At 42.6% G+C, this 72,089-nt stretch overlaps 2 protein-coding genes across 4 annotated transcripts; both read left to right on the top strand.

Moving 5' to 3' along the window:
• The first annotated feature begins 37,504 nt into the window (after positions 1 to 37,504).
• LOC128703692 (carbonic anhydrase 2) lies at positions 37,505 to 54,254 on the top strand. Its single transcript, XM_053798471.2, has 14 exons — positions 37,505 to 37,648; positions 38,170 to 38,199; positions 38,509 to 38,676; positions 43,725 to 43,863; positions 44,126 to 44,298; positions 44,921 to 45,078; positions 46,218 to 46,304; positions 46,478 to 46,526; positions 46,949 to 47,113; positions 47,789 to 47,936; positions 48,859 to 49,031; positions 50,354 to 50,511; positions 52,251 to 52,337; positions 53,728 to 54,254. The coding sequence occupies exons 3-14, from the start codon at positions 38,634 to 38,636 to the stop codon at positions 53,746 to 53,748; spliced, it is 1,401 nt and encodes a 466-aa protein (XP_053654446.2). The 5' UTR covers positions 37,505 to 37,648; positions 38,170 to 38,199; positions 38,509 to 38,633; the 3' UTR covers positions 53,749 to 54,254.
• A 1,812-nt stretch (positions 54,255 to 56,066) lies between these two features.
• LOC128703612 (uncharacterized) lies at positions 56,067 to 65,857 on the top strand. Of its 3 annotated transcripts, XM_053798328.1 has the most exons (4): positions 56,140 to 56,277; positions 59,763 to 59,982; positions 60,942 to 61,148; positions 64,609 to 65,857. In XM_053798328.1, the coding sequence occupies exons 3-4, from the start codon at positions 60,992 to 60,994 to the stop codon at positions 65,667 to 65,669; spliced, it is 1,218 nt and encodes a 405-aa protein (XP_053654303.1). In that variant the 5' UTR covers positions 56,140 to 56,277; positions 59,763 to 59,982; positions 60,942 to 60,991; the 3' UTR covers positions 65,670 to 65,857. The 3 variants fall into 3 exon arrangements, with proteins under 3 accessions (XP_053654304.1, XP_053654302.1, XP_053654303.1); XM_053798327.2 differs by lacking the exon at positions 59,763 to 59,982 and having other exon boundaries at positions 56,069 to 56,277; XM_053798329.2 differs by lacking the exons at positions 59,763 to 59,982; positions 60,942 to 61,148 and having other exon boundaries at positions 56,067 to 56,277.
• Positions 65,858 to 72,089: the final 6,232 nt, after the last annotated feature.

The following is a 72,089-nucleotide window of genomic DNA, read 5'->3' as shown; positions in this document are numbered from 1 at the left end:
TGTTGGAGAGTACACAAGGCTGGGTGTGAGAGTGTTGGAGAGTACACAAGGCTGGGTGTGAGAGTGTTGGAGAGTACACAAGGCTGGGTGTGAGAGTGTTGGAGAGTACACAAGGCTGGGTGTGAGAGTGTTGGAGAGTACACAAGGCTGGGTGTGAGAGTGTTGGAGAGTACACAAGGCTGGGTGTGAGAGTGTTGGAGAGTACACAAAGCTGGGTGTGAGAGTGTTGGAGAGTACACAAGGCTGGGTGTGAGAGTGTTGGAGAGTACACAAAGCTGGGTGTGAGAGTGTTGGAGAGTACACAAAGCTGGGTGTGAGAGTGTTGGAGAGTACACAAAGCTGGGTGTGAGAGTGTTGGAGAGTACACAAGGCTGGGTGTGAGAGTGTTGGAGAGTACACAAGGCTGGGTGTGAGAGTGTTGGAGAGTACACAAGGCTGGGTGTGAGAGTGTTGGAGAGTACACAAGGCTGGGTGTGAGAGTGTTGGAGAGTACACAAGGCTGGGTGTGAGAGTGTCGGAGAGTACACAAAGCTGGGTGTGAGAGTGTTGGAGAGTACACAAGGCTGGGTGTGAGAGTGTTGGAGAGTACACATGGCTGGGTGTGAGAGTGTTGGAGAGTACACAAGGCTGGGTGTGAGAGTGTTGGAGAGTACACATGGCTGGGTGTGAGAGTGTTGGAGAGTACACAAAGCTGGGTGTGAGAGTGTTGGAGAGTACACAAGGCTGGGTGTGAGAGTGTTGGAGAGTACACAAAGCTGGGTGTGAGAGTGTTGGAGAGTACACAAAGCTGGGTGTGAGAGTGTTGGAGAGTACACAAAGCTGGGTGTGAGAGTGTTGGAGAGTACACAAGGCTGGGTGTGAGAGTGTTGGAGAGTACACAAGGCTGGGTGTGAGAGTGTTGGAGAGTACACAAGGCTGGGTGTGAGAGTGTTGGAGAGTACACAAGGCTGGGTGTGAGAGTGTTGGAGAGTACACAAGGCTGGGTGTGAGAGTGTTGGAGAGTACACAAGGCTGGGTGTGAGAGTGTCGGAGAGTACACAAAGCTGGGTGTGAGAGTGTTGGAGAGTACACAAGGCTGGGTGTGAGAGTGTTGGAGAGTACACATGGCTGGGTGTGAGAGTGTTGGAGAGTACACAAGGCTGGGTGTGAGAGTGTTGGAGAGTACACAAGGCTGGGTGTGAGAGTGTTGGAGAGTACACATGGCTGGGTGTGAGAGTGTTGGAGAGTACACAAGGCTGGGTGTGAGAGTGTTGGAGAGTACACAAGGCTGGGTGTGAGAGTGTTGGAGAGTACACATGGCTGGGTGTGAGAGTGTTGGAGAGTACACATGGCTGGGTGTGAGAGTGTTGGAGAGTACACAAGGCTGGGTGTGAGAGTGTTGGAGAGTACACAAGGCTGGGTGTGAGAGTGTTGGAGAGTACACAAGGCTAGGTGTGAGAGTGTTGGAGAGTACACAAGGCTGGGTGTGAGAGTGTTGGAGAGTACACATGGCTGGGTGTGAGAGTGCTGGAGAGTACACAAGGCTGGGTGTGAGAGTGTTGGAGAGTGCACAAGGCTGGGTGTGAGAGTGTTGGAGAGTACACAAGGCTGGGTGTGAGAGTGTTGGAGAGTACACATGGCTGGGTGTGAGAGTGTTGGAGAGTACACAAGGCTGGGTGTGAGAGTGTTGGAGAGTACACAAGGCTGGGTGTGAGAGTGTTGGAGAGTACACAAGGCTGGGTGTGAGAGTGTTGGAGAGTACACAAGGCTAGGTGTGAGAGTGTTGGAGAGTACACATGGCTGGGTGTGAGAGTGTTGGAGAGTACACATGGCTGGGTGTGAGAGTGTTGGAGAGTACACAAGGCTGGGTGTGAGAGTGTTGGAGAGTACACAAGGCTGGGTGTGAGAGTGTTGGAGAGTACACAAGGCTGGGTGTGAGAGTGTTGGAGAGTACACAAGGCTAGGTGTGAGAGTGTTGGAGAGTACACAAGGCTGGGTGTGAGAGTGTTGGAGAGTACACATGGCTGGGTGTTAGAGTGTTGGAGAGTACACAAGGCTGGGTGTGAGAGTGTTGGAGAGTGCACAAGGCTGGGTGTGAGAGTGTTGGAGAGTACACAAGGCTGGGTGTGAGAGTTTTGGAGAGTACACAAGGCTGGGTGTGAGAGTGTTGGAGAGTACACAAGGCTGGGTGCTAGAGTGTTGGAGAGTAAACAAGACTGGGTGCTAGAGTGTTGGAGAGTACACAAGGCTGGGTGTGAGAGTGCTGGAGAGTACACAAGGCTGAGTGTTAGAGTGCTGGAGAGTACACAAGGCTGGGTGTTAGAGTGCTGGAGAGTACACATGGCTGGGTGTTAGAGTGTTGGAGAGTACACAAGGCTGGGTGTTAGAGTGCTGGAGAGTACACAAGGCTGAGTGTTAGAGTGCTGGAGAGTACACAAGGCTGGGTGTTAGAGTGCTGGAGAGTACACAAGGCTGGGTGTTAGAGTGCTGGAGAGTACACAAGGCTGGGTGTTAGAGTGCTGGAGAGTACACAAGGCTGGGTGTTAGAGTGCTGGAGAGTACACAAGGCTGGGTGTTAGAGTGCTGGAGAGTACACAAGGCTGGGTGTTAGAGTGCTGGAGAGTACACAAGGCTGGGTGTTAGAGTGCTGAAGAGTACAGAAGGCTGGGTGTTAGAGTGCTGGAGAGTACAGAAGGCTGGGTGTTAGAGTGCTGGAGAGTACACAAGGCTGGGTGTTAGAGTGCTGGAGAGTACACAAGGCTGGGTGTTAGAGTGCTGGAGAGTACACAAGGCTGGGTGTTAGAGTGCTGGAGAGTACACAAGGCTGGGTGTTAGAGTGCTGGAGAGTACACAAGGCTGGGTGTTAGAGTGCTGCAGAGTACACAAGGCTGGGTGTTAGAGTGCTGGAGAGTACACATGGCTGGGTGTTAGAGTGCTGGAGAGTACACAAGGCTGGGTGTTAGAGTGCTGGAGAGTACACAAGGCTGGGTGTTAGAGTGCTGGAGAGTACACAAGGCTGGGTGTTAGAGTGCTGGAGAGTACACTAGGCTGGGTGTTAGAGTGCTGGAGAGTACACAAGGCTGGGTGTTAGAGTGCTGGAGAGTACACAAGGCTGGGTGTTAGAGTGCTGGAGAGTACACAAGGCTGGGTGTTAGAGTGCTGGAGAGTACACAAGGCTGGGTGTTAGAGTGCTGGAGAGTACACAAGGCTGGGTGTTAGCGTGCTGGAGAGTACACAAGGCTGGGTGTTAGAGTGCTGGAGAGTACACAAGGCTGGGTGTTAGAGTGCTGGAGAGTACACAAGGCTGGGTGTTAGAGTGCTGGAGAGTACACAAGGCTGGGTGTTAGAGTGCTGGAGAGTACACAAGGCTGGGTGTTAGCGTGCTGGAGAGTACACAAGGCTGGGTGTTAGAGTGCTGGAGAGTACACAAGGCTGGGTGTTAGAGTGCTGGAGAGTACACAAGGCTGGGTGTTAGAGTGCTGGAGAGTACACAAGGCTGGGTGTTAGAGTGCTGGAGAGTACACAAGGCTGGGTGTTAGCGTGCTGGAGAGTACACAAGGCTGGGTGTTAGAGTGCTGGAGAGTACACAAGGCTGGGTGTTAGAGTGCTGGAGAGTACACAAGGCTGGGTGTTAGAGTGCTGGAGAGTACACAAGGCTGGGTGTTAGAGTGCTGGAGAGTACACAAGGCTGGGTGTTAGAGTGCTGGAGAGTACACAAGGCTGGGTGTTAGAGTGCTGGAGAGTACACAAGGCTGGGTGTTAGAGTGCTGGAGAGTACACAAGGCTGGGTGTTAGAGTGCTGGAGAGTACACAAGGCTGGGTGTTAGAGTGCTGGAGAGTACACAAGGCTGGGTGTGGACTCATATAACAAGAACTTAGCCTTCAGAACATAAGCCTTGAGATCAAGGATATAAACATGAATATCTCCAGTCACAGAGGAAGCTATCAATATCCCATTAATCCTGCCACACAATATGTATATATGTCTATATACCTCCTTCCCTCCATTCTTACCTTTCTCCCTCTTCCTCTCCTCTCCTTTACCCTCTTGTACATCGTGAATAATGTTATAACTCTCGGAATTATAACGAAGGTGATAGTCGAGTCTTATATGTGTGCATTTACTACATGTTACCAACGTACACATGTACGTGGTTTGAGAAGATGATTGTGTTCACTCTTCCTGAAATAAGAAAACCACAAGACCGCAAGAACTTATGTGGAAAGAAAATTTTAATAATTCTTTCACTTCCACAACACCCTAGTTGTTCTGTTTCCAGCACCCTTCCTCCACAACACCCTGCTTCCACAACACCCTGGTTGTTCTGCTTCCAGCACCCTTCCTCCACGACACCCTGCTTCCACAACACCCTGGTTGTTCTGCTTCCAGCACCCTTCCTCCACAACACCCTGCTTCCAAAACACTCTTGTCTGCTCGTAATACATTGCTCATCTGCTCAAAATACATTGCTTCCCACAACACCCTGCTTCCCACAACACCCTGCTTCCCACAACATCCTGGTCTTCCTACAACACCTTGCTTCCTCCCTGTCATTCTACTCCCTGTCTCTCCAACACAGTCTCCCTGGAAACTGGGTCATCGTGAGAGAGAGAAATTTTCCCAAAGTAAGAGTGCCTCCAGTCCTGCTGGAAGGACCTCACAGATACTGAACACATAGTGGAATATTTGACATTCTTCTCACTACACTACTGAACACAGTGTGCAGGGCTACGTAAGTAATCGTTCCCAACATGTCCCTATAACCTCTTCAAAATCATCACTATCATCACCATTCCTATTAAGCACCAGTATGACTTTAAAAGATGTCAGTAGCTTGGTGTTACTTTACATATTAGATAACAAGCAACACAACAGCCGATAGTATATTCTAATCTATTGTCATACCCCCCCCATTGTTTGGTTCCTATATCCACAATGGGTATGGATACCCCTGATTAAGAGCCCCTCATATAATGGAATGTTTGACAATATCCTCATTACACTGGTGATGCTGCCCGACTTTACCTGGGAAACTCATCCAGTGTGATGGACTATAGCGAGGAAACATAGCTAGCTTTTGTCCATACAATGTAACTATCATATAGAATAGTGTAGCAATACACTGCTGGTGTTAACATTGTGTAATTATAATATAGAACAGTGTAGCAGTACACTGCTGGTGTTCCCACTGTGTAACTATCATATAAAATAGTGTAGCAGTACACTGTTGGTGTTCCCACTGTGTAACTATCATACAGAATAGTATAGCAGTACAGTGCTGGTGTTCCCGCTGTGTAACTATCATGTAGAACTAGAGAGAGAGAGAGAGAGAGAGAGCTCTAAAGTTACATTCTCTGCAGGGAATACCCAGGAAAGTCCTTTTAGCCTGGTTCCCGCCCCTCTCAAACATACCCAGCCTTCCTCAGGGCATTCCTGCCCACCTCCTCTATTTATAACATTGAGGTAATATTGAGTTATTATAGACGTTACTAACTAGTTAGAGGCCTCGAGCCTTACCTTAGAAGCTTCTAACTGCTTCTAAATCTAATGTGATTCCAGAGGTTTGTTTTTCTGGACTCTTGAATAGGTGTTGCTGTTACTGTTACTGTTACTGCTGTTACCGGAACACCCTCCAGGTAGGTACCTGGTGATGCATGTACCTAGGCACTATGTACCTGGGCACTATGTACTTGGGCAGTATAGGTGATACAAGCACCTATAACGTCCAGTTTACAATTTACAGTTATCATTGTACACTTTAACACTGTAGAGTGTACAAGTGTGTAACAGTGAACTGCGTCACTGTCATTCTTACACGAGTGACTAGTGTCTTGTTAGTTACTAGTTACGAACGTGTTACATAGGGTACTTTCACTAAGCGAGTGATCACGACACACACGGAAGTCTACCTGGAATTTAACCAGAAGGAAAGATGGATGGGGGTGGCACTATTGTGGCAGTGAGTTGGCATCATTGTGGCAGTGAGCTGGCACTATTGTGGCTCTCTTCTCTCTCTCTTGGTTTATTGGAGAATGATGACTGTCTCAAAATGTCTTGAGAAACACTCACACACACACACACACACACACACACACACACACACACACACACACACACACACACACACACACACACACACACACACACACACGTCTATCAACCTGAGTGTGCTTATAAGTTTGGTTCCTAGATGGGGGTTTAAAACCTATCTACTACACGAGGGTCGTCAAGGCTGCATGTCACCTATAGTCCCATACACACTACCAGTCAAGTATGCTTTAATACCTAAAATATTGAATGTATACACACTGAGATATACACCTCTTCAGTCAGTCAGAATACAGTCGTATTCTCTGCAAATAAGGTGATTTCTGTCCAGATCTAACCATCTTCTAGCCTTTAATTGCTTGAGTTTGAAAAACTAGAAGCCACTTAGGCCTAAAAAGAAGGTAAAAACATGTACCCTAGGCCTCTTCCAGCCTCTTGCTTCTTACGACAACCTCTTAAATTCTTACGACAACCACTTAAATTCTTACAACAACCGCTTAAATTCTTACGAAAAAGCTTAACTTCTTACAATAAACCCTTAAATTCTTACGACATCCTCTTAAATTCTTACGACAACCTCCTAAATTCTTACGACAACATCCTAAATTCTTACAACTCCCTAAATTCTTACGACAACCACTTCTTCAGATCCCTAAACTTGTTCAACTTTCCACGCACTTTGCTTAGCAAAGTTGTAGTTTGGCTGAACGCGATCGTGAGGGTAATTATTTGTGGACCATTGTGCACTACAGTCGTAGGTAAGTTATGTGAGGGGACCTACACTTTTGGTCCCTAAAGCTTGAACTGTTATGGGGGCCCTTGGGGCCCTTCATAACCACCAGCGGCTAGGCCTACATCATATTTTTATAGCCTTCTAATTTTTATTTTGATTATTTTGCATTGTTTTACACTATATTATTAATATTATTTTTTTAAAAACTCTTCTCGTACAGCAGACCCCATTTTTTTTAGCAAAAAGGACTAAAGCCGCTTTTGTGGCCCCTCAGGGATTAAGGGCCCCTCAGGGGTTAGGTACCCCTGAAGGTTAAGTTTCTTTAGGTTCATAGTAGAACCGCCCCTGGGTAAATTACACGTGTACACTGATCAAAGGTACACGTGTACAACATGCTTGCACTGACGGCTCAGTTCAGCAGATTACAGACCACACACTACAGCAGTCGACAGACTACACAGAGGTAGGGAGGGTGTGGAGAAGAGTAACATCAGAGTAAATTCTGACCTCAGGCTAACTAAACATGTGCCCTTTTATCTTTTATTAAACTTTTAAGAGTTTGATAAAAGCATGCAGCCAGCAGTAACAGCCTGGTTGATCAGGCTCTGATCCACCAGGAGGCCTGGTCACAGACCGGGCCGCGGGGGCGTTGACCCCCGGAACTCTCTCCAGGTAAACTCCAGGTAAACACATGTGCAACTAATGTGATATTTTATTGTGGCAACGTTTCGCTCTTCAGGAGCTTTGTTTCATTAACTGCACAAGTGACCTTTTACCCAACATATTGTCTGTAATTCTTCCAATATTATCACAATATTTGACGAATTCGATCACCAACACGTAAGGCAGACTGGTCTCCTGCCACCCTCGTCTGGGTATCCCGCGGGGGTACTGGTGCCCAGTGCTGGTGGAAAGCCCACTTCAAGGGCAGGGTATGGCCAGGAGGTACCCTTGCAGAAGGTCACTGATCAGATTGCATCTTCAGGTGGCATTTTTTTCAGCTAATGCCCTCGGGAAAGGTGTGAATTCTCTGCTCTCGGAGCTGTTCACAAGGATTAGTGAATGAATATGCTTCAGTAGCTGTGTTTCGTGTGTTGTAGAGTGCGTGTGTGTACATGCGCAGGTGTGAGTGTTGTATTTGTGGAAGGTGTATGGAGGGGAGGAGGACACAGCCGTGAGATGCGTACATGAGGAAAGACATGTATGAATTTCACCCGTACATGGTCGACAAGTTGATGAGAGTCTCAGGGTTACAGGTTCGACTCCCCGAGAAGGACGATGACCCCTGCAGAGAGGTCTTCAACTCTCTCTCTCTCTCTCTCTCTCTCTCTCTCTCTCTCTCCGAGTTTACACTAATGTCTCCCTCTCCACATTATTTTCACATCTCCAGTCACAAATCATAAACATTTTAACTCATTTATGCAAATCATAAACATTACCAGGCCCAGCACTGATCCTTGAAGGATCCCCACTTTTCAAATAATAATAATAATAATAATAATAATAATAATAATAATAATAATAATAATAATAATAATAATAATTTTTATTTGGACATGATACATAGTTGTACAAGGAACTGTAGTAGTTGGCCTTTCGCATGGCTTCGAATTTTGTTATGGATTCCATCACACACTGAATTACTCCTTTATGACAGAGTTGATAAATTAGCCAAAGTAAGTACCCTGAAGGAATATGTAGGATATAACTTTGGTATGTCTGTGTCTAGCATCAGGAGAGAAGTAAATAATGCAACTGAATGTTATAGGAATGCAGTTAGAAGCTTGAGTAGATATATCATCAACTGTGATAACTTGAACGTAGATAAGTACTTTTATGCAGCACCTTGCAATGTGAACACAGACTGATGTTGTAGTAGTCAGGCTTAGGCATGGTTACAACTACTTCTGACAGACTGACAGACAGACAGACAGACAGACAGACAGACAGACAGACAGATGATGATTGTGGCCTGCAAAGAGTATGTTACAATTTATTTGGCGTATGTCACACTTCCATATAGGCTGCCTCCCAACCAGTGAACCGGGTGCTAAGAGTTTAACGATCGATAGGGTACCCATCGTTAAATCAGTATCTTGGTTCATTGACCAATCACAGGCAAACCCGCCAAAAGTGAAGCAACGTGGTTCATTTGCGGTAAGCATTGGCAGACTTGCCTACCTGCTGGTTGAGCATGGTGCACTCCCTCTGGCTTCTGCTTTGCTATCTGTTACCGTCGTGCACACTTATTCTATTTGTGCATATTGTACATTATAGTCTACTGCTGAGTTTGTTTTCTCCAGTTCCTATTACGACCAGGTCTCACAGGCCATTCATTACCTGTGTTCGTAATAATGATCAAACTAAATACAAAGTATGTTGCCAGCCCTACGGTCACTATCTTGAACACCATGTGCTTAATTGCCCACTTATTGAGGAATATAGAGATATAATATAATAACCTATGTGATATAACAAGATATCTTATTAATAAAAAATGAGATACCAGACATATTAAACAAATATTTCAAATTTACTTGTAGCAAATAAGATAACTGTAGGCATAAATCCAGATGTACTCCAGTTAACCCTTTGGGGCCTAGTTCCTAGGCCTATTGTGTATCAATATGTTCTTGCAATACCATCCACAGGATGGATATGAGGTACACAATAAACTAGCCACCACCATCCAGGTTGGCTATGATGTACACAATAAACTAGCCACTACCATCCACAGGATGGCTATGAGGTACACAATAAACTAGCCACTACCATCCACAGGATGGCTATGAGGTACACAATAAACTAGCCACCACCATCCACAGGATGGCTATGAGGTACACAATAAACTAGCCACTACCATCCACAGGATGGCTATGAGGTACACAATAAACTAGCCACTACCATCCACAGGATGGCTATGATGTACACAATAAACTAGCCACTACCATCCACAGGATGGCTATGAGGTACACAATAAACTAGCCACTACCATCCACAGGATGGCTATGAGGTACACAATAAACTAGCCACTACCATCCACAGGATGGCTATGAGGTACACAATAAACTAGCCACTACCACCCACAGGATGGCTATGATGTACACAGTAAACTAGCCACTACCATTCACAGGTTGGCTATGATGTACACAATAAACTAGCCACTACCATCCACAGGATGGCTATGAGGTACACAATAAACTAGCCACTACCATCCACAGGATGGCTATGATGTACACAATAAACTAGCCACTACCATCCATAGGATGGCTATGAGGTACACAATAAACTAGCCACTACCATCCACAGGATGGCTATGAGGTACACAATAAACTAGCCACCACCATCCACAGGTTGGCTATGATGTACACAATACACTAGCCACTACCATCCACAGGATGGCTATGAGGTACACAATAAACTAGCCACTACCATCCACAGGATGGCTATGAGGTACACAATAAACTAGCCACTACCATCCACAGGATGGCTATGAGGTACACAATAAACTAGCCACTACCATCCACAGGATGGCTATGAGGTACACAATAAACTAGCCACTACCATCCACAGGATGGCTATGAGGTACACAATAAACTAGCCACTACCATCCACAGGATGGCTATGAGGTACACAATAAACTAGCCACTACCATCCACAGGATGGATATGAGGTACACAATAAACTAGCCACTACCATCCACAGGATGGCTATGAGGTACACAATAAACTAGCCACTACCATCCACAGGATGGCTATGAGGTACACAATAAACTAGCCACTACCATCACAGGATGGCTATGAGGTACACAATAAACTAGCCACTATCATCCACAGGATGGCTATGAGGTACACAATAAACTAGCCACTACCATCCACAGGATGGCTATGAGGTACACAATAAACTAGCCACTACCATCCACAGGATGGATATGAGGTACACAATAAACTAGCCACTACCATCCACAGGATGGCTATGAGGTACACAATAAACTAGCCACTACCATCACAGGATGGCTATGAGGTACACAATAAACTAGCCACTACCATCACAGGATGGCTATGAGGTACACAATAAACTAGCCACTACCATCACAGGATGGCTATGAGGTACACAATAAACTAGCCACTACCATCACAGGATGGCTATGAGGTACACAATAAACTAGCCACTACCATCCACAGGATGGCTATGAGGTACACAATAAACTAGCCACTACCATCCACAGGATGGATATGAGGTACACAATAAACTAGCCACTACCATCCACAGGATGGCTATGAGGTACACAATAAACTAGCCACTACCATCACAGGATGGCTATGAGGTACACAATAAACTAGCCACTACCATCACAGGATGGCTATGAGGTACACAATAAACTAGCCACTACCATCCACAGGATGGCTATGAGGTACACAATAAACTAGCCACTACCATCCACAGGTTGGCTATGAGGTACACAATAAACTAGCCACTACCATCCACAGGATGGCTATGAGGTACACAATAAACTAGCCACTACCATCCACAGGTTGGCTATGAGGTACACAATAAACTAGCCACTACCATCCACAGGATGGCTATGAGGTACACAATAAACTAGCCACTACCATCCACAGGTTGGCTATGAGGTACACAATAAACTAGCCACTACCATCCACAGGTTGGCTATGAGGTACACAATAAACTAGCCACTACCATCCACAGGTTGGCTATGAGGTACACAATAAACTAGCCACTTCAGGGGAACAAATTAATCCAACACAGGAGGATTGACAACCCAATAACATCAGTTAGGTTTTATTTCCTCTGACATCTTTTATTTCTTTCCCTAACTCCCAGGTACCTACGGACAACAGGTGTTAGCAGACTTGTTAATTATTACCACCACGACCACAACTATCGCCACTACCACCACCACAATTACCACTACCAGCCACCACAACTTGTGTCATCTGTGCTAGACAGAGAAATTTCTGGGAAGCTCTGAATTTCTTCCTGGTACACTGAAGGAACATCAGGGATATGATTGGCAGTAAATACGTCAGTAGGTGACGCTAGGTCATAACTAGTGAAGCATATCAGTAAACTCGAGAAAGCTGTGAGATTTTTCACCCAGGTAATCCATGAGGGTCGTATGATACCAGGAAAACTGACAGAGCGTAACACTGGGGGAGGATGCAGGATGTCTCGATGTTCGTTTCTTAAATAGTGGGTAGCGACCCCTCACTGGGAGCCGTGGAACAGTCTAGTTTATAATACTGGTGGGTCGTCTGTAAGTCTGGTTGAAAAACATCACCGACGCGTGATTTGAAAGGCAGCACTTAGAAAAAGCACAGTTGCTGTAACTAGAAATAGGGAATTAGAAACAGGTAATTGGTTTAGAAAGACAGGTGAGCGAACACTAGGATATATTTATTACAAAAGGTTTTGGTCCAGGGACCTTGATCACTTCTAGATATGTCCCAGCGTTAGTACACGGGTCTTAATAAACCAATGTGTTGGTACCTGTTATCAGGGTTTATACCAGAAATACGTAATACACACACTGCCAGGAGCTATAACTCGACCCCTGCAACCACAATTGGGTGAGTACACACACACACAAACATATATATATATATATATATATATATATATATATATATATATATATATATATATATATATATATATATATATATATATATATATATATGTCGTGCCGAATAGGCAGAACTTGCGATCTTGGCTTAAATAGCAACGTTCATCTTGCCATATAGGACAAGCGAAAATTTGTGTATGCAATAATTTCGCCAAAATCATTCTGAACCTAACGAAAAAAATATATTTCACTGTGTTTGTTTAGTATTAAATTATTGTAAACAAATCTAAATTATATTTAGTTGGGTTAGGCTAAAATAAATTGTTCTTGTTATAATAAGGTTAGGTAAGTTTTCTAAGTTCCTTTTGGTGCAAAATTATAAATTTTTACATCAACATTAATGAAAAAAATATATTTTTAAACGTATAAGAGAAAATTTTAGAAAGGACTTAATTTTAAATGAGTTCTTGCTAATTGACCAGTTTTACATATTCGGCACGACATATATATAGACATATAATATATATTTATATATATATATATATATATATATATATATATATATATATATATATATATATATATATATATATATGCAAAACAACCACTCTGAAAGAATAGAGAAATTCCAAGCGCTTTCGTGACTACTCACATTATCTAGTTCCTTGATAATGTGAGTAGTCACGAAAGCGCTTGGAATTTCTCTATTCTTTCAGAGTGGTTGTTTTGCATATTCTGAAATCACCTGTTTATTGTGATCTTATTGCATATATATATATATATATATATATATATATATATATATATATATATATATATATATATATATATATATATATATATATATATATATATATATATATAGAGGTATGGGTGTGTGTGGGAAACAAGCAGGTTGCAACACTTGGGTTGGAAACAGTAAATGTATAAAAGGCATTCAGCATGAAGTTATAAATAAAGACAATAGATCAGGTCAGCAAACAAAGGGGGACAGCAGAGGGCAGCAAGGGACTAGCTCCCTTAAGGTTTACTATACTAATAGCAGGAGTGTAAGAAATAAGATAGATGAGCTAAGATTAATTGCAAGTGCAGGAAACATAGATATTATTGCTATAACAGAGACCTGGCTCAATCTGAAAGATAGAGAGATGCCCTCTGAATGTCACATACAAGGCTATAAATTATTCCACACTGACAGGGTCAACAGGAAAGGTGGTGGAGTAGCGATGTATGTCAGAGACAATTTAAATTGTTGTGTTAGACAAGATATTAAATTAGAAGCGTCAGCCACTGAATCTGTTTGGTTACAGCTTCTCGAGGGCCGAGAAAAACTAATTTTGGGTGTGATTTACAGGGCCCCAAATCTTGATAGGGAGTGCAGTAAACTTCTATGGGACGAAATTCGTAAGGCATCTACATACGAAAATGTTGTGCTAATGGGAGATTTCAACTATAGACAGATTGACTGGAGCAATTTGACAGGAAATTTAGAGTTAGGTGACTTTCTTGATACGATCCAGGATTGTTTTTTAAAACAGTTTGTGACAGAGCCAACTAGGGGAAATAACCTCCTTGACTTGGTTCTTGCCAGTAGGGAAACACTAATTAATAATCTTGAGGTTAATGATGAGCTTGGGGAAAGTGATCACAAATCACTCAGTTTTAATATATCATGGAATTCCCCTAATAATGGCAATCAAGTCTCCGTCCCTGACTTTCGCTTGGCTGATTTCATAGGACTGAAAAATTACTTAGGTGGGCTGAACCGGAATGACCTGACTAAGGGTCAGGTAGGTGGTGATGGTTGCCGATATGATGCTTTCCAGGGCATAGTTCTAGCTGCTCAGTCAAATTATGTTCCAAATAGGGAAATCAGATCAAACAAAAATGATCCTAAATGGATGAACAATAGATTAAAATATCTGATTGGTCAAAAGAGAGGCATATATAGGCAAATCAAAAGAGGAGAGGGGCAATTGAGAAATCGATATATTCAGTTAAAGAGAGAAATAAAAAAGGGAATTAGAAAAGCAAAAAGAGATTATGAGGTTAAAGTTGCAAGAGAATCGAAGACTAACCCAAAAGGATTCTTTCAGGTATACAGAAGTAAGATCAGGGACAAGATAGGCCCACTCAAAAGTTCCTCGGGTCAGCTCACTGACAGTGATAAGGAAATGTGTAGAATTTTTAACACATACTTCCTCTCAGTTTTTACACAGGAGGATACCAGCGATATTCCAGAAATGATAAATTATGTAGAACAGGACGATAATAAACTGTGCACGATTAGGGTCACAAGTGACATGGTCCTTAGGCAAATAGATAAATTAAAACCTAACAAATCCCCAGGCCCTGATGAACTGTATGCAAGGGTTCTAAAGGAATGTAAAGAGGAGCTTAGCACACCTTTGGCTAATCTTTTCAACATATCACTACAAACTGGCATGGTGCCAGATAAGTGGAAAATGGCAAATGTGATACCTATTTTCAAAACAGGTGACAGGTCCTTAGCTTCGAACTATAGACCAATAAGCCTAACCTCCATAGTGGGAAAATTTATGGAATCAATAATTGCCGAGGCAGTTCGTAGCCACCTTGAAAAGCATAAATTAATCAACGAATCTCAGCATGGTTTTACAAAGGGGCGTTCCTGCCTTACGAATTTATTAACTTTTTTCACTAAGGTATTTGAGGAGGTAGATCATGGTAATGAATATGATATTGTGTATATGGACTTCAGTAAGGCTTTTGACAGGGTCCCACATCAGAGACTATTGAGGAAAATTAAAGCACATGGAATAGGAGGAGAAATTTTTTCCTGGATAGAGGCATGGTTGACAAATAGGCAGCAGAGAGTCTGCATAAATGGGGAGAAATCAGAGTGGGGAAGTGTCACGAGCGGTGTTCCACAGGGGTCAGTGTTGGGCCCCCTGCTGTTCACAATCTACATAAACGACATAGATGAGGGCATAAAGAGCGACATCGGCAAGTTTGCCGATGACACCAAAATAGGCCGTCGAATTCATTCTGACGAGGACATTCGAGCACTCCAGGAAGATTTGAATAGACTGATGCAGTGGTCGGAGAAGTGGCAGATGCAGTTTAATATAGACAAATGCAAAGTTCTAAATGTTGGACAGGACAATAACCATGCCACATATAAACTAAATAATGTAGATCTTAATATTACGGATTGCGAAAAAGATTTAGGAGTTCTGGTTAGCAGTAATCTGAAACCAAGACAACAGTGCATAAGTGTTCGCAATAAAGCTAATAGAATCCTTGGCTTCATATCAAGAAGCATAAATAATAGGAGTCCTCAGGTTGTTCTTCAACTCTATACATCCTTGGTTAGGCCTCATTTAGATTATGCTGCACAGTTTTGGTCACCTTATTACAGAATGGATATAAATTCTCTGGAAAATGTACAAAGGAGGATGACAAAGTTGATCCCATGTATCAGAAACCTTCCCTATGAGGATAGACTAAGGGCCCTGAATCTGCACTCTCTAGAAAGACGTAGAATTAGGGGGGATATGATTGAGGTGTATAAATGGAAGACAGGAATAAATAAAGGGGATGTAAATAGTGTGCTGAAAATATCTAGCCTAGACAGGACTCGCAGCAATGGTTTTAAGTTGGAAAAATTCAGATTCAGGAAGGATATAGGAAAGTACTGGTTTGGTAATAGAGTTGTGGATGAGTGGAACAAACTCCCGAGTACAGTTATAGAGGCCAGAACGTTGTGTAGCTTTAAAAATAGGTTGGATAAATACATGAGTAGATGTGGGTGGGTGTGAGTTAGACCTGATAGCTTGTGCTACCAGGTCGGTTGCCGTGTTCCTTCCTTAAGTCAATGTGACCTGACCTGACTAGGTTGGGTGCATTGGCTTAAGCCGGTAGGAGACTTGGACCTGCCTCGCATGGGCCAGTAGGCCTTCTGCAGTGTTCCTTCGTTCTTATGTTCTTATGTTCTTATATATATATATATATATATATATATATATATATATATATATATATATATATATATATATATATATATATATATATATATATATATGTGTGTGTGTGTGTGTGTGTGTGTGTGTGTGTATCAATAAATTATAATATGTATGTGTGGACTAACTTATTCAGAGTGTCGTGTTGTTCTGTACACCACTGTCCCACTCTGTGAATACTTGATGGCCCCACTGAGCCACCTTCCTCTCTCAGTTCCACCTTCCTCTCTCAGTTCCACCTTCCTCTCTCAGTTCCACCTTCCTCTCTCAGTTCCACCTTCCTCTCTCAGTTCCACCTTCCTCTCTCAGTTCCACCTTCCTCTCTCAGTTCCACCTTCCTCTCTCAGTTCCACCTTCCTCTCTCAGTTCCACCTTCCTCTCTCAGTTCCACCTTCCTCTCTCAGTTCCACCTTCCTCTCTCAGTTCCACCTTCCTCTCTCAGTTCCACCTTCCTCTCTCAGTTCCACCTTCCTCTCTCAGTTCCACCTTCCTCACTCAGTTCCACCTTCCTCTCTCAGTTCCACCTTCCTCTCTCAGTTCCACCTTCCTCTCTCAGTTCCACCTTCCTCTCTCAGTTCCACCTTCCTCTTTCAGTTCCACCTTCCTCTCTCAGTTCCACCTTCCTCTCTCAGTTCCACCTTCCTCTCTCAGTTCCACCTTCCTCTCTCAGTTCCACCTTCCTCTCTCAGTTCCACCTTCCTCTCTCAGTTCCACCTTCCTCTCTCAGTTCCACCTTCCTCTCTCAGTACCACCTATTCTCTCTCAGTACCACCTGTCCTCTCTCAGTACCACCTGTCCTCTCTCAGTACCACCTGTCCTCTCTCAGTACCACCTATCCTCTCTCAGTACCACCTGTCCTCTCTCAGTACCACCTGTCCTCTCTCAGTACCACCTGTCCTCTCTCAGTACCACCTGTCCTCTCTCCGTGCCACCTGTCCTCTCTCAGTGCCACCTGTCCTCTCTCAGTGCCACTTCTCTCTCAGTTCCACCTTCCTCTTTCAGTTCCACCTTCCTCTCTCAGTTCCACCTTCCTCTCTCAGTTCCACCTTCCTCTCTCAGTTCCACCTTCCTCTCTCAGTTCCACCTTCCTCTCTCAGTTCCACCTTCCTCTCTCAGTTCCACCTTCCTCTCTCAATTCCACCTTCCTCTCTCAGTTCCACCTTCCTCTCTCAGTTCCACCTTCCTCTCTCAGTTCCACCTTCCTCTCTCAGTTCCACCTTCCTCTCTCAGTTCCACCTTCCTCTCTCAGTTTCACCTTCCTCTCTCAGTTCCACCTTCCTCTCTCAGTTCCACCTTCCTCTCTCAGTTCCACCTTCTTCTCTCAGTTCCACCTTCCTCAGTTCTTCCTACTCTATCAGTTCCACCTTCCTCTCTCAGTTCCACCTTCCTCTCTCAGTTCCACCTTCCTCTCTCAGTTCCACCTTCCTCTCTCAGTTCCACCTTCCTCTCTCAGTTCCACCTTCCTCTCTCAGTTCCACCTTCCTCTCTCAGTTCCACCTTCCTCTCTCAGTTCCACCTTCCTCTCTCAGTTCCACCTTCCTCTCTCAGTTTCACCTTCCTCTCTCAGTTCCACCTTCCTCTCTCAGTTCCACCTTCCTCTCTCAGTTCCACCTTCTTCTCTCAGTTCCACCTTCCTCAGTTCTTCCTACTCTATCAATTCCACCTTCCTCTCTCAGTTCCACCTTCTTCTCTCAGTTCCACCTTCCTCAGTTCTTCCTACTCTATCAGTTCCACCTTCCTCTCTCAGTTCCACCTTCCTCTCTCAGTTCCACCTTCCTCTCTCAGTTCCACCTTCCTCTCTCAGTTCCACCTTCCTCTCTCAGTTCCACCTTCCTCTCTCAGTTCCACCTTCCTCTCTCAGTTCCACTTTCTTCTCTCAGTTCCACCTTCCTCAGTTCTTCCTATTCTATCAGTTCCACCTTCCTCTCTCATTTCCACCTTCTTCTCTCAGTTCCACCTTCCTCAGTTCTTCCTACTCTATCAGTTCCACCTTCCTCTCTCATTTCCACCTTCTTCTCTCAGTTCCACCTTCCTCAGTTCTTCCTACTCTATCAGTTCCACCTTCCTCTCTCAGTTCCACTTTCTTCTCTCAGTTCCACCTTCCTCAGTTCTTCCTACTCTATCAGTTCCACCTTCCTCTCTCATTTCCACCTTCTTCTCTCAGTTCCACCTTCTTCTCTCAGTTCCACCTTCTTCTCTCAGTTCCACCTTCCTCAGTTCTTCCTACTCTATCAGTTCCACCTTCCTCTCTCAGTTCTACCTTCTTCTCTCAGTTCCACCTTCCTCTCTCAGTTCCACCTTCTTCTCTCAGTTCCACCTTCTTCTCTCAGTTCCACCTTCCTCAGTTCTTCCTACTCTATCAGTTCCACCTTCCTCTCTCATTTCCACCTTCTTCTCTCAGTTCCACCTTCTTCTCTCATTTCCACCTTCTTCTCTCAGTTCCACCTTCCTCAGTTCTTCCTACTCTATCAGTTCCACCTTCCTCTCTCAGTTCTACCTTCTTCTCTCAGTTCCACCTTCCTCTCTCAGTTCCACCTTCTTCTCTCAGTTCCACCTTCTTCTCTCAGTTCCACCTTCCTCAGTTCTTCCTACTCTATCAGTTCCACCTTCCTCTCTCATTTCCACCTTCTTCTCTCAGTTCCACCTTCTTCTCTCAGTTCCACCTTCTTCTCTCAGTTCCACCTTCCTCAGTTCTTCCTACTCTATCAGTTACACCTTCCTCTCTCAGTTCTACCTTCTTCTCTCAGTTCCACCTTCCTCTCTCAGTTCCACCTTCTTCTCTCAGTTCCACCTTCTTCTCTCAGTTCCACCTTCTTCTCTCAGTTCCACCTTCCTCTCTCAGTTCCACCTTCTTCTCTCAGTTCCACCTTCTTCTCTCAGTTCCACCTTCTTCTCTCAGTTCCACCTTCCTCAGTTCTTCCTACTCTATCAGTTCCACCTTCCTCTCTCATTTCCACCTTCTTCTCTCAGTTCCACCTTCCTCAGTTCTTCCTACTCTATCAGTTCCACCTTCTTCTCTCAGTTCCACCTTCTTCTCTCAGTTCCACCTTCTTCTCTCAGTTCCACCTTCTTCTCTCAGTTCCACCTTCCTCAGTTCTTCCTACTCTATCAGTTCCACCTTCCTCTCTCAGTTCCACCTTCTTCTCTCAGTTCCACCTTCCTCTCTCAGTTCCACCTTCTTCTCTCAGTTCCACCTTCCTCTGTCAGTTCCACCTTCTTCTCTCAGTTCCACCTTCTTCTCTCAGTTCCACCTTCTTCTCTCAGTTCCACCTTCTTCTCTCAGTTCCACCTTCCTCAGTTCTTCCTACTCTCTCAGTTCCACCTTCTCTAGTTCCACCTTCTTCTCTCAGTTCCACCTTCTTCTCTCAGTTCCACCTTCCTGTCTCAGTTCCACCTTCCTCAGTTCTTCCTACTCTCTCAGTTCCACCTTCTCTCAGTTCCACCTTCTTCTCTCAGTTCCACCTTCTTTTCTCAGTTCCACATTCCTCTCTCAGTTCCACCTTCCTCAGTTCTTTCTACTCTCTCAGTTCCACCTTCTTCTCTCAGTTCCACCATCCTCAGTTCTTCCTACTCTCTCAGTTCCACCTTCTCTCAGTTCCACCTTCTTCTCTCAGTTCCACCTTCCTCAGTTCTTCCTACTCTCTCAGTTCCACCTTCTCTCAGTTCCACCTTCTTCTCTTAGTTCCACCTTCCTCAGTTCTTCCTACTCTATCAGTTCCACCTTCTCTCAGTTCCACCTTCTTCTCTTAGTTCCACCTTCCTCAGTTCTTCCTACTCTATCAGTTCCACCTTCTTCTCTTAGTTCCACCTTCTTCTCTCAGTTCCACCTTATTCTCTCAGTTCCACCTTCTTCTCTCAGTTCCACCTTCTTCTCTTAGTTCCACCTTCTTCAGTTCTTCCTACTCTCTCAGTTCCACCTTCTCTCAGTTCCACCTTCCTCTCTCAGTTCCACCTTCCTCTCTCAGTTCCACCTTCCTCTCTCAGTTCCACCTTCCTCTCTCAGTTCCACCTTCCTCTCTCAGTTCCACCTTCCTCTCTCAGTTCCACCTTCCTCTCTCAGTTCCACCTTCCTCTCTCAGTTTCACCTTCCTCTCTCAGTTCCACCTTCCTCTCTCAGTTCCACCTTCCTCTCTCAGTTCCACCTTCTTCTCTCAGTTCCACCTTCCTCAGTTCTTCCTACTCTATCAGTTCCACCTTCCTCTCTCAGTTCCACCTTCCTCTCTCAGTTCCACCTTCCTCTCTCAGTTCCACCTTCCTCTCTCAGTTCCACCTTCCTCTCTCAGTTCCACCTTCCTCTCTCAGTTCCACCTTCCTCTCTCAGTTCCACCTTCCTCTCTCAGTTCCACCTTCCTCTCTCAGTTTCACCTTCCTCTCTCAGTTCCACCTTCCTCTCTCAGTTCCACCTTCCTCTCTCAGTTCCACCTTCTTCTCTCAGTTCCACCTTCCTCAGTTCTTCCTACTCTATCAATTCCACCTTCCTCTCTCAGTTCCACCTTCTTCTCTCAGTTCCACCTTCCTCAGTTCTTCCTACTCTATCAGTTCCACCTTCCTCTCTCAGTTCCACCTTCCTCTCTCAGTTCCACCTTCCTCTCTCAGTTCCACCTTCCTCTCTCAGTTCCACCTTCCTCTCTCAGTTCCACCTTCCTCTCTCAGTTCCGCCTTCCTCTCTCAGTTCCACCTTCCTCTCTCAGTTCCACTTTCTTCTCTCAGTTCCACCTTCCTCAGTTCTTCCTATTCTATCAGTTCCACCTTCCTCTCTCATTTCCACCTTCTTCTCTCAGTTCCACCTTCCTCAGTTCTTCCTACTCTATCAGTTCCACCTTCCTCTCTCATTTCCACCTTCTTCTCTCAGTTCCACCTTCCTCAGTTCTTCCTACTGTATCAGTTCCACCTTCCTCTCTCAGTTCCACTTTCTTCTCTCAGTTCCACCTTCCTCAGTTCTTCCTACTCTATCAGTTCCACCTTCCTCTCTCATTTCCACCTTCTTCTCTCAGTTCCACCTTCTTCTCTCAGTTCCACCTTCTTCTCTCAGTTCCACCTTCCTCAGTTCTTCCTACTCTATCAGTTCCACCTTCCTCTCTCAGTTCTACCTTCTTCTCTCAGTTCCACCTTCCTCTCTCAGTTCCACCTTCTTCTCTCAGTTCCACCTTCTTCTCTCAGTTCCACCTTCCTCAGTTCTTCCTACTCTATCAGTTCCACCTTCCTCTCTCATTTCCACCTTCTTCTCTCAGTTCCACCTTCTTTTCTCATTTCCACCTTCTTCTCTCAGTTCCACCTTCCTCAGTTCTTCCTACTCTATCAGTTCCACCTTCCTCTCTCAGTTCTACCTTCTTCTCTCAGTTCCACCTTCCTCTCTCAGTTCCACCTTCTTCTCTCAGTTCCACCTTCTTCTCTCAGTTCCACCTTCCTCAGTTCTTCCTACTCTATCAGTTCCACCTTCCTCTCTCATTTCCACCTTCTTCTCTCAGTTCCACCTTCTTCTCTCAGTTCCACCTTCTTCTCTCAGTTCCACCTTCCTCAGTTCTTCCTACTCTATCAGTTCCACCTTCCTCTCTCAGTTCTACCTTCTTCTCTCAGTTCCACCTTCCTCTCTCATTTCCACCTTCTTCTCTCAGTTCCACCTTCTTCTCTCAGTTCCACCTTCTTCTCTCAGTTCCACCTTCCTCTCTCAGTTCCACCTTCTTCTCTCAGTTCCACCTTCTTCTCTCAGTTCCACCTTCTTCTCTCAGTTCCACCTTCCTCAGTTCTTCCTACTCTATCAGTTCCACCTTCCTCTCTCATTTCCACCTTCTTCTCTCAGTTCCACCTTCCTCAGTTCTTCCTACTCTATCAGTTCCACCTTCTTCTCTCAGTTCCACCTTCTTCTCTCAGTTCCACCTTCTTCTCTCAGTTCCACCTTCTTCTCTCAGTTCCACCTTCCTCTGTCAGTTCCACCTTCTTCTCTCAGTTCCACCTTCTTCTCTCAGTTCCACCTTCTTCTCTCAGTTCCACCTTCCTCAGTTCTTCCTACTCTCTCAGTTCCACCTTCTCTCAGTTCCACCTTCTTCTCTCAGTTCCACCTTCTTCTCTCAGTTCCACCTTCCTGTCTCAGTTCCACCTTCCTCAGTTCTTCCTACTCTCTCAGTTCCACCTTCTCTCAGTTCCACCTTCTTCTCTCAGTTCCACCTTCTTTTCTCAGTTCCACCTTCCTCTCTCAGTTCCACCTTCCTCAGTTCTTTCTACTCTCTCAGTTCCACCTTCTTCTCTCAGTTCCACCTTCCTCAGTTCTTCCTACTCTCTCAGTTCCACCTTCTCTCAGTTCCACCTTCTTCTCTCAGTTCCACCTTCCTCAGTTCTTCCTACTCTCTCAGTTCCACCTTCTCTCAGTTCCACCTTCTTCTCTTAGTTCCACCTTCCTCAGTTCTTCCTACTCTATCAGTTCCACCTTCTCTCAGTTCCACCTTCTTCTCTTAGTTCCACCTTCCTCAGTTCTTCCTACTCTATCAGTTCCACCTTCTTCTCTTAGTTCCACCTTCTTCTCTCAGTTCCACCTTATTCTCTCAGTTCCACCTTCTTCTCTCAGTTCCACCTTCTTCTCTTAGTTCCACCTTCCTCAGTTCTTCCTACTCTCTCAGTTCCACCTTCTCTCAGTTCCACCTTCTTCTCTCAGTTCCACCTTCCTCAGTTCTTCCTACTCTCTCAGTTCCACCTTCCTCAGTTCTTTCTACTCTCTCAGTTCCACCTTCTTCTCTCAGTTCCACCTTCCTCAGTTCTTCCTACTCTCTCAGTTCCACCTTCTCTCAGTTCCACCTTCTTCTCTCAGTTCCACCTTCCTCAGTTCTTCCTACTCTCTCAGTTCCACCTTCTCTCAGTTCCACCTTCTTCTCTTAGTTCCACCTTCCTCAGTTCTTCCTACTCTCTCAGTTCCACCTTCTCTCAGTTCCACCTTCTTCTCTCAGTTCCACCTTCCTCAGTTCTTTCTACTCTCTCAGTTCCACCTTCTTCTCTCAGTTCCACCTTCTTCTCTCAGTTCCACCTTCCTCAGTTCTTTCTACTCTCTCAGTTCCACCTTCTTCTCTCAGTTCCACTTTCCTCTCTGTTCCTTCCCTCTTACTTTTCCTTCATCTCATCTGATTCCCCGTGGCCTGGTAGGCAACGCTCACGCTTCATACACTGATTGTCCGTGGTTCGATCCCCGGAAAAGGTGGAAACATTGCTGCGTATTTCCTTAAGAAACCTGCTGTCCCTATTCACCTGTAAAATAGGTACCTGGGTGTTAGTCGACTGGTGTAGGTCGCATCCTGGGGATAAAACTGACCTAATTTTCCCAAAATGCTCTGCATAACAAGCGGTTTTCTATATAGTAGTATGTCATTGATGTATTTAGTATTAGATGAAAGGTTTTACTTTGAGAATTCTCTGTTACCAATATCTCTATTTTCAGAATAACTGCAATCACCTTCCAGCAGCTGAACACCTTGATGTAGTTCCTCCCACAAGACGCAGCATCACTGCTGCTGCTACTACTACTACTACTACTACTGCTACTACTACTACTACTGCTACTACTCCTACTACTACTGCTACTGCTACTACTGCTACTGCTACTACTACTACTGCTGCTACTACTACTACTACTACTACTACTGCTACTACTGCTACTACTACTACTGCTGCTGCTGCTAGTTTACCTGGAGAGAGTTCCGGGGGTCAACGCCCCCGCGGCCCGGTCTGTGACCAGGCCTCCTTAGGTCAGTGTCCCAGGATGCGACCCACACCAGTCGACTAACACCCAGGTACCCATTTTACTGATGGGGAACATAGACAACAGGTGGAAAGAAACACGTCCAATGTTTCTACTCTGGCTGGGAATCGAACCCAGGCCCTCACCGTGTGAAGCGAGAGCGTTAACCACCAGGCCACCAGAGCCCCCTAGTGTTGTGGTGCGATATAAGACTTAACTAAGGTAGCCCCGAGGATGTTTGACCACTTAATTAACTAGTACTGATGTAGTAATACGACTCTTAGGACAAACATTCTTGTTTCAATATGAAAATTAAAGCATCACTTTCCTCTGTTTTAGATTGGTGAAGCTCCAGGTGAGCGAAACGTCTCTCAGAGATGTGCTGGAGTTGTATGTCGGTGACTCAAGAAATCGTAATGACACGATTGCAAATAAACCATACCCCCGGCCGGGATTGAACCCGCGGTCATAGAGTCTCAAAACTCCAGCCCGTCGCGTTAGCCACTAGACCAGCTAGCCACAATAAGATTCATCCAACTAGGTATATTTCTACACCATAGGAAAGTTAGCACAGGCACCTCTGTGACCACAAATGCAAGTTTTTACAGACGAATCTCCAGCTAGCGTGGCCGTGACGAACTCTAGCTCAAGTCCCTTCACTGCCGTCAACATGACTTAAGAAATCGTAATGACACGATTGCAAATAAACCATACCCCCGGCCGGGATTGAACCCGCGGTCATAGAGTCTCAAAACTCCAGCCCGTCGCGCTAGCCACTAGACCAGCTAGCCACAATAAGATTCATCCAACTGGTCTAGTGGCTAACGCGACGGGCTGGAGTTTTGAGACTCTATGACCGCGGGTTCAATCCCGGCCGGGGGTATGGTTTGTATGTCGGTGTTGTTCACACACTTGGCGGTAGTCTGTGTCTTTACGTGACAGGTAAATCTGGGAGAAGGGAGATAGATAGATAGATAGATAGATAGAGACAGAGAGAGAGAGAGAGAGAGAGAGAGAGAAGTAGCACTGTTCCTCATGCATAATTCAAGAAACATTATGTTTTGTGTGTATATGTATGCTAGAGTGAATGTTTGTGTTGACTGTGTGTGGACGTGGCTTGAATGATGGGCCGTGGCGGCCGTGGCAGCCGTGGCAGTAATGACACTGACAGCCGTGACTGAAATGTTCTCAGCAGTCACTACCCCCACCACCACTACCACCACCACCACTACCACCACCACCACGACTACTACTACTACTACTACTACTACTACTACTACTACTACTACTACTACCACCACTACTACTACTACTACTAGCACCACTACTACTACTACTACTAGCACCACTACTACTACTACTAGCACCACTACTACTACTACTACTACTACTACTAGCACCACTACCACCACTACTACTACTACTACTAGCACCACTACTACCACTACTATTACTACTACTACTACTACTACTACTAGCACCACTACCACTACTACTACTACTACTACTACTAGCACCACTACCACCACTACTACTACTACTACTACTAGCACCACTACTACCACTACTATTACTACTACTACTACTACTAGCACCACTACCACTACTACTACTACTACTACTACTACTACTACTACTACTACTACTACTACTACTACTAGCACCACCACTACTACTACTACTACTACTACTACTACTACTACTACTACTACTACTACTACTACTACTACTAGCACCACTACTACCACTACTACTACTACCACTACTACTACTACAAATACTACTAGCATCACTACCACCACCACCACTACTACTACTACTAACACCACCACTACTACTACTGCTAGCACCACTACTACTACTACTACTAGCACCACTACTAATACTACTACTAGCACCACTACCACCACTACTACTACTACTAGCACCACTACCACCACTACTACTACTACTACTACTACCACTACTACTACTACTACTACTACTACTACTACTACTACTACTAGCACCACTACCACCACCACCACCACCACTACCACCACCACCACTACCACCACCACCACTACCACCACCACCACTACCACCACCACCACTACCACCACCACTACTACTACTACTACTACTACTAGCACCACTACTACCACTACTATTACTACTACTACTAGTACTAGCATCACTACCACCACCACCACTACTACTACTACTACTACTACTAGCACCACTTCCACCACTACTACTACTACTACTACTACTACTAGCACCACTACTACCACTACTACTACTACTAGCATCACTACCACCACCACTACTACTAGCACCACTACCACCACTACTACTACTAGCACCACTACCACCACTACCACCACCACTACTACTACTACTACTACTACTACTACTACTACTACTACTACTACCACTACTACTACTACTACTACTACTACTACTACTACTACTACTACTACTACTACTACTAGCACCGCTACCACCACCATCCACTACCACCACTACCACCACCACCACTACCACCACTACCACCACTACCACCACTACCACCACTACCACCACCACCACTACTACTACTACTAGCACCACTACTACTACTACTACTACTACTACTACTACTACTACTACTACTATTACTACTACTAGCACCACTGCTACCACTACTACTACTACTAGCATCACTACCACAACCACTACTACTACTACTACTACTACTAGCACCACTACCACCACTACTACTACTACTATTACTACTACTACTACTACTAGCACCACTACTACTACTACTACTACTACTAGCACCACCACCACTACCACTACTACTACTACTAGGACTACTACTACTACTAGTACCACTACTACTACTACTACTACTACTACTACTACTACTACTACCAGCACCACTACTACCACTACTACTACTACCACTACTACTACTACTACTAGCACCACTACTACCACTACTACTACTACTACTACTACTACTACTACCACTACTACTACTACTGCTACTACTAGCACCACTACCACCACCACTACTACTACTACTGCTACTACTAGCACCACTACCACCACCACCACTACTACTACTTCTACTACTAGCACCACTACCACCACCACTACTACTACTACTGCTACTACTAGCACCACAACCACCACCACTACTACTACTACTGCTACTACTAGCACCACTACCACCACCACTACTACTACTACTGCTACTACTAGCACCACTACCACCACCACCACTACTACTACTACTACTACTACCACCACCACCAATGCTACCACTAATTTACTTAAATTCTTTTGCAACGTTGGACTATTTTGGGGGATAATGTCAAGAAAATATTAAGAAAATCCAAGGAAATGCTAAGAAAATACCAAGAAAATTCTCAGAAAATACCAAGGAAATTCTCAGAAAATACCAAGAAAATTCTCAGAAAATACCAAGGAAATTCTCAGAAAATTCCAAGAAAATTCTCAGAAAATACCAAGAAAATTCTCAGAAAATACCAAGAAAATTCTCAGAAAATACCAAGGAAATTCTCAGAAAATACCAAGAAAATCCTCAGAAAATACCAAGAAAATTCTCAGAAAATACCAAGGAAATTCTCAGAAAATACCAAGGAAATTCTCAGAAAATACCAAGGAAATTCTCAGAAAATGACAAGAAAATTCTTAGAAAATACCAAGAAAATTCTCAGAAAATACCAAGGAAATTCTCAGAAAATACCAAGGAAATTCTCAGAAAATACCAAAAAATTATCAGAAAATACCAAGAAAATTCTCAGAAAATACCAAGAAAATTCTCAGAAAATACCAAGAAAATTCTCAGAAAATTCTCAGAAAATACCAAGGAAATTCTCAGAAAATATCAATAAAATTCTCAGAAAGTACCAAGAAAATTCTCAGGAAATACCAAGGAAATTCTCAGAAAATACCAAACAAATTCTCAGAAAATACCAAGAAAATTCTCAGAAAATACCAAGAAAATTCTCAGAAAATACCAAGAAAATTCTCAGAAAATACCAAGGAAATTCTCAGAAAATACCAAGAAAATTTTCAGAAAATACCAAGGAAATTCTCAGAAAATACCAAGGAAATTCTCAGAAAATACCAAGAAAATTCTCAGGAAATACCAAGGAAATTCTCAGAAAATACCAAGAAAATTCTCAGAAAATACCAAGGAAATTCTCAGAAAATACCAAGAAAATTCTCAGAAAATACCAAGGAAATTCTCAGAAAATACCAAGAAAATTCTCAGGAAATACCAAGGAAATTCTCAGAAAATACCAAGGAAATTCTCAGAAAATACCAAGAAAATTCTCAGAAAGTACCAAGGAAATTCTCAGAAAATACCAAGGAAATTCTCAGAAAATACCAAGAAAATTCTCAGAAAATACCAAGGAAATTCTCAGAAAATACCAAGAAAATTCTCAGAAAATACCAAGGAAATTCTCAGAAAATACCAAGAAAATTCTCAGGAAATACCAAGGAAATTCTCAGAAAATACCAAGGAAATTCTCAGAAAATACCAAGAAAATTCTCAGAAAGTACCAAGGAAATTCTCAGAAAATACCAAGGAAATTCTCAGAAAATACCAAGAAAATTCTCAGAAAGTACCAAGGAAATTCTCAGAAAATACCAAGGAAATTCTCAGAAAATACCAAGGAAATTCTCAGAAAATACCAAGGAAATTCTCAGAAAATACCAAGGAAATTCTCAGAAAATGCCAAGGAAATTCTCAGAAAATACCATGGAAATTCTCAGAAAATACCAAGAAAATTCTCAGGAAATACCAAGGAAATTCTCAGAAAATACCAAGGAAATTCTCAGAAAATGTTTGATAGGAAGTTATCTAGAGGTAAACTGATGACTGTTCTAAAATCTGTGTGGGTGAAACGTCGACAAATAAAGATACCCAGATGTTTCACACGTGTCTAAGTCTTCCTTTGCGTACCTTTAATATGGAAGCGTTTCGCCCGCCAATGGCGTCTTCAGTCCAATGCAGAGAATGATGGAAGATGAGGAAGAGGTTGAGATAATCAGTCCCTCAGTCCTGAACACATCGACTCCTCAACATCTTCCACCTTTCTCTGTATTGGACTGAAGAAACCACTGGCGGGCGAAACGTTTCCAGAATAAAGATATCCAAACGTTTCACAAGTTGTCTATATTTTTAAGCATCTATGTCGGTTCTTGTATACGATCAATAACACAGATGAAGGTAATACGACGTTTTATTGTGGCGATGTTTCGCTCTCCAGCAGCACCCTCTTCTCCCTTATTATGTTCTTATTAGTGATGCTTAAGAAGGGATTCAGGGAAACCGGTTGGCCGGACTTGAGTCCTGGAGTTGAGAAGTACAGTGTCTACACTCTGAAGGACGGGTGTTAATGTTTCAGTTTTATAACTATAGTGTAGACACACATCTGACAAGACAGTGTTGGTGTGAATGATGATGAGAGTGTTTCTTCTGTTTCGGGTCACACTGCCCTGGTGGGAAACAGACGTTCTTTTAATAATAAATATATAACACCCATTGACAAGCGTTCATAAAAAGAGCGAGTGCCAGCCCTGCCAGGTTGGCACTTGTGTAGGGGCAGCGCCCCCCTTCCCCTGAGTGTGGGACGAATATACTTCCTACACTCAGTACATCATTCACATCACAGTCTGAGAGGTAAGGAAGCAGTCTCTCATCCCATGAATGTTGTAAGATAAGATAAGATAAGATAAGATTTCGTTCGGATTTTTAACCCCGGAGGGTTAGCCACCCAGGATAACCCAAGAAAGTCAGTGCGTCATCGAGGACTGTCTAACTTATTTCCATTGGGGTCCTTAATCTTGTCCCCCAGGATGCGACCCACACCAGTCGACTAACACCCAGGTACCTATTTGCTGCTAGGTGAACAGGACAATAGGTGTAAGGAAACGTGTCGGAATTTCCACCCGCCGGGAATCGAACCCGGGCCCTCCGTGTGTGAAGCGGGAGCTTTAGCTACCAGTAGTAGTAGTAATAGTAGTAGTAGTAGTAGTAGTAGTAGTAGTAGTAGTAGTAGTAGTAGTAGTAGTAGTAGTAGTAGTAGTAGTAGTAGTAGTAGTAGTAGTAGTAGTATATAAAAAATAGGAACACTACAGGAGACCTACCATTCATTTAAACACTTCAGTGATATCTCTCACTCTATCTCTGGGTCTGGCTACATGCGGGAGATTCCTTATACACTGGATTAATTCTGTCATCCTTCCATGTTCTCCAATGAATTTATATCCATTCTGTAGTAAGGAGACCAAAACTGAGCAGCATAATCTAAGTGGGGCCTCACTAGTGGAGAGGGTTTCTGTGGTCAGCGCCCCCGCGGTTCGGTCTAAGACCAGGTGATGTATAGAGCAATCAAATAACTTTTGAACTTCTGGTACTTATACTTCTTGACATAAATCCAAGTAATGTGATGAATGGTTTTGAAAACCGACGAGATGAAGATTACCTCAAGTTGACTGATTACCTCAAACTCCTCCTCTCCTTATACCTTTCTGCTTTGTATTGGACTGATGAAGCCACTGTGTGGCGAAACGTTTCCTCAATAAAGATTCCCATATGTTGCATAAGTGTCTCAATCTTCATCCAAGTAATCTATTAGCATTATTGCACACACTTACACACTGTTACGCAGATGACTGGTACAGAAAACCGACAAGTTGATAAATTAGATACATGTACAGCACTTGGGAATCTTTACTGCAGACGTTTCGCCCTCCAATGGCTTTATCAATACAAATTCAAGGACATGAATGGAAGACAGAAGAACTATATACAAAAGATGAGGTAATCAGTCACTCAGTCTGGAATCGATGTGTTCAGTCCATTAAATTCTTGAGTAGCATTGGGTAGTGGTGGTTTAGATAAGGACCTGATATGTTTGGGCCACAAGGCCTTCTGCAGTGTTCCTCCAGTCTTATGTTCGTATATGGTCGGAGAAGTGGCTTATATACTGTTGGGTAAAAGGACACAAGTGCAACTAATGTGACATTTTATTGTGGCAACGTTTCGCTCTCCAGGAGCTTTGTCAGGCTGTTACAAACAATACATGGACACAGAGGGTATATATAGGCTTGTATACTGTAGTCAGGTGAGTGGAAGCAGGAGGAGGTGGAATCACAGGGCCAGTAGGCCTTCTGCGGTGCTTCTCCATTCTTATGATCTTATGTAAGGTCATTAAAGTAAATTATGGATAACAATGGGCCACTTGTGACCGGTCCCCATTCAGACTTGACCAGATTAATGCAAACTCCAATTTGGACATGTGTCTTACTTATCAATATCTGTTTAGATCTGCTTGACAATGTTTGGTGTTTGGTAAACACCTGTTCATAGCATCTGCTGTTTGTATTGTATCACGAGTGTCGAATACGAAATTCTCACCATTAAATTGTGCACCAATCCGATATCACCGAGAGAACAATACTCCGCTTCTTTCTGAGTACCGCCTGGATCACCCCGGGTCACCCTGGGTCACCCTGGGTCACCCCGGGTCACCCTGGGTCACCCTGGGTAACCCTACGTTCCTCCTAACTCGTCATCATCACAGGCGATATCAGGACCAGGTGTAGTAGCAGTGAGGCATTGTGTGGCCAGCTATAGCACAGGTCAGACGTGTCTTCTGTCTGCACCAGCATCCAGCCCATATCACAGACCAGACCTGTGTTTCCTGCTTCCAACACCCAGAACCAGATTTGTGGGTTTCATGTAAGTTATTCCAGATTTGTTATTGTAACTATTCTTTTTTCTCTCAGCAGTTATTAAGTTTTCCTCTTATACTCGCATGTTAATAACTTAAGGGAGTCGTTCAGCTCTGTCCTACTGCATCAGGAATTAGACTTACGTAAACTTTCTGGGTATTTGGAATTCAATGTAGAGTTGAAGATTGAGACACTTATGCAGCATATGGGAATCTTTATTCAGGAAACGTTTCGCCACACAGTGGCTTCATCAGTCCAATACAAAGAGGAAGGCGTAAGGAGAGGTTGAGGGACTGATTACCTCATACTCCTCCTCTCCTTACGCCTTCCTCTTTGTATTGGACTGACGAAGCCACTATGTGGCGAAACGTTTCCTGAATAAAGATTCCCATATGCTGCATAAGTGTCTCAATCTTCAACTTGTCGGTTTTTCAAACCATTCATCACAATGTAGATAATACTGTTGGTTTAGAAAGACACGTAAGCATAGTGTCATAGTGTTTGCTTACGTGTCTTTCTAAACCAACTTGTCGGTATTTATTACCAAGGTTTATACCATGATGATACTGTGTTCAGTACCCTAGTTGTGCATGAATAGTACACAGTACAGATAAGATGGAGAATCAGATACAAGTGCGGCATCTGGGTATCTTATTTGTAGAGGTTTCATCTTCCAGTGGCTTTATCAATACAAGGACATAATATGAAGAATAAAGAACTGAGGTAATCAGTCCCTCAGCCCTGGAATTGGTGGAGAACACCTTAGTCCTGAAAAATCTGAAGCACAGGCAGTGAGATCACTGATTGATTCTTCAAGACTACGGTGCTCTTCAACTCCAAGACTCAGGGACTGATTACCTCATCTTTTGTATATAGTTCTACTGTCTTCACTTTATGTGCTTGTAGTGTACTGATAAAGCCACTGGTGGGCGAAACGTCTACAGTTAAAGATACCCAGATGTCGCATATTATATACCATTCATATATAATTTATGAGTAGCTTAGTTGATAAATTAGACACATGTGCAACTCTTGGGTATCTTTATTGAGGAAACGTTTCGCCACACAGTAGGCTTCTTCAGTCGAGTACAGAAAAGTTGATAGAAGCAGAAGATACTTGAAGACGATGTAATCAGTCCATCACCCTTAAAGTTTTGAGGTGGTCAGTCCCTCAGTCTGGAGAAGAGCATTGTTCCGTTGTCTGAAACAATATCAAGAGGGACCTGCCCTCCCAAAGCAACCTACGTCTCACCTCCTGGCACTATTTAAGGCTCCATCCTGTCACTTCAACTTCATATTGTTTCAGACAACGGAACAATGCTCTTCTCCAGACTGAGGGACTGACCACCTCAAAACTTTAAGGGTGATGGACTGATTACATCGTCTTCAAGTATCTTCTGCTTCTATCAACTTTTCTGTACTCGACTGAAGAAGCCTACTGTGTAGGCGAAACGTTTCGAAATAAAGATACCTAACTGTTGCATATGTGTCTTACATAACCCCCAAGTCCTTTTCGCAATCTGTATGGCTAAGTTCTACATCATTTAACCTATAAGTACTAGGGTTATGGGCACTCCCAAGCTTCAGAACCTTGCATTTATCTACATTGAACTGCATCTGCCACTTTTCTGACCAAGAATAGAGTTTAAGTCCTCCTGAAGTTCCATAACATCTACGTTTGAATCAATTATCCTACCTGTCGAAGATTGAGGCACTTATGCAGCATATGGGAATCATTATTCAGGAAACGTTTCGCCACACAGTGGCTTCATCAGTCCAATACAAAGAGGAAGGCGTAAGGAGAGGAGTATGAGGTAATCAGTCCCTCAGCCTGGAGTCGATGTGTTCAGTCCATCAATCTTGTAGAATGGACTGAACACATCGACTCCAGGCTGAGGGACTGATTACCTCATACTCCTCCTCTCCTTACGCCTTCCTCTTTGTGTTGTTAGGTAAGACACATATGCAACAGTTAGACAACTTTATTCCGAAACGTTTCGCCTACACAGTAGGCTTCTTCAGTCGAATACAGAAAGTAGGCAGGAACAGTAGAGATTTGAAGACGATGTAATCAGTCCATCACCCTTAAAGTCGTAGAATTTGAGGTTGTCAGTCCCTCGGCCTGGAGAAGTTCAGTTCCATAGTCAGGAACTATCTGAAGATCAAGCGACAGTGCGGAGACTTAAATACTGTCGGAAGGAGAGGTGCAGGTTAGTAGTAGTAGTAGTAGTAGTAGTAGTAGTAGTGAGAGGCAACTGAGAGGTCATGTCCCTCTCAGATCCAACCCTTCTCACTTGAAAAGCTTGTCCAAGGTGTTTTCTGTACCAAGATGCCACGTGTTGCAGTGTCTGACAAGATGAACATCAAAATGGTATACAATACCGACAGGTTGTTAGGTAAGACACATATGCAACAGTTAGACAACTTTATTCCGAAACGTTTCGCCTACACAGTAGGCTTCTTCAGTCGAATACAGAAAGTAGGCAGGAACAGTAGAGATTTGAAGACGATGTAATCAGTCCATCACCCTTAAAGTCGTAGAATTTGAGGTTGTCAGTCCCTCGGCCTGGAGAAGTTCAGTTCCATAGTCAGGAACTATCTGAAGATCAAGCGACAGTGCGGAGACTTAAATACTGTCGGAAGGAGAGGTGCAGGTTAGTAGTAGTAGTAGTAGTAGTAGTAGTAGTAGTGAGAGGCAACTGAGAGGTCATGTCCCTCTCAGATCCAACCCTTCTCACTTGAAAAGCTTGTCCAAGGTGTTTTCTGTACCAAGATGCCACGTGTTGCAGTGTCTGACAAGATGAACATCAAAATGGTATACAATACCGACAGGTTGTTAGGTAAGACACATATGCAACAGTTAGACAACTTTATTCCGAAACGTTTCGCCTACACAGTAGGCTTCTTCAGTCCGAAACGTTTCGGAATAAAGTTGTCTAACTGTTGCATATGTGTCTTACCTAACAACCTGTCGGTATTGTATACCATTTTGATGTTCATCTTGTCAGACACTGCAACACGTGGCATCTTGGTACAGAAAACACCTTGGACAAGCTTTTCAAGTGAGAAGGGTTGGATCTGAGAGGGACATGACCTCTCAGTTGCCTCTCACTACTACTACTACTACTACTACTACTACTACTAACCTGCACCTCTCCTTCCGACAGTATTTAAGTCTCCGCACTGTCGCTTGATCTTCAGATAGTTCCTGACTATGGAACTGAACTTCTCCAGGCCGAGGGACTGACAACCTCAAATTCTACGACTTTAAGGGTGATGGACTGATTACATCGTCTTCAAATCTCTACTGTTCCTGCCTACTTTCTGTATTCGACTGAAGAAGCCTACTGTGTAGGCGAAACGTTTCGGAATAAAGTTGTCTAACTGTTGCATATGTGTCTTACCTAACAACCTGTCGGTATTGTATACCATTTTGATGTTCATCTTGTCAGACACTGCAACACGTGGCATCTTGGTACAGAAAACACCTTGGACAAGCTTTTCAAGTGAGAAGGGTTGGATCTGAGAGGGACATGACCTCTCAGTTGCCTCTCACTACTACTACTACTACTACTACTACTACTACTACTAACCTGCACCTCTCCTTCCGACAGTATTTAAGTCTCCGCACTGTCGCTTGATCTTCAGATAGTTCCTGACTATGGAACTGAACTTCTCCAGGCCGAGGGACTGACAACCTCAAATTCTACGACTTTAAGGGTGATGGACTGATTACATCGTCTTCAAATCTCTACTGTTCCTGCCTACTTTCTGTATTCGACTGAAGAAGCCTACTGTGTAGGCGAAACGTTTCGGAATAAAGTTGTCTAACTGTTGCATATGTGTCTTACCTAACAACCTGTCGGTATTGTATACCATTTTGATGTTCTTCCTCTTTGTATTGGACTGATGAAGCCACTGTGTGGCGAAACGTTTCCTGAATAAAGATTCCCATATGCTGCATAAGTGTCTCAATCTTCAACTTGTCGGTTTTTCAAACCATTCATCACATATCCTACCTATCTTTGTGTCATCGGCGAATTTGCTCATATCACTAGTAATTCCCTCATCAAGATCATTGATATATATTATAAACAACAACGGGCCCAAGACTGATCCCTGTGGAACGCCACTTGTTACAGATCCCCACTCGGATTTAACCCCATTTATGGACACTCTCTGCTTCCTGTCTGTGAGGCATGACTCGATCCACGAGAGCACTTTTCCCCCAATGCCATGAGCTGCCACTTTCTTTAACAGTCTATGGTGCGGAACTCTATCAAAAGCCTTACTAAAATCTAAGTAAATAATATCAAATTCTTTATCGTGGTCAACAGCCTCAAAAGCTTTACTGAAGAAAGTTAATAAATTAGTTAGACAAGACCGGCCTCTTGTGAATCCATGCTGAGTATCATTAATCAAGCTATGCTTATCGAGATGGCTTCTTATAATCTCAGCTATAATTGGCTCTAGTAATTTGCCTACAATTGAGGTCAGGCTTATTGGGCGATAATTTGACGGTAACGACTTGTCCCCTGTTTTAAAAATAGGAATTACATTAGCCATCTTCCACATATCAGACACTACACCTGTTTGAAGAGATAAATTAAAAATATTAGTTAATGGTTCACAGAGTTCCATTTTGCATTCCTTAAGAACCCTTGAAAAAACCTCATCAGGACCCGGCGACTTATTTTGCTTCAGTCTGTCTATCTGCTTCACAACCATCTCACTAGTGACTGTGATGTTACATAATTTATCTTCTTCTAGCCCACTGTAAAAATTAATTACTGGAATATTGTTAGTGTCTTCCTGTGTAAAAACTGAGAGAAAATAATTATTAAAAATCGAGCACATTTCATTCTCTTTGTCAGTAAGGTGCCCATAGTTATTTTTAAGGGGACCTATCTTATCTCTAACTTTTGTTCTATAGACCTGGAAAAAACTTTTTGGGTTAGTTTTAGAATCCCTAGCAACTTTAATTTCATAGTCCCTTTTAGCTTTTCTTATCCCCTTTTTAATGTCCCTCTTAATGTCAATATACTGATTCATAAGATGACCCTCACCTCTTTTGATACGCCTATAAATTCCTTTCTTATGCCCTAGTAGATATTTGAGCCTATTATTCATCCATTTTAGGTCATTTCTATTTGATCTAATTTCTTTATATGGGATAAACGTTCTTTGAGCAGCATGTATAGTGTTCAGAAAACTGTCATATTGATAGCTCTCTTCGTTACCCCAGTCAACTTTTGATAAGTGTTCTCTAAGCCCATCTTAATCTGCTAAGCGAAAATCTGGGACTGTTACTGAGTTATCGCTACTATCGTACTTCCATTCAATGCTAAATGTAATTGATTTGCTGCCTCTGTATTTGAGTGAAGAAGCCTACTGTGTAGGCGATACGTTTCATCACTAAAAATGCCCAGCAGTTGCACATGTGTCTTAATGTTCAACATGTCGCTATTTTATACCACTTTCAACAACTGCAACTGCTAATTTCTCAGACCACAACATCAACGTGTTAACTTCCTGTAACTCTCTTGTTTCTACGCGTGTATATATACTTGGTGTTGCACTTGGTATATCCACCAGAGATTTTAGGCAGTTTTTTTTTAGTTTCAGAGATGATAGAAGGAAAGTAGAGTGACTTGGATGAGGAGGAATTAGTAAGTAGCTTCACGTGAAGGTACGGTAACTTTACAAACATGTGCCATAACTTCAAGTGCATGTACCGTAACTTCACGTACAGGCTCCGTAGCATCACGTACAGGTACGGTAGAGCGCCCAGGTGGCCAGCAGTCGCCTACTCGACCCCCTCAACACAAAACTGGTGATGTATTATTACGAATATATTTATCATTATTATTTTCTTGCCATCATTATCTCTTTCATTATTATCATTATTTCTCCCCTTTATTGATATATATATATATATATATATATATATATATATATATATATATATATATATATATATATATATAATTTGGATGGACATTTGAACTCTTTCGAAAATATTTATTAATGTAATTTGTATATTTATATAATTCATATTTACAGTGGTAACTTGGTAAGTGGTACAATGGTACACAGGTAATGTGGTAAGATGGTACAGTGGTACACAGGTAAGATGATACAGTCTTACATTGATAATGTGGTACACTGGTAATGTACAGTGGTACACAGATAAGATGGTGCACTGGTACACAGGTAAGATAACACAATGGTACACTGGTAAGAGGGTACAGTGGTACACTGGAAATCTAAGATGGTACAGTGGTACAATAACAGATATTAGTGGTACAATACATAATTCTTGTAGTTAATTGGTCATTCTTCTTTTCATTCCAGTTGCTCCATGGGGCTACGAAGGTTCAACAGGTAAGTCTGTCTGTCTGTCTGTCTCTCTCTCTCTCTCTCTCTCTCTCTCTCTCTCTCTCTCTCTCTCTCTCTCTCTCTCTCTCTCTCTCTCTCTCTCTCTCTCTCTATTGGTGCATAAATATTTACGCATTATTATTATTATTAATTAATATTCCTCACATTTCCTCCACAAACTGTGTGGTTTTAGCGCTTCTGGTCATAATAATAATAATAATAATAATAATAATAATAATAATAATAATAATAATAATAATAATAACTAGCGTCAGGGTAAACTAGAGTAAATTTCTCTCATTTTTTTCTGAGTAGGTCCTGCCTACTGGGCCCTGACGTACCCACAATGTGGTGGCAGTAGACAGTCACCCATCAACATCGTCACCTCCCAGGTGGTGGGCAACTACGCCTGGTTGCCACTCGGGTTTGTAAACTACGAGATGGTTCCTTCCTCCATGACTATCAGAAACACTGGTCACACAGGTGAGGACTGAAGACATGTGTAGGGGAGTGGAGGTGTTGGGGGGAGGTGGTGATGGATGGTGGGGGTCTCGGTGGAGGTGGTGATGGATGGTGGGGGTCTCGGTGGAGGTGGTGATGGATGGTGGAGGTGGTGATGGATGGTGGAGGTCTTGGTGGAGGTGGTGATGGATGATGGAGGTCTCGGAGGAGGTGCTGGTAGACTGGAGGTCTTTGGTTAGTTCCCGGTAGAGACCGGGGGTCTTTGGTTAGTTCCCGGTAAAAACCGGTAGGGTCTTCGGAAAAGAGCTGGTAGACCTAGACTAACTAACCCAAGCCTACACGACCTAACAGTCCCAGATCTATTAGGTTCAAAACCTAGTTACGCTAGTTTAGCTCCACTGATCACTGCCAGACTGGCTAATTATCTTGACAGCCATAATTACTATTTTTGTTACGAGTGATTGTACAACAGCATTATATACGATCAAATCTACATTGACAGATTATCTACCCTAGTTATGGTATGTTATCGTGATACAAAATATTAATGTCCACGATAGTGAGAATGATGTGTATCGTGTAGGAGGACAGGACAAGTGCAACTAATGGGACAGTTTATTGTGGCAACGTTTCGCTCTCCATGAGCGATGTTTATCGAATATTTCTAACATTTTGAGTGTTCCACATCAGAGGCTACTGAGGACACTTAAGGCACACGGAATAGGAGGAGAGTTTGCATAAATGGGGGGAGAAATCAGAATGGGGGCACGTCACAAGCGGTGTTCCGCAGGGGTCAGTTTTGGGCCTGTTATTGTTCTAGTCTACGTAAACGACATAGATGAGGGAATAAATAGCGACATAAGCAAATTTGCTGATGACACCAAAATAGGCCGTCCAATTCATTCTAATGAGGACACTCGAGTACTCCTGGATGATTTGAAAAAGCAGTGGTCGGAGAAGTGGCAGATGCAGTTTAATACAGACGGAGGCAAAGTTCTAAATGTTAGACAGGAAAATAACCATGCCACATATAAACTAAATAATGTAGATCTTAATACTACTGATTGCGAAAAAGATTTAGGAGTTCTGGTTAGCAGTAACCTAAAACCAAGACAACAGTGCATTAGTGTTCGCAATAAAGCTAACAGAATTCTTGGCTTCATATCTAGAAGTATAAATAATAGAAGTCCTCAGGTTGTTCTTGAACACTATATATCCTTGGTTAGGCCTCATTTAGATTATGCTACACAGTTCTGGTCACCGTATTACAGAATGGATATAAATGCACTGGAAAACGTATAGACGAGGATGACAAAGATGATCCCATGTATCAGAAATCTTCCCTATGAGGATAGACTGAGGGCCCTGAATCTGCACTCTCTCGAAAGGCGTAGAATTCAAATTCAAAGTTTATTCTCTATAAGGATTACAATGCTGAGTTTACAGAATTTGGTTATTGTGTGGTTTACATGTAGTAAAATAATGATTACAGAGTGTACCACTAGAACACCTAGCATGGCTAGGCATTTCGGGCAGACTTAGTTTAATTCTTAATTTTAAAATATTACAAATTATGAGGTAAGTTGGTATTATGGCTAAGTGACTAAATACTAGGTTGTGAGTTTAGCAATGTGAATGCTTTTGTTTTGGCAAAGTACATAGTTTCAGTATTGGAGTTTCACAGGATTCATTATTTTAAGATTGAGATTAATATTTCTGTTTATGGTCAAATGGGTGAGCGAGTGTAAGTGTGAACCACCAGGTGGCATTCGTGTAGTTAGTTGACGGGGTGTATCAGGGAGATAAGATGTTTTCTAATGGTAGTTTTGAAGGCGATGAATGTGTCTGCAGTTCTAGAGTTCTCAGGTAGGGTGTTCCAGATTTTAGGGCCTTTGACATACATTGAATTTTTGTAAAGGTTGAGTTGGACACGGGGAATGTCGTAGAGATGTTTGTGTCTGGTGTTATGCCTGTGGGTTCTGTCACAACTATCAAGAAAGCGTTTTAGGTCAAGGTTGATATTGGAGTTTAAGGTCCTGTAGATGTAGATTGCACAGTAATAAGTGTGGATGTACTGAACAGGGAGTAAGTTTAGGTCTATAAAGAGTGGGGGGGTTTGTTGTCAGGGATGGGATTTAGTGATTATTCTTACTGCAGCTTTTTGTTGGGTTATTATTGGCTTTAGGTGTGTTGCTGCAGTTGATCCCCAAGCACAAATAGCATAGGTGAGGTATGGATAAATAAGTGAGTGGTATAGTGTGAGAAGGGCATTTTGCGGCACGTAGTATCGTATCTTCGAGAGGATCCCAACCGTTTTGGATACTTTTTTGGTTATGTGTTGGATATGGGTGCTGAAATTCAGGTTGTTGTCAAGGTATAGGCCTAGGAATTTGCCCTCATTATGTCTGGTAATTAGAGTGTTCTCGATCTTAATGTTAATTTGTGCATCTCCTGCTCTACTCTAAGAAAAAGGAGGAGTAGATGTAAAATAGAAAGAGACAGGCGCTCCCTTTACAAGCGACGGAAAAGAATAACAGAGCGGCTAAAAGAGGTCAATATATCTGAAATGCGTAAGGAGACACTGGTCAGAGAAATAGCAAGCATCGAACTCAAGCTAAAGGAATCTTATAGGAGTCAGGAATCGCGGGAAGAACTAAAAGCCATAAATGAAATCGAAAGAAACCCAAAGTATTTCTTCTCCTATGCCAAATCAAAGTCGAGAACAACATCCAGTATTGGGCCCCTACTTAAACAAGATGGGTCCTACACAGATGACAGCAAGGAAATGAGTGAGCTACTCACGTCCCAATATGACTCAGTTTTTAGCAAGCCGCTAACCAGACTGAGAGTTGAAGATCAAAACGATTTTTTTATGAGAGAGCCACAAAATTTGATTAACACAAGCCTATCCGATGTTATCCTGACGCCAAATGACTTTGAACAGGCGATAAATGACATGCCCATGCACTCTGCCCCAGGGCCAGACTCATGGAACTCCATGTTCATCAAGAACTGCAAGAAGCCCCTATCACGAGCCTTTTCCATCCTATGGAGAGGGAGCATGGACACGGGGGTCGTCCCACAGTTACTAAAAACAACAGACATAGCCCCTCTCCACAAAGGGGGCAGTAAAGCAACAGCAAAGAACTACAGACCAATAGCACTAACATCCCATATCATAAAAATCTTTGAAAGGGTCCTAAGAAGCAAGATCACCACCCATCTAGAAACCCATCAGTTACACAACCCAGGGCAACATGGGTCTAGAACAGGTCGCTCCTGTCTGTCTCAACTATTGGATCACTACGACAAGGTCCTAAATGCACTAGAAGATAAAAAGAATGCAGATGTAATATATACAGACTTTGCAAAAGCCTTCGACAAGTGTGACCATGGCGTAATAGCGCACAGAATGCGTGCTAAAGGGATAACAGGAAAAGTCGGTGGATGGATCTATAATTTCCTCACTAACGGAACACAGAGTAGTCGTCAACAGAGTAAAGTCCGAGGCAGCTACGGTGAAAAGCTCTGTTCCACAAGGCACAGTACTCGCTCCCATCTTGTTCCTCATCCTCATATCCGACATAGACAAGGATGTCAGCCACAGCACCGTGTCTTCCTTTGCAGATGACACCCGAATCTGCATGACAGTGTCTTCCATTGCAGACACTGCAAGGCTCCAGGCGGACATCAACCGAATCTTTCAGTGGGCTGCAGAAAACAATATGAAGTTCAACGATGAGAAATTTCAATTACTCAGATATGGTAAACACGAGGAAATTAAATCTTCATCAGAGTACAAAACAAATTCTGGCCACAAAATAGAGTGAAACACCAACGTCAAAGACCTGGGAGTGATCATGTCGGAGGATCTCACCTTCAAGGACCATAACATTGTATCAATCGCATCTGTTAGAAAAATGACAGAATGGATAATGAGAACCTTCAAAACTAGGGAGGCCAAGCCCATGATGACACTCTTCAGGTCACTTGTTCTATCTAGGCTGGAATATTGCTGCATACTAACAGCACCTTTCAAGGCAGGTAAAATTGCTGACCTAGAAAATGTACAGAGAACCTTCACGGCGCGCATAACAGAGATAAAACACCTCAATTACTGGGAGCACTTGAGGTTCCTGAACCTGTATTCCCTGGAACGCAGGCGGGAGAGATACATGATTATATACACCTGGAAAATCCTAGAGGGACTAGTACCGAACTTGCACACGAAAATCACTCACTACGAAAGCAAAAGACTTGGCAGACGATGCAACATCCCCCCAATGAAACGCAGGGGTGTCACTAGCACGTTAAGAGACCATACAATAAGTGTCAGGGTCCCGAGACTGTTCAACTGCCTCCCAGCATACATAAGGGGGATTACCAACAGACCCCTGGCAGTCTTCAAGCTGGCACTGGACAAGCACCTAAAGTCGGTTCCTGATCAGCCGGGCTGTGGCTCGTACGTTGGTTTGCGTGCAGCCAGCAGCAACAGCCTGGTTGATCAGGCTCTGATCCACCAGGAGGCTTGGTCACAGACCGGGCCGCGGGGGCGTTGACCCCCGGAACTCTCTCCAGGTAAACTCCAGGTACCAAACATAATATAGTAGGTTTTGTCAGTGTTAGGGGGGATATGATCGAGGTGTATAAATGGAAAACAGGAATAAATAAAGGGAATGTAAATAGCGTGCTGAAAATTTCCGGCCAAGACAGGAGTCGCAGTAATGGTTTCAAGTTGGAAAAATTCAGATTCAGGAAGAATATAGGAAAGTACTGGTTTGGTAATAGAGTTGTGGATGAGTGGAACAAACTCCCGAGTACAGTTATTGAGGCTAAAACGTTGCGTAGTTTTAAAAATAGGTTAGATAAATACATGAGTGGGTGTGAGTTGGACCTGACTAGCTTGTGCTGCTGGGTCTGATGCCGTGTTCCTTCCTTAAGTGGAAGTGACCTGACTAGGTGGGTCATTAGGCTAATCCGGGGGGGGAAAAGGAACATGGACCTGCTTCGCATGGGTCAGTAGGCCTGCTACAGTGTTCCTTCTCATGTTCTTATGTTCTTATTCACAGCCGAGGTCACGCTGCAGCAGACTCTAATGCCCACGCTGATGGGTGGGGACCTATTGGCCCCGTACACCTTCGCCCAGTTCCACTTTCATTGGGGCAGTCCGAGCACCTTGGGCAGTGAACACACCATAGATGGTAAAAGGTAAGTTTTGATATGACGTTAAGTCTTAATGTGGGCTGTTTTCCTGTCACACTCCATCACATAGGATGGCTTTCATACATAAGACAGTAAAATACACGAGTGCGTGTAAGACCTCCCTATCATGGGCCAGTAGGCCTGCTGCAGTGCTCATTCTGTTATTTCTACAAATAAAAATACAATTAATGCCCATTCTGTCATGTTCTTGTACACTTGTTTTCCTTTACACTGTAAAAAAATATTGTTTTTCGTTTTCCATGGTCAGATATGCGGCCGAGCTTCACGTTGTTCACTACAAGACTGCTTACGGTAACGTCAGTGCAGCTTCCAGCTACTCCGACGGTCTCACTGTTCTTGCCATGCTTATACAAATTGGAGAAGATGACAACCTCAGACTGCAGAGTGTCATTGATGGTCTCGCTACCATCCACGAGGCAGGTAAGGTGCTCATCTCCCTGTGAGAGTCTATCTGGTAGATGTTCAGGGGTTTAACTCCCCTGCGGTCCGGTCCATGATCAGGCCTCGTGGTGGATCAGGGTCTGATCTATGCGGATACACCCGTATCCATATAGATCATCTTCATCATAAGGAGTAATCCAGTGCGTGATGGAATCCATAGCAATTGTACATTAATTCCCTTTTCCCTGATTTTTGAGTGTCTATACGTGGCTTCTCCAGTATACCACAGACAGGGTCGTACCTTGACATGAACTGTGGCAGGATTACACCTCTTAGCTTGTAAAACTAACCTGTTTACAAACAAAGGACACTACACACACTTGTAACATTGTATAGAATTAAAATTATAATTACAGTAATAATTAATTTCTGTTTATTTAAAATAGATGGAATATAATACATATTTTTTAACCATCTTCATCGATATATTAATTAAGCCCTAAATTCAGGTTTCATTGCGGTTTTCATTGACTCGAAATTCGAGTCTTAGTACTCAATTGATTCTGTTGACTTCGAGTTCAGTACTCACTGCGGTCTCTGTTGACTTCGAGTCCGGTGCCTAGTTCGATCTCATATAACTTCAGAACCTTCACGTTGACAGGAACGACGAACCACATCGTGCCCTTCCCTCTGAGAGAACTGTTACCTGAGAACGTTGAGAACTTCTACAGTTACCTGGGGTCCCTGACCATCCCGCCGTGCAGTGAGGCCGTGATCTGGACGATCTTCAAGGAACCCATCACCATGTCCATGAATCAGGTGAGGTTAACCTACCACCATCACCACTACTACTACTCCTTTTTCTTCCTCTCTTGGTCCCGTCCCCCTCGCCCATATATACTGGCTCCCTCCCTCTTTTTTGAAATCATAACCATGCTTTTTAAAGGGATGGAGCGGTAAACCAGCGGAAGGCCTCGCTCAGATGACCAAAAGCTCCAGTGGCGGGTCATCATGACTAAGACTCTCATCAAGAAACACTTGTCCTGTTTCCCTGTAAATCTTACCTAACCTAACTTTTGTGTTAGTGTAACTTGTAAATAGTCCGAATCGGACCGAAACGTCGTCGTAGGCTTCTCTATCCTGTTTGTGTCTTTTTCTCTACTATCTTAACATGTTAAAAATGTCATCTAGGCCAGTGTTAACATACATTTAACTCTCTTATAAAGTTCTTATGTATACGTATTGGGTTTCTTTGTTCGTGAATGCGACTTTGTTTAAGATTGAGACACTTATGCAGCATATAGGAATCTTTATTCAGGAAACGTTTCGCCACACAGTGGCTTCATCAGTCCAATACAAAGTAGAAAGGCGCAAGGAGAGGAGGAGTTTGAGGGACTGATTACCTCAAACTCCTCCTCTTCTTACGCCTTTCTACTTTGTATTGGACTGATGAAGCCACTGTGTGGCGAAACGTTTCCTGAATAAAGATTCCCATATGTTGCATAAGTGTCTCAATCTTCAACTTGTCGGTTTTTCAAACCATTCATCGCGACTTTGTTTAATCCAAAAGTGAATCTACAGATTATGGGATCCTTGTACCTCCCCCCCCCCCCAAAAAAAAAAAAAACGAATCCCACTGAAGAGAAGTGTATTGGTATTGTAGTTCATGCACTCAGTGGAAAGTTAGTTAAAGCAGTGTACCGGGTCGTTATGGACCATTGGTTGACTTAAGGCTGGTCCAGAACGGACCAAATCCTCGATCAAGGTCTTAAAAGTTGGATTAAGTAAATAAGTCTATTCAGGTACATTGATTTATTTCCACTGGGGTCCTTGAATTTTTCACTGTAAATATCTAACGTCATGTTCACGACAGCCGCTTGGTAGCTGTAAATAATTTGCCTATATCAACGTAAACTGATGTCGGTTGACGGTATTATTAACAGTGTCGTAACTTGCAGATGTCCCAGTTCTTTAAACTTCTCACTGAGGAGAACACTCCTCTCGTGGACACCTTCAGGCCACTTCAACCCCTGGGAAACCGCACGGTGAGTGAGTGAGAGAGAATAACATGCTTAATACTCCTTCGTATTGGCTTACATTAAATTGGTTCGTTAATAGGTTATTATTGTTGTCATTATTACAATTATTATTATTATTATTATTATTATTATTATTATTATTATTATTATTATTATTATTATTATTATTATTATTACAGGTGTATGACGGTAGCATGACGCCTCTCTGGGGTTACGAAGGTTTGATTGGTAAGTATAACTATCTCCCGCTGCTTTTGTCTAAACAGTAGAGATCTTCCCGTTGATTCTGTTCAAACAAGAGAGGAGACATCTCCCGTTGATTCTTTGACTTCTGGTAACATTTCAGTCTCTATTTCCTTTTAGATTCCGCCAGTTTTAGTTTTTTACCGTTTTTTCCTTTGCTATCTTCTGTTTAGCTCCCTTACCGCCTGTTTATTTCCCCGTTTGATTTTAACACTGATAATTTTTCCCCTCATTCCGGTCATTTTTCCCTTGTTCGTGCATTTTACCCTATTTTCCACACATTTTTCCCCTGCCTTTTGTTTACCTTCATTCCTTAAGGTAAATAGTGTGACTTTAAATGATCATTTCGTTTTTCCCCCTTAACGTGTTTTCCCCCCTTAACGTGTTTTCCACGTGTCTCCCTCCAGGGCCCCAGTACTGGCCTAAGTATTTCCCCCTGTGTGGTGGCTCGGCACAGTCCCCTGTGAACATTGTCACTAAGACAGTACAGCCGGTCTCCCAGCTACCGTTCGTCTTTACGAACTTCGACGCCACACCTCTCACTGCCACCCTTGAGAACAACGGTCATGCAGGTGAGCGGCAGTACTACTACTACTACTACTACTATGACTAAGTTGGACCAGTGTTCCTCCTGTCTTTGTTACTAACACCACCACCACTACTACTGCTAACCTCGGTCTCTCTCCTACCCTGTTCCTCTCCTCCAATCTCCTTAATTTCCTCGTGAAGTCTCACCCTCAGCCTAACTACTCATAAACTATCACTGCTGTTAGAAGACGGAGGTTAGAGCCTCCAGTATTCCTAGTGTTCAATAAACCACAGATTTAGCCTCCCCCCACCATGACGCACTACGCACTCTCTAACACTCGCTAACCCACACTGGTTAGTAAATTATTTAGGCACAGATACACATAATTATAATTATACACTGTGTAAATTACCTAGTTTTGCGAGGTTTCCAAGAGTGGGCTGGTTGAAGATACATGTGCAACAGTTGAGCGATGTTCTTCCAGACTATGGAGATGAACTCTTCTCCAGGCTGAGGGACTGATTACATCATCTTTATTTCATTACTACTGCTCTCTTTGTATTCGACTGAAGAAGTCTACTGTGTAGGCGAAACGCTTCATCAATAAAGATACCCAACTGTTGCACATGTGTCTTAATCTTCAGCTTATCGGTATTTTATACAATATTCAACAATGCTCAGACTACATGACGACTACGACTACTGGTTGTCCTTACAGCTGACGTAAGTATAACTATGGCACCCGGAGTGGCAATTCCCTCGCTTTCTGGAGGAGGACTCACCGACCAGTACACCTTCGCCCAGTTGCACTTCCACTGGGGCAGGAACCAGGACGAGGGATCCGAACACACTATCAATGGTGGCAGGTGAGTGGTGCTAGTTTACAGTGTATTGTGGTTATAGTTTATAGTGAGTTTGTAGGTATCAGAGTTGTGGATGTGTGGAACAATGTACTGAGTTGGGTAGAAGAGGCCAAGACATTGAGTGGCTTTAAAAAGAGATTCGACAAATATATCAGTGTAAAGGTATGCGTTTTGCTAGTACCTGAGGAAGCAAATTCCCTGGTAGATTTGGGAAAGGGATGGACAGATGCGTGGGTGGTTTTGATAAGGACCTGCCTTGTGTGGGCCAGTAGGCCTGCTGCAGTATATCGCCTTTCTTATTTTTAGTGTATGAACCACTGTACGGGTGGGGTTAAAACCCATGGCGAGTGAGTCGTAAAACTCAAGGCCAGTGCGTAAACCACTGAACCAGCTGTCTACAATAAGATTTATCCAGCTAGGTATATTTATACATCATAGAGAGGTTAGCATGGGTCCCACTGTGGCTACAAATGTAAGTTTTTACAGATGAATCTCCCGCCAGCGTGGCCGTGACGATCTCTAGCTCATGTCCCCTCTACCGTCATCATGACTCACGAAATAAAACCATAGGAATGGAAAAATACTGCAGCAGGCCTACTGGCCCATACAAGGCAGGCTCTTATCAAAATCACCAGCATTTTTCTAAAAAGCTATCCAAAAATTTTCTCTTGTATCCCAGGCACCAATCAGACCCAGCTCCTCTCACTCATATGTAAAACTCGTAATAACACGAGTTTTACGACACACTCACCATGGGTTCGAACCCCCACCCGTACCGTTTGCAATCTCGTTATTACGGTTTCGTGACTCAGTTACAGTGTATTGTTGTGGTAGCATAATTAGATATAGTGTATTGTGGTTGTGTGGCCACCTGCCTTTACCACCCAGCAGCAGCAACTAACTCACCTGCCACTTCAACCTTCAGGTACCCAGGTGAACTTCACATAGTCACCTACAAGACCCAGTACTCCACCCTGACGCAGGCGCTGAATTATAACGATGGCGTGGTGGTGTTGGGGATCTTCCTGAAGGCAGCTCCTGAAGATAACAATGTGCTCTCTCCCATCATCGCAGGTCTCCCTCGTGTTCTCAACGCAGGTAAGTACAGTTCTCATTTTGAAGGATTAAAACACATAGGAACCTATAAAAGTAGGAGCACTGCAACAGGCCTACTGGCCCATACTAAGCAGGTTCTTCTAAAATCCAAACCCACAAACATTAGTACCGTTCCCACTGTGAAAGATTGTCAAGGATACCGATGGAAATAAGCCACTCAGATTTTTTTTTTTTGGGGGGGGGGGTATTCTAGGTAATTTACTCTATGTATGATAATTATTCTGATATGTACCTGTGTCTAAATAAACTTACTTAAGACATGTGCAACATTTAAGTATTTTTATATTAACGCAGCTAGTTTCTTCGTTAGTTTCTTCGTTAGTTTCTTCGTTTCAGTACATATATGACATATGAGGTCAGCATTGAATACTAGCCTAAAGTAAAAGGACACAGGTGTAACTAATGTGACATTTTATTGTAGCAACGTTTCGCTCTCCAGGAGCTTTGTCAAGCCGTTACAAACAATACATGGACGCAGAGGGTATGGACATATAAACACATATGCAGTAGAATGTGATCCTTTATTGACAACGTTTCGCCCACACAGTGGGCTTTTTCAAGTCACAAACAGATCTACCTGGGGTGGAAGGTACGCGAGTATTTATAGTCAGGTTCAGAATGCTGAGGTCAGGTGGAGAATGCTGCATCTGATGATGTACCGAGTGGGGTTAGAGTCTAAAATCTATATTGTTTCAGACTATGGAACAATACTCTTCTCCAGACTGAGGGACTGACCACCTCAAAACTTCAAGGGTGATGGACTGATTACATCGTCTTCAAGTCTCTTCTGCTTCTATCAACTTTTCTGTACTCGACTGAAGAAGCCTATTGTGTAGGCGAAACGTTTCGAAATAAAGATACCTAACTGTTGCATATGTGTCTTACCTAACAACATTCTCCACCTGACTCCATCCTATAAATACGCACCTTTTACCCAGGCAGATCTGTTTGTGACTCGATAAAGCCAACTGAGTGGGCGAAACATTGTCAATAAAGAATCACATTATACTGTTCAAGTGTTTGTTTCCATTGTGTCGGTATTTTATACCGTCTATTCTCAGTAGTGGATTGAAAAAACTTCCAATAGACGAAATACCTAATCAATGACGTACTTCTTCCCTCAGTCCTTATTTATAAGTATTTACAAGTTCTTTGGACTTCCATTCTAGTGTCTTTATTCAGTCTTCTGGTGCTCCTTTGGGCTTCCGGTCTACCGTCTTTATTCCATCTTCTTGTGTCTGTGCCTGCAAAATTTATTTCACCTTGATGCATCTAAATGGAAAATTCCCATAATTCCCAACCAGACACCACCACGACGATTCCCAGCTTCCCCCTGCAGAACCTCTTGCCTGGGAACATAATAAACTACTATCGCTACCAAGGCTCCCTCACCACCCCTACCTGCAACCAGGTGGTCTCATGGACAGTCTTCGCCCAACCTATACCAATTTCACTCGCTCAGGTAAGAGCTCCAACAAGCTTTCTTGGCAAGTAAGTAAATTTAGTACACATAAGTATAATTACTCCATGAAGAAGTGAAACAGAATTCTTCCACCGAAAGCCATGCGTGTCGAAAGAGGCGACTAAAATGCCAGGAGCAAGGGGCTAGTAACCCCTTCTCCTGTATACATTACTAAATTAAAAAGAGAAACTTTCATTTTTCTTTTTGAGTCACCCTGCCTCGGTGGGATACGACCGGTTTGTTGAAAGAAATAAGTATAATTATCCTACATGTGTCAGTTCCCCAGGATAACCCATAAAAGTCAGCATCCATGGTCGGTCATCGAGGTCTAAAAAGCAGTTGTAAGGGTCATTAAGGCAGTAAGAAACCTCTCAACCGCCTGACACTAATATTTTAATCTCTATAAACATGGATCGAAGTAACTATCAGCTGGAAAATACACCCAAACACGTATACCCTCTCGGTGTATGTGTAAATCTGTAAAAATTAGGTTAATATGTTTATTATGCACCCCATACCCATCCTGTGGGCGGTAGTCAAAAGATTACAGAGGTACATAATTGGTCCAGGGACTGGACTCCAAAGTTTTGATAGCTGAGCAAGTTACAAAGGTAATGAACTCACCATACCCCCGGCCGGGATTGAACCCGCGGTCATAGAGTCTCAAAACTCCAGCCCGTCGCGTTAGCCACTAGACCAGCTAGCCACAATAAGATTCATCCAACTAGGTATATTTCTACACGATAGGAAGGTTAGCACAGGCACCTCTGTGACCACAAATGCAAGTTTTTACAGACGAATCTCCAGCTAGCGTGGCCGTGACGAACTCTAGCTCAAGTCCCTTCACTGCCGTCAACATGACTTAAGAAATCGTAATGACACGATTGCAAATAAACCATACCCTCGGCCGGGATTGAACCCGCGGTCATAGAGTCTCAAAACTCCAGCCCGTCGCGTTAGCCACTAGACCAGCTAGCCACAATAAGATTCATCCAACTAGGTATATTTCTACACGATAGGAAGGTTAGCACAGGCACCACTGTGACCACAAATGTCACGGCCACGCTAGCTGGAGATTCGTCTGTAAAAACTTGCATTTGTGGTCACAGAGGTGCCTGTGCTAACCTTCCTATCGTGTAGAAATATACCTAGTTGGATGAATCTTATTGTGGCTAGCTGGTCTAGTGGCTAACGCGACGGGCTGGAGTTTTGAGACTCTATGACCGCGGGTTCAATCCCGGCCGGGGGTATGGTTTATTTGCAATCGTGTCATTACGATTTCTTAAGTCGTAATGAACTCACAATTTACAAAGGTAATGAACTCCAGGTAGGTCTGGTCACAATTATGACAAGTTACAAAGGTATTTACAGATTACAGAGGTACGTAATGGGTCCAGGGACTGGGCCCCCAAAGTTTTGATAGCTGAACTAGGTACAAAGGTAATGAGCTCACAAGTTACAAAGGTAATGAATGTAAAAGATCTCAAATAGTTTCGCAAATATATCTTATTTGCATACACCCGAAATCAAAACGTTCATATTCAATTCAGCCTTAATTTTATTTTATTTTTTGTATATGTTTTTGCAGCTCCAGTGCCAACTTAACAGTAAACATAATACTGTACTAAACAAAAGATACTGTAGCCTAGTAAACTATCCTTCTGGAGTTTATTTTAGTTTACCTCCCAACACTACAGGAGCTAGAGAAAATATTTTAATGAGTAACTTTGTTATTTCAGCTAGCAGCGTTCAGGACCCTACACGACGAGACTGGTCAACTGATAGAGTTCAACTTCCGTCCAGTACAACCTCTTAATGGACGTACGGTAAGATACAGTGATAGATACACACACACACACAGTGAAGAGGCGGGGCCAGGAGCTATGAACCGACCCCTGCAACCGTAAATATAACAATACCGCTTTTAATAAGCACAGAAAGGGTACCATGTACTCTACAGCCTGTTACAACAAGATCACTTATATTTGCTTTATATTATGTTCCTGAACCAGCGCTATGCTAGTACAGCACTGAAGTAACACACTGCACACTATTTAAGTGCTGAATTAAGTCCATTTACATTGTAACAAACTTTATTGCAATTTTCCTCGTGATTTTTCCTTTTCTCTTATCTTCCTTTAGTTTTTCCTGAATCGCCGTTAATTTTTCTCACATACATTGATTATGTGGAGATTATACTTTCTGATTTATAAATATCTTCGTTCTAACTCATTCTAGATTGTTGTTGACGAGAAGGTACTACATTCTCACGCGTTACTACACCTTCAACCTGCCCTACTCCATGTATTGCTGCTGCTGCCACTTCTGTGGTAGTGGCCCTTGTTTGATCAACGGTCGAATTAATCACACTATCCAAGTGTTGAATTAATTTTATCGATTCAATAACTATTTGACTTTTACTCAATATGTGTCCTGCTGCTCCTCCTGCAGGTATGGACGATGATATTTTCCGTGATTTGGAGCATCTTGCACTAAATAGTCAAAGGGTCTCCTAGGCTAGCGGTCGCTGTCTGTCTCTGCCATATGACAGTAAGATGGCACTGGAAGTCTTAAAACCATTTTAATCACACCTGTCCCATCTAAATAAACCTGGCTATCGCTGACATGGTCACACTCCCGTATCTCATCAGACTTACTATAGAAATTCACCTCGGATACGAGTCCATGTGTATGTAGTAGATACATCTTTTAACTCGATTTTCTGTACCAGGGCCGGATTAAGGCTTGGGCTTTAGGGGCTGCAGCCCAGAGGCCTCTTGCCAGCTGGAGGCCCTCCAGCCCAGGGGCCTCACAGTACCTGTAGCCCAGGGGCCTCACGGTACCTGTAGCCCAGGGGCCTCACGGTACCTGTAGCCCAGGGACCTACAAAATCTTAATCCAGCTCTGTATGTATCCCATTAACATCCACCTTCAGAAGGGTCCTCTGATAATTCAGTACAGCGAATATATTCTTCCTACACTCTATATATCGTGAATTATCCATACAAGTAAATGGACTGAACTGTGTTGCAGGAATGACGTTTGACTGAGATTCATTGCCACAGTCTGAACCTTGCTTGTATAAGTGATTTCCATCCACTGCTGTATAAACACCAGGGACGCTGAGTCGTGACAGTCACGGTATTGTGAGTCGTGACAGTCACAGTATTGTGAGTCGTGACAGTCACGGTATTGTGAGTTGTCTTCACGTTTCAGGTGTTCATGACAAAAGGTTGACTGGTTGAGGCAGGAGCCTACCACCACCAGCAGCAGCACCACCAGCAGCACCACCAGCACCACCACCAGCAGCACCACCACCACCATTACCACCACCGCCGACTTCACCACTACCACCAACATCATCTCCACCTCTGTTCCTACCACTTTCTTTGCCTCTCACTTCGTCTCACTCTCTATTTCTCTCTCTTTTTATTTCTCTAACTTTTACTGTTGCTTTCTCTTTCTCTGTTTCATTGTGTTCCTCTCATTCTCTCTCTCTCTCTCTCTCTCTCTCTCTCTCTCTCTCTCTCTCTCTCTCTCTCTCTCTCTCTCTCTCTCTCTCTCTCTCTCTCTCTCTCTCTCTCTCTCTCTCTCTCTCTCTCACTAATACCACTTAATAAAATATAATAATACTTAAAATCGTAAAATAATCTGCAACTTAAACGTTATATATGTAATAAAATATTACGTGTGTTATATTATTTTTGTTTTCAATTATAACTGATGTTTATAATGTCTGTGTTGTTGTTTTGCCTTTATTTTTAATCACGAGTTTTATCTCAAATGTTTTTAAAATAAAAATAAGGGACACTACGAGCGTATCTTTATTCCTGGTGTTGCCAAAAGTAATATATCTGTTTATGTATTAACAATTTCAATAAAATATTTCTAAATATGATAAAACTTGGGGCAGATATTTTATTTCGACTTTTAGCCAGTGGACAATAATATTGTGAGGACGTAACCCCTACACTCAAAATTTTGGTTAATTTCAATATTTTTTGGAACTGGCTGGAAATATTAACCCATAATTAATGGACCCGAAGAAATACATCATTATTAAACTGAACCGCAAATGATAAACCCCTATGGGTGACCCAGCACTGGTCGAAGCTCGATACTCCGTCAAGTAAGCCACACTGCTTGGCTTGCAATTGTAGCTGCAATTTGTGCAATTCGAACAGTCTGTGGATTGTTAAGAGAGAAAATGATGCGACAAACCCACGTAGGCAACGCACTAATGTGCCTAAATAGACAAATTGGTGAGGGCCGGTAGAAATCTGACCTGTACCAAAGATGGCTAACAAAACTAGGTCTTGTGACTACTACCACTACTACTACTAGTACTACTACTAGTACTACTACTACTACTAGTAGTAGTACTACTACTAAGATATGTTGGAATTTTGAACCCTGGGTAGGGAGGGTTAGCCACCTGGGATAACCTGAGAAAGTGTGTTATCGAGGACTGTCTAATTTCCTTTGTGGTCCTTCAATCTTGTTCCCCAGGATGCCACCCACACCAGTCAGCTAACACCCAAGTACCTTCTTAAATGCTAGGTGAACAGTGACAGCAGGTGTAAGGTGACTTAACACCCAGGCACCTACTTACTGCTAGGTGAACAGTGACAGCAGGTGTAAGGTGACTAACACCCAGGCACCTACTTACTGCTAGGTTAACAGGGACAGCAGGTGTAAGGTGACTAACACCCAGGCACCTACTTACTGCTAGGTTAACAGGGACAGCAGGTGTAAGGTGACTAACATCCAGGCACCTACTTACTGCTAGGTTAACAGGGACAGTAGGTGTAAGGTGACTAACACCCAGGCACCTACTTACTGCTAGGTGAACAGTGACAGCAGGTGTAAGGAAACACGCCTAACGTTTCTACCCTTGCCGAGGATTAACCACGGATACTGGTCCGGTGGCCTGGTGGCTAAAGCTCCCGCTTCACACACGGAGGGCCCGGGTTCGATTCCCGGCGGGTGGAAACATTTCGACACGTTTCCTTACACCTGTTGTCCTGTTCACCTAGCAGCAAATAGGTACCTGGGTGTTAGTCGACTGGTGTGGGTCGCATCCTGGGGTACAAGATTAAGGACCCCAATGGAAATAAGTTAGATAGTCCTCGATGACGCACTGACTTTCTTGGGTTATCCTGGGTGGCTAACCCTCCGGGGTTAAAAATCCGAACGAAATCTTATCTTACTCAGTGTATGAAGCAAGTGCGTTGCCAACTAAGCCACGGGACACTGTATTACTACTACTACTTCTGCTTCTTATTCTACTTTTACTATTACTACCATTACTACTAATATTGCATCTAAACGTATATAAATAGGAAGCGAATGTATGTCACTCAACAGACGGAGGATCAAGCCTACACATCTTGCACCGAATGACCCACATGGGTTTAGTGTTTAACATGAATTATTTATCTCTACTACTTCAAATATTCTACATAATTTTTTTTAAATATTATTATTATTAACAGCTTATATACTCATGATCCCTGTCAAAATAATGCTGATGTGAGGAGCCAATGAGAGATCGTCTTAGGTAGTGAGCCAATGACAGGAGGTCTTGCAAGTGGTTTAGGGGCCACAATGTCATCATGGCCACACCGCCTCACAAGGAAATCCAACAAATTCGCGGAAAGAAGAAGAATTTCTTCTTAAAGGAGGCGAGGCGGGTGGTGAGCCAGGTGTCAGGGGTGCCAGGCAAGGACTGGCTGGCCGCCATAGCTAAATATGCCGCCGAGAATGGTAATATGACTTGGGGGAGGGGGGGGGTTATCCTAGGTAACTTACACTATAAATAAGTTTATTCCAGGTATACATTCAAATTCAAATTCAAATTCAAAGTTTATTCTCTATAAAGATTACAATGCTGAGTTTACAGAAATTTGGTTATTGTTTGGTTTACATGTAGTAAAATTGTGATTACAGAGTGTACCACTAGAACACCTAGCATGGCTAGGCATTTCGGGCATACTTAGTTTTATTCTTAATTGTAAAATATTACAAATTATGAGGTAAGTTGGTATTATGGCTAAGTGACTAAATACTAGTTTGTGAGTTTAGCAATGTGAATGCTTTTGTTTTGGCACAGTACATAGTTTCAGTATTGGAGTATCACAGGATTCATTATTTTAAGATTGAGATTAATATTTCTGTTTATGGTGAAATGAGTGAGTGTAAGTGTGAAGTTACATAAATTATCATACATAGCAGCGTATGTGTAGATTACCTACCAGAATAACCCAAAAATGGTCACTTATTACCTTCGGGGTATGATAATATGTATGATAATTGTACTTAGATATCTTCATTATAGAATAATAAGAAAATATAACCTTTATATTATAATAAAAAGGTAAAAGGACCCCAATGGAAATAAGTCACTCTGACTTTTTTGGGTTATCCCAGGTTCTCTACACATGCTGCTGCTGTATAGCCCTTGCGGCTTAGCGCTTCTTTTTGATTATAATAATAATACACATGCTGCTATGTATGATAATTTATGTAACTGTATTTATGTGTACCTGCACCTGAATAAACTTACTTAATTTACACATATGATAATTGTATTTGTGTACCTGTGCCTATGTAAACTTGCTTAATTCTTTGATCTGAAGCTTCGATGGGAACATAAAGCACGAGGGAACTCTGCAGTAGACCTACTGGCCCATGCTAGGCAGGTTTTACATAATTCATATGTAATATTAATGAAAATAACTCATTTTACCTTATTCCTAGTATATCTCCTTTTATTGTAAATAATTTTCACACAATTGAGTTACTTAGCTGTTTTAACTTTAAAGGTTTAAATAATAAGTTTCTACAAGAACCCCAATGGAAATAAGTCACTTTGTCCAACATATTTTGGTTTTCCTAGGTAATTTACACTATGTGTGATAATTGTCCTTATGTGTACATGTACCTAAATAAACTTACCCATCCACACCCACTCTATATTTCAAGCTCCAAGTGAAATACAAGGACCCCAATGGAAATAATTCACTTAGATTTTTTTGGGGTTTCCCAGGTAATTTTACACATATTGCTATGTATGATAATTGTACTTGTGTGTGCTTGTACGTAAATAAACTTACTAATGATGGTACTTGGCAGTTTGTTCCATTCAATAACTCTGTTACCAAGCCAGTACTTCCCTGTATCCTCTTTAAATCTAAGTTTCTCCAACTTTAATTCATTGCTGTGAGTCCTGTCTTGTTTAGATACTTGCAACACGCTATGTATATCCCATCGTTATTCCTGTTTTCCATTCGTACACTTCAATAATATCATCTCTAATTCTAAGCCTGTTTTTGTAGGAAGGGTTTCTAATATATAGAATCCACTTTATTAAGTCAGCACTGTATGGCCCTTCTGCATTTAGCATGTAGTTATGCTTGTAATAATAATAGAGTTGAAGTATAACCTGAGGAAGGACTTCTGTTATTAATACTTCTTTACATGAAGACAAGAATTCTATTAGCATTATTGCAAACACTTATGCAATGTTGTCTTGGCTTTAAATTACTGCTAACCAGAACTTTTAACTGTTTTTGCTTTCAGCTTGATTGAGATCGACATTATTTAAATTATAAGTTCCTTAGTTATTTCCTTTTTTATGGGATTAGTACCTTACACTTGTCTGCATTGAACTGTATTTGCCACTTCTCCGACTACAACATCAGCTTATCCATGTCATCCTTCAGCTTTCTTGTGTCCTCGTTAGAAATTCGATGGCCTATTTTAGTGTCACCAGCAAACTTTTATTACTATTTATTCCCTCATCAGTGTTTTTATGTAGATTGTGAACAAAATGGGTAATAACACTTAGCCCTTGTTGCACACCACATATAACAGGTCCCCATTCCAATTTTCCCCACTAATGCAAACTCTTGCGTATTTGTCAGCTAGGCTTTGGCCCTTGAAATCTACAAATTTGTCATGGAGTGAGTAGATGATGCATCTGTTTTGCATTTTCTTCTTTTAAATCTGGGAAGTAACACCTAGTTTCATGATAGAAGGAAGATAAGTGCTTCTGATAAGCTTCAAGAAGTCAGTATAAGCAACACACAGACTGTATACATATTTTATCACTAAGAATATACAAATATTGATGTACTTTTTCTGTACACATAACACTGAAATACTCTTTTATTAAAAAAGGTAATCTCAGTATTTGGTTATTTTTCTCTCTATAAACTATGGAAAATAAATGAACAATTTAAAAATCTAAGATGACAATAAATACAAATTATGTATAATAACTCTTGCTTACTCCTGAAAAATCCCTTTGTGTTTCCTTGGGCTGTGTGTAACGCAGTTTGGGAATTCCAGTTTACAGGAATGGAGTGATTTATCTTGGATACATTTAACTACTAACTTAATTATGACCATTATTATGTGCTTGGCATTAAGAAATTAATGAAACTAGCAATTATAATTTTCCACATCAGAAAATACTCATTTAAAAACATTTGCAAGAAAGGGCAATGCAAAAACACACTGTACATAACCATCCATGTGACATCCCCATCCATCCTTCAGAGTACAGACACTGTACTTCCCACCTCCAGGACTCAGGTCTGGCTAACCAGTTTCCTTGAATGCAATGTTAATTAAGAAATAATATAACATGTCAGGCCATTAGTTTCCAGGTTTGTAATTTATACTCTGACTGAAAGTGCTGTAGTTGCTAGTTGACATTTGGTTCTAGCTGTTCGTATCTCAAAAGCTTCCATCACAGCTGAAATAAAGGGAGGCACAGAAAAAAAATTGTGGAGGTAGCACCACCTCTGTTCCTCCTTGTAGCTATGGGCCTGGTATTGCATACATATCTTATTTACATTCTAATCGGTATTAGATACCATCTTTTACCTATAGATTAACTAAGTCACTTATGCATGAGTGTCATTACTTTAGAGGACAATGTGGCCTTGAAAAAAAAAGTACTGTACGTATGAAACAACTTGAAAGCATATAGCATTGATAAAATTGTGACTGGGCTTTTATGTGGTGAATGGTTTTGAAAACCAACAAGTTGAAGAATTGAGACACTTGTGCAACACATGGGAATAAAGATTCCCATGTGTTGCACAAGTGTCTCAATTCTTCAACTGTTGACTGTTGACTGTTCAACCGAGCTGTTGCTGAATAAGATACAACTTGGTTTATAGCATTTACTGAGAAGATGATTCGTTCACCAGAGAATATTATGTATTACCACTGATGTACAGGTTGTTGCTGGCCCACTACATAGCTGTTAAACCCTCCTTGATCTGGTACATACTTGGCAGGGGTAGTGGGTATTGAACCATGGATGTTGGGACACTGTTCTCTTACTGTGCCCATGGTGCCCCTGCTCTTCACTGTATCTCTTTGACACTACCAAATTTCTTGCTCGAGTATGTTATGGTAATGTGCCGATCTGGTGCTAGGCCCTCCGGTATTTTCCAGGTATGTATAATCATATACTGTATTTCTTCTTTTTTTTCTGCATCAGATACAGTAAAGAAACAATTAGGGATCACTGCAGTAGGCTTCTGGCCCATACTATGCAGGTTAACTCAAACTCAACTATTCCCACTCATGTATTGCATATGTCAAAGTACTATACAATGGTACCTCGGTATACGTCCTTAATCCATTCCAGGACCTTGGACTTATACTAAACAGGACGTATACCAAATGAATTTTCCCATAAGAAATACATATAGGGAAAATGATTAATCCGTTCCCATGAAAAAAAAAATCCTGTTACTGTTGGCATATTATACATTGATGGGGCTGTATAAAAATAATTTAAACACTGCTTAATACTAAAATACATGCATAAATACAAAATAATTAGATGAAATAAATGCAAATTTAACCTCACTTCACTTTGCTGAAAAGTCGAGTGTCTACTAGGATAGTGCTGAGAAGGGAGGAGGAGGAGGAAATGTTATTGTTTGGACGGAGAGACCCCTTGTCTTTTCTGTCTCTTTTTCCTATTTGGACCTGGTTGAAGCTCGCCAGGTTTGACTTTTACTAAAAATCTGTCCAGAGAACTTTGCTTCTGCCTTCTCCTCAGGATGTTTCGGTGTCATGACTCATTTTGACCCATACAATTTCTAGCACACAAGTCATATTCCAAACAAAGGTCGTATACGAATTAAAAATTTTCCCATCCAAACAGGACGTATGCCAAGTTGGACTTATTCCAAAGCGGACATATACCGAGGTACCACTGTATATATTTCATTGATCATAATGATGGTTATGGCACTGCAGGAAGAATGACTGGCATAAGACTCGCGAAAGGGGGAAAAATTCTAGAAAAAATGCATATGTATCATTTAAATAAATTAATGTTAAAATAGAAGTTTGAGATGCACTGTAATTGTTCATGCTGATACTTCTCTTATATCTTTCAGAGCTGCATTTACAAATTTTTCCCGAGAGAAATATTCTTCATAGAAAAATCATGGAAGAACATGAATCACAGCTTGGGTCATTTTTCAAAGGCTTGGTTGAGAAGTATTTAGAGCTGTACACAAGTGAATTAGGGATGAGTGCAACTTTGTTGTTCAACTTTGTTGGCTATGTCGGAAAAACACTCTGTGGGGAAACCAAGTTGTCAGGTAAGTATTGTATTATCTTGCATTTTTCAGATGATTTATGCAGATTTTTTGCTTGATATTTAACAGTTTTCAGTGGTTGCAATAAACACAGTATTATTGTAGCACTTTAATGAAGATTTGAGCTTTGATAGCCCACCAGTACAAAATAATTTTTTAAACACTTACTGTCTACCACTGTGACCCCACAAAGGAAGCACTTTCACTGTCACCCATTCAATTTCTGTATTGTCAGGAGGGTGCCAACCTCACTGTTCAAGTGATTCCCTAAATTGCAACATCACCACTAAAATTGTCTGCCTTTCACACCCAAGTTTTTTGTTGTGGAGACTGTACTCATTACAGGTGGTCCTCAACTCACAATGGGGTTACGTTCTGACGAACCCATTGTAATTCGAAAATGTCATAAGTCAAACGTGAATGTACAGTGATACCTCTCATATCCGAACTATATTGGCTGAGACTGGTTCGGAAACACACAGTTTCCAGATACGTGAGGGGAAAAAAGTGCCCATCTGTACCGTCATATCGCCATCCATACCCCGTCATATCGCCATAGGTGGCAGCGTTGTAGGTTTAAAATACGAGTCTAGCATCATCTGGTGGTAGGACCAGACACTGGGCTTGAATAACAGCCTCCAGGATTTCAATGACCACAGGACCATAACTTTTCAAATGGGCTGTGGGCAGTGGATGCTCCAAATACAGTGGACCCTCGGCTAATGAATGCATTACATTACGTTAAATCCGCCCAATGAAGTGTCTGAGCGTAAAAGTTTTGGCCTGGCTAACAAAAAACTCGCCCAACGTGATTCGTCCCGAACCTGTCCGTCCAGCCCGAGCACCTCATATGCCCTGCTGTAATTGTTTACAAGCCAGGGTGGCCGGTTTCATGCACACATTCGATACAATTTGTATTATTCCATTGTTTATAGTGGCAACCCTGTAGTACATAGGGTGAGAAATACTATCGTACCATGGTCAGCTGCTGCTGCACCACCATCAGCTGCTGCTGTACCATGGTCAGCTGCTGCTGTACCATGGTCAGCTGCTGCTGTACCACAGTCAGCTGTTGCTGTACCATGATCAGCTGCTGCTGTACCACAGTCAGCTGCTGCTGTACCTCGGTCAGCAGCTGCTTTACCATGGTCAGCTGCTGCTGCTGTACCATGGTCAGCTGCTGCTGCACTACTGTCAGCTGTTGCTGCACAACTGTCAGCTGTACTACTTGAAGATGTGGAGAGACTGTTGTTGGTGTGACTTAATGGGAAACAATTACCGAGAAACAATTAACCCCAGAGGGTTAGCCACCCAGGATAACCCAAGAAAGTCAGTGAGTCATCGAGGACTGTCTAACTTATTTCCATTGGGGTCCTTAATCTTGTCCCCCAGGATGCAACCCACACCAGTCGACTAGCACCCAGGTGAACAGGAAAAAATGCCTGGAACTAGTGCTCATATTGGTGAATTTAAAGCCAGCAAAGGTTGGTTTGAGAGATTTAAGAATTGTAGTGGCATACACAGTGTGATAAGACATGGTGAAGCTGAAAAATTCCAACCCCAACAAGTGTTTAATTGTAAAGAAACAGGCCTGTTCTGGAAGAAAATGCCAAACAGGACCTACATTATTAGGAGGAAAAGGCACTCCCAGGACACAAGCCAATGAGAGACAGGCTAACTCTCATGTTGTAATGCTAGTGGGGATTGCAAAGTGAAGCCATCACTCGTGTATCACTCTGAAAACCCCAGAGTGTTCAAGAAAAACAGTGTCTCATCACTCATCAGTACTCTTCAATAAATGTAAGTGTCATTTTAGCATTTATTTATATAATTATTGTGCATGTCTCTTTCTTTTCTTTGTAGGGAAATGTATATTTCATGAAAAAAAAAAAGATTTCTTTTAATACTTTTGGCTGTCTGGAACGGATTAATTGGATTTCCATTATATCATATGGGGAAAATTAATTTGGCTAACAATAATTTTGGCTAACGATGAGCTCTAAGGAACAGATTAATATCATTAGCTGAGTGTCCACTGTACTCCAAAAGTGTTTCGACACCTGCCCTTACTGCTGAAGTTTTGGTCTTGGAGGAATTGGGTTGTTGTAATTACTTTTGGAATGTTTTGGGTGCAACACTGATTCTGCAATCTCTGCATCCATCAGAGATTGCACACCAGGGTTGTCTTCATCACACTAGCCAGTTCTGCAATTCGGTGTCAAAAACCATCATACCACTACCACGTCATTGTAGGTACCACTTCAATATGCACTTATTGAGTTCCAAGCTCTGTGGCTCTGCCATCACTTTTCTTTTGGCACTTTGTGTGTACCGGTTGGCCACTAGGAGCACCGCTCCTAGTGGCCAACCAGTTGGAGAGCTGGTTGTAAATCCAAGTGGTCGGTAAATGAGTATATCACTGAGTGAGGAGAGGCTGTATTACACTGATGGTATGTAATAACAAGAAGTTGATAGGTAATCACATGCAATACCTTGATATTTCCATTGATGAAACATTTAGATGGCATCAGGTTTGCTCAGTAAAATACAGTGGTGACTTTTATGCTAGAGACAGTCTAAGGAATAGAGAGGTAATTTTGAGATGTTGAGTCCCTCAGTGCTGATAGGTGTTTGCTTCTTTGGCTTTGATCAGTCTGAAGCAGAGACACGACGATGTTGACATCTTGGAGTTGAAATTTTATCATTTAGATAACCTATTCCTTCTTCATGAAGGACACACCTCTCTCCCATAGTGACCTTTTTGCAGGTGCTCTTGTGCACTCTGTAGCTTGTGGTATGTTGCTGACTGTGCAACACAGTTTGGCCAGGGCATAGGCCTTTCCACCTTTGTAATTTTTATAATCACCAGGGTGCCTGTAGGGATCTCTGGGAACTTTTAGGGGAGTATTTTGACATTAATTTAATGTTTTTTTCAAGAGATGTTGGTTATTTAAACTTGGTATGATATTTATTTCTTTAGCATTATATTATGTTCATGGCCTTTGTTTAATTTTAATTTTTGCTTTTAGTGTGTTTTATATCTTTTGTTTTTGGTTCGAGCACTGGGTAACATACATGGTCAAAATTCTCTGTCAGTATCACTAATATTATTATTTCTGTTTGTTGTTGGGTACAATTTTTTGAAATAGTACAGCGTATTGATATTTAGTTATCCAACTAACATGGGTTTAATTTTAGGCTGCATAAATTTAAATTGTCAATTCTCAAGCTTCTTGCTATATAAATTAGGTCTAGGATTGTATGCTGCATTTATTGCATATTGTAGGCTTATGTATTTTTGTAAATTTTGCATTTTTGCCAGAACTGGCAACAACGAAACGATGTCATCCGATAAGGTGGAACCCGAAAAGAAATGTAAAAAATTAAACAGGCCTGTACCCATACAGTATTTTATAACAGATGTAATAGTGCAATATTTTTATATAGTTTTTCTAATTTTCAGATATATGGCTGCCAATGATTGCTGGAGAAGATAAGGAAGCAGCTAGGCACGTTGGAAATATGTATGGTTTAGCCCTCATGTACCAGGTGGAAAAGCTTATTGAGAAAGAAAAGCAGTCAGTGGCTGGGAAGGATGAGGCATTTTGTCAGACTGTTAGACTTGATGACTACACAAGCGTGTCATTAACACCAAGGAACACAGTCACTTCAGCTAGAGAAAGGAAGCACCATGGGCTGAAACTGCAGCCATCTTTGGCTACAGAAGTTGATAAAGCTGATCCATTACCTGCAATCACTTCATCTCTCAGTGGTAAATCACGAAGAACCTGCAAGAGGCGCTGCGTCTCTGAAAAACATAGAAACTTTTCCATCGACACGCCCATTGTTTCCCTCGAGTGTGTCACTTCTGCAGAATCGGTCATTCTGACTCCATCTGATGCTTCATCAGATTCCCTCACTAATATTTCACCTAGAGTTTCTCTCTCTGTTTGTACCTCACTAGCTGTTTCATCTACTAATTCTGCTTCACCAGTTAATCCTGCAGTATCCATCTCTACTAGTATAGGACAATTTACCTCTGATCCAGCAGATTCACTCGCAACACCTTGTAATACTTCCACAGTGTCTAGTACATCCTCAGAACACCATTCTTCACCCTGTATCTCCACAACACCTGCACCAAAATGCACAAATTTGGTATCCACATCTGTCACACGCATTAAGACTCGATCGGCCACAAAACGAATTTCAAGCACAGTACAGAGAGCCTCCAGGAGACTCGGCCCTTCAGTTGATCGCACACCCTCCAGGCTCCCCACCTCTAGAACAGCAACTCTGCCAAAAGATGCCACACGTGGGAAATGCAGCACATCCACAAAGAGAATTCGACCCAAAAATGCGTTGCCTGTAAAACGCAAGACTTTTGTGCCAAGTAACAAGCCTGTTAAAGGCACCTCATCTGCTCAACGTAAGACTTCCATCAAGCGCAAATCCTTGACAACAGCTGATAATTCAACTAGATCAGGGAGGATTCCAAAAAAGAAAACGGTGCTCGATTTATAAGCCTGAGCTAAGGCACCTAAGAGTTTAACCGTGTTTATTTTTATAGAAATTGTGTAAATTTTTTTTTTAGTTCAGAACTTTTTAAAGTTATGTTTATTTTGACTGAATACCTGCATGATGTTTCTCATAAGAATGTAAGAGGTTGGCTAAATTGATTTTATTAAATAGTTTGAAAGACATGAATGTGACCACAGTATTTTGTTCCTTCGATATATTTTCCCTGTGTGTGTAGTATAATACTTACGAGTTTAGCACTTTCTTATGAATGCAATAATCCAGCCTTTGTGGGCGAATTAATTCATTATACATCAAAGTGGGATAATGCTAAATTGCACAACTCTACCAGCCATCTTCCAGAAACATGAAGCCTTAACACGATGATGACACTGTGATGAGCAAGGTGATCATTGCAGAGGGTACAACTTTCACCACAGATCAGCTTTACGAAGTACATAAAGCGCTACAAAATCACAACTCATCAACTATGTCTGGAAAGTGAGATGCTGAATGTATAAAGGGCCAAAGCATCAGATTATGAAGGGAGCAACACTTCAGGAGACCTACTAGCCCATGCTAGGTTTGTTCCTGTCTTCTGATACAGTGTGGGCTCTGGTTGTGGATAATGTGAACTTTCTACTATTTTTTGTTCAGTTATGTTGGTTAGTATAATGAATGACTATTCAAGGCATCTGCATTTTATCTTGTCATTTCTATAAAATTGATGTGTTGTGTTCCACACCATGGGATGAAAGTGGTTATCATGTTGTTCACATTTTTGACCCAGCAGGTATTTTTATTCCTGCAATACCTGTAGAGTTGACAAATTAAAACAACACCTGCGTCCAGCACTGTGACATTAGGGGTGAAATGCTACCAAAATTTTTTGCTGATACCAATGGTCAGTTTTAGGCTGATATTGATACCATTAAAATCAGCTGATACTGGTGCTTTTGCACATACATTTGACCCCCATTCTTATCTCAGTGTGGAACACAACACTTCAATTTCATGAAAATGACAAGATAAAAAGCAGAAGCATTTATTTATTAAATTCAATAACACCATTGAACAAAAACAGCAAAATGTTCAGTTTATCTACACTCATAGCATGGGCCAGATCTGCTGCAGTGGCTCTCTGCTCGTCACCTGATGCCTCATACCTTATACTTTCATCACCTGATGCCTGACTTCTCGGATGTACTGTACAGGAGGGCCCTGCATATACAACATTTCTTTTCGGTGTTCCACATTTTCGTTGGTTTTCAGTTAAGCTACTGTTCCATCCACTGGTGATTTTTGCCAGCGGATGGAACATAATGAACAATGATTCAATTCGCAGCCAACAAAAATGCGGAACACCTAAAAGAAGGTGGTGTAGATACCAGGCCCTCGTGTATAAGATGCAATTTTCTGTTTTATGTGTACTTGATAGCCACTGTGGTGAAATAAAATTTCTGCAGTCAGTCTTAGTTTCCACTGTTATTTAAATGTTAGAAACTTAATATACCTATTCTAGATTTTACAGTAATACACCCTTATTGAAATGTGCCTTGATGCCAGTGAAGGGTTGTTGATCCAAGGAAGGAGTTAGCTTCCTCTTGAGTGAATTTGACTCCCTCCTGTTGCCCATGCTCTGTAGTATTCATACTGGTTTAGTGCTCTTATCTCCCTCTCTCCCTCAGTAATAATCACTACTGTATTGTGTAACATCTAATTTCATTTTAATCAGGAAGTTTTAACTTTCTAGTGATTATATAGCACCTGGAAGGCACTGAGGTTCGATCCAAGGAAGGGGAGAGTAAGTTCAGTTCCTTGGATCAAGAGTCCCTCACAGGGTTTTATGTGGCAATTGTTGCTGCTCTAGAACCTTTCAAGGAGGTTCATGGCCTGATCATGACCCAGTCATGGCTTGGTCATGGCGTAGTCATGGCCCAATCATGGTGCAGGCCATGGGGGTCAACCACCCAGGTATGGTGGTGAAATGATTAAAAAAAGTGGAGCTAAACTCCCCTTCTTTGGATCAAACTTGACTGCTTTATATTTCCCAGGCACTATGACTCCAGTGGGTTTAGGGCTTCTGCATAAATAATAATAATCCTGATTTTGATAGAAATGCTTATTTTAAAGTGTATGAACTTTCAAGGGCAATGTCCACTGATACTGTTGAAGGGTTTTTGATTCAAGGAATGAGAGCTGCTCTCTCCTTGGATCAAACCTGATTATAGGGGAAAGTAATGGAACATTTTGAAATGCACAACAACATAAAGGGAAAAGAAAGTCCAAGTACTGTATCTGGACTTGTAAATCCCCCTCTTTCTTAGGTCAAAAATTGAGCACCTTTAACCCAGGGGCCATGTGACCCCTATGTGTTTGGCTCTCTCCTCATTAATTCCCCTCAAGGAAGGTTCCTTGATGTTGGTGAGGGGCTCTTGATTTAGGGAATTGGATCTGTGCTCCAGTTCCCCAAATTAAGCCTGAATGCCTTCCACATACCCCCCCCCCCCAGGCGCTGTATAATCCTCCGGGTTTAGCGCTTCCCCCTTGATTGTAATAATAATAATCCTCATTAATTACTAGTATTTTAATTAGTTATTGCCATTGTAGTCTTAAGTTAGGCTTACACTTACCCAAAATGCTCTGCATAACTATGGGCTTTCTGCACACACAAGTAAATGTCACACAAGTCTGCATCAACTTCTGGTGGGTGATAATTTTCTAACTTTGCTACTCTATGGATCTTAATTACTGCCGTTTTCCAATTCTCTTATTTAAAGTCTTCCAAAATGCCTAATTTTTGATGCCACAACAAGCTTCCTATGATAGCACAGTCTTCCTGCAGATTTGAATTTTTGGATGACACTTCCTTGTAGTTGAAGTGTTAGCATTTTCACCTCTTCTAAAGTCTTTCAGCTTGAAAGACACTTTTTAAGGTCCCCAAGTTCTTCATATTAACATCAAGTACCCATCTTGAGGGTTCCAGAACCTTCATGTCAAATTGAAGACATTTGAAGTTCCTAAGTCCTTCATATTAGCATCAAGGCATCCCTTGACTAGCATCCTCTGAGCTGTTGACAAGAAACATAGTTGTGGAAAGCAATATTAGGCCTTAAATACTAAGTTATTAACTGGGGGAAGGATGGAAGGTGCTCACGCTTTATTGAAGGAATTTGAGCACAGGTTAAATTCCTTAAATCAATCTTCTTAGATGTACAATACTAGTAGTAATAGTAATAGAATTAGTAATAATAGTAGTACTAGTTGTAGTATTAGTACAAGTAACAGTTGTAGTAGTAGTAACAGTAGCAGTTGTAGTATTAGTAAAAGAAGTTGAAGTAGTAGCAAAATAAAAAGTTATAGTATAATTAGTAGTAGTAGTAGTAGTAGTAGCAGTATCGTAGTAATTGTAGCAGTAGTTGTATAACAGTAGTGTAGTAGCATAGTTGTAGCAGTAGTTGTATGGTAGTATAGTAGTAATAGTTGTAATAGTATAGTAGTAGTGCAGTAGTTGTAGAAGTAGCAGTAGTCGTAGTTGTAGCAGCAGCAGTAGCAGTAGTGGAGCAGTAGTAGTAGTGAAGCAGCAGTAGTAGTATAGTAGTAGTAGTAATGTAGCAGTGTAGTAGTAGTAGTGGAGTATTAGTAGTAGTAGTAGTGGAGCAGTAGTAGTGGAGCAGTAGTAGTAGTAGTAGTGGAGCAGTAGTAGTAGTGGAGCAGTAGTAGTAGTGGAGCAGTAGTAGTAGTAGAGCAGTAGTAGTAGTGGAGCAGTAGTAGTAGTAGTAGTGGAGCAGTAGTAGTAGTGGAGCAGTAGTAGTGGAGCAGTAGTAGTAGTGGAGCAGTAGTAGTAGTGGAGCAGTAGTAGTGTAGTAGTAGTAGTAGCAGCAGAGCAGCAGTTGTTGTAGTAGTGAAGCAGTAGTAGTAGTAGTGGAGCAGTAGTAGTGGAGTAGTAGCAGTAGTGGAGCAGTAGTAGTGGAGTAGTAGTAGTAGTGGAGCAGTAGTAGTAGTAGTGGAGCAGTAGTAGTAGTAGTGGAGCAGTAGTAGTAGTGGAGCAGTAGTAGTAGTAGTGGAGCAGTAGTAGTAGTGGAGCAGTAGTAGTAGTGGAGCAGTAGTAGTAGTAGTGGAGCAGTAGTAGTAGTAGTGGAGTAGTAGTAGTAGTGGAGCAGTAGTAGTGCTGGAGCAGTAGTAGTGCTGGAGCAGTAGTAGTAGTTGAGCAGTAGTAGTAGTGGAGCAGTAGTAGTGGTGGAACAGTAGTAGTGGTGGAGCAGTAGTAGTGGTGGAGCAGTAGTAGTAGTTGAGCAGTAGTAGTAGTAGTGGAGCAGTAGTAGTGGTGGAGCAGTAGTAGTTGTAGTGGAGCAGTAGTAGTAGTAGTGGAGCAGCAGTAGTAGTGGAGCAGTAGTAGTAGTAGTAGTAGTAGTGGAGCAGTAGTAGTGGAGCAGTAGTAGTGGAGCAGTAGTAGTAGTGGAGCAGTAGTAGTAGTGGAGTAGTAGTAGTGGAGCAGTAGTAGTAGCAGAGCAGTAGTAGTAGTAGTGGAGCAGTAGTAGTAGTAGTAGTAGTGGAGCAGTAGTAGTAGTAGTGCAGCAGTAGTAGTGGAGCAGTAGCAGTAGTGGAGCAGTAGTAGTGGAGCAGTAGTAGTGGAGCAGTAGTAGTAGTAGAAGTCCAGAGGTCATACTGCAGCTTTATACATCATTAGTAAGGCCTCACCTAGATTATGCAGCTCAGTTCTGGTCTCCATATTACAGAATGGACATAAATTCGTTAGAAAACATTCAGCGTAGGATGACTAAATTAATACATAGCATTAGAAATCTTCCTTATGAAGAAAGATTGAAGACTCTTAAGTTACATTCACTTGTTAGACGAAGAATGAGGGGAGACCTGATCGAAGTGTGTAAGTGGAAGATAGGTATTAATAAAGGGGATATTAATAAGGTCTTGAGGATGTCTCTCCAAGAGAGAACCCGCAGTAATGGATTTAAATTAGATAAGTTTAGATTTAGAAAGGACATAGGAAAGTATTGGTTTGGAAATAGGGTAGTTGATGAGTGGAACAGTCTACCTAGTTGGGTTATTGAGGCTGGGACTTTGGGTAGTTTCAAATTTAGGCTGGATAAGTACATAAGTGGGAGGGGTTGGATTTGAGTGGGACTTTCACATCAGAGCTTATTTCTTGGGTGGCATTGAAAATTGCGTTGGGCAAATGTTTTGTTAGTGGGATGAATTGTAAAGAACCTGCCTAGTATGGGCCAACAGGCCTCCTGCAGTGTTCCTCATTTCTTATGTTCTTATGTATTGGAGCAGAAGTAATAGTAGTGACAACAGTAGCTGAGTGACAACAGTAGCTGCAGTGACAACAGCAGTAGCAGGTGACAGCAGTAGCGAGTAGACAGCAGAGTGAGTAGACAACAGCAGTAGAGTGACAACAGCAGCAGTGACAGCAGTAGCAGTAGCGACAGCAGTAGCAGTGACAACAGTAATAGCAGTGACAACAGTAGCAGTAGTGACAGCAGCAGCATGACAGCAGCAGTAGCAGTGACAGCAGCAGTGACAGCAGAGGCAGCAGCAGTGACAGCAGCAGCAGAGTGGACAGCAGCAGTGACAGCAGCAGCAGCAGCAGTGACAGCAGCAGAGCAGTAGACAACAGTAGCTGTAGTGACAACAGTAGCAGATGGAGACAGCAGCAGTGACAGCAGTAGTAGACAAAGTGAGCAGCGTGACAGCAGTAGCAGTAGAGTGACAACAGTAGCAGAAGTGACAACAGCAGCAGTGACAGCAGCAGAAGAGCAGTAGCAGAGTGACAACATAATAGCAGTAGACAGCAGCAGCAGTGACAGCAGTAGCATTGCTGCAGCAGAGCAGTGACAGCAGCAGCAGACAGCAGTAGACAGCAGCAGCAGTGACAGCAGCAGTAGTGACAGCAGTAGCAGTGAACAGCAGCAGCAGGTACAGCAGTAGCAGTGCATGACAGCAGCAGTGGCAGTGACAGCAGAGAGTAGTGGATAGCAGCAGCAGTGAAGCAGCAGCAGAGACAGCAGCAGTCAGCAGCAGCAGCAGGCAGTGACAGCAGCAGTGGCAGTGACAGCAGTAGTAGCAGTGACAGCAGCAGCAGTGACAGCAGCAGAGACAGCAGCAGCAGGTGACAGCAGCAGCAGCAGCAGTGACAGCAGTGGCAGTGACAGCAGCAGCAGTGACAGCAGCAGAGACAGCAGTAGAGGACAGCAGAGTGCAGTGGACAGCAGTGCAGCAGCAGCAGCAGCAGGACAGCAGCAGCAGCAGACAGCAGCAGCAGTGACAGCAGCAGCAGCAGAGTGACAGCTTCACTGGCCGATACTGGGTAGCGGCCAGTAATAGTAGTAGTAGTGTAGTAGTTGTGGAAACTTTTGATAATTTTCCTGTAATTTGTGGGGATAATAATATTTATCTGAAATT

Source organism: Cherax quadricarinatus, chromosome 76, assembly GCF_038502225.1.
Source record: "Cherax quadricarinatus isolate ZL_2023a chromosome 76, ASM3850222v1, whole genome shotgun sequence".
Lineage (NCBI taxonomy): Eukaryota > Metazoa > Arthropoda > Malacostraca > Decapoda > Parastacidae > Cherax > Cherax quadricarinatus.
Note: the sequence above shows the minus strand (reverse complement) of the source record. Positions and strands in the feature narration are given on the sequence as shown.

What these genes read in the sequence shown, in the direction of transcription:
- LOC128703692 (XM_053798471.2), top strand. Translation starts at nt 38,634, where the DNA reads ATGGTTCCTTCCTCCATGACTATCAGAAACACTGGTCACACAG. An exon ending in TCACCATGTCCATGAATCAG is followed by an intron (nt 45,079 to 46,217) that starts GTGAGGTTAACC and finishes CGTAACTTGCAG; the next exon opens with ATGTCCCAGTTCTTTAAACT. An exon ending in AACCCCTGGGAAACCGCACG is followed by an intron (nt 46,305 to 46,477) that starts GTGAGTGAGTGA and finishes TTATTATTACAG; the next exon opens with GTGTATGACGGTAGCATGAC.
- LOC128703612 (XM_053798327.2), top strand. Translation starts at nt 56,127, where the DNA reads ATGGCCACACCGCCTCACAAGGAAATCCAACAAATTCGCGGAAAGAAG. An exon ending in TAAATATGCCGCCGAGAATG is followed by an intron (nt 56,278 to 60,941) that starts GTAATATGACTT and finishes TATATCTTTCAG; the next exon opens with AGCTGCATTTACAAATTTTT. An exon ending in TGGGGAAACCAAGTTGTCAG is followed by an intron (nt 61,149 to 64,608) that starts GTAAGTATTGTA and finishes TCTAATTTTCAG; the next exon opens with ATATATGGCTGCCAATGATT.